We start from the raw sequence: 60,948 nt of genomic DNA on the forward strand, positions 1-60,948 counted from the left end.
CGGCCCACCGTAGCCTGCTAACTGTCGCTAGATGTACGATGGGAGTCTCCCCAAGCAGTGCCTGTAGCTCGTGATTCATACGCCTCCGCCACTCTCCGCTTTCAGTTTGTACTCCGCCAAATATTGTCCGCAGCACTTTCCGCTCGAACACGGCAAGGGCACGTATGTCCTCCGTAAGCAGCGTCACGGCTTCAAGTCCATAAAGAACTACTGGTCTAATAAGGGTTTTGTGCATTGTTAGCTTCGTGCGGCGGGGTATGCTTCCTGATCGTAGCGTTTTACGAAGGGCAAAGTAGGCCTGATTTTCCGCTTGGATGCGCCGCTGGATCTCCTTACTAGTGTTGTTGTACGCGGTCACCAGCGCTCCCAAATACACGAACTCCTCTACAACTTCTAGTTCGTCGCCGTCAGCGATTACCGTCCGTGGGAGGCGCGCGTTTGTTTCCTTTGAGTCTCTTCCCTTCATGTATTTGGTCTTCGACGCATTTATTTTTAGCCCAATTCTCCTAGACCCCGCTTTCAGTCTGGCGTAGATTCCCTCCGCCGTCGCAAAGTTCCTGGCAATGATATCGAAGTCATCAACAAAGCCTAGAAGTTGGATACTCTTGGTAAAAATCGTGCCTCTCGTTTCGATGCCCCCTCGTGGGATCACCCCCTCAAGAGCGATGTTGAACAGTATGCAGGATAAACCGTCACCTTGTCTCAACCCTCGCCGCGTCTCGAAGGGACTCGAGAGTGTCCCAGAGATACGTACGAAACACATCACTCGATCCAATGTAGCTCTGATCAGTCGCGTCAGTTTGTCCGGAAAACCTTAGATATCATTACTGAGAAGATATCCGCACAAACAACCAACTTAAGTTGATTCCCACATCAAATTGCATCATGGATAAAACGCTGTAGAAAATTACCTAGTTGACTGATTCTTTTCAAACTTTCAGTCAATAAAATATAGCCCATTAATATGCTTTTGACATATTTATTTCGATCAACTTCAATACCATAACCGTATGCTCGCACCTTACGCTTAACTCCACACATAAGGTTCTGTACAACATCTGGCTTCAGTACGGAAACCCATTTTTTCTTCATGTCTTCCTCAGATTTGACCTCCTTGGGATGCTTCTGTAGTGCCTGCTTCATAATAGCCCAGTATTTTTCGATGGGCCTTGGTTCCGGTGCGTTGGTGGGGTTCATGTCCATCCGTACGAAAGTGACCCCGTTGGCTTCGTACCACTCCAGGACATCCTTTGAATAGTGACACGAAGCTAGATCCGGCTCGTAAGGACCTCGTGTTGCTTCAACAAGATCCACAGCAGGCGCTTCTGTGGACACTCCTTGAGCTAGATCTGCCCGCTTGCAGTATCGATAGTTATGAACGGCGCACTTCGTTTGCCACATGAGCAGATCGCTTGCCAATCATGTGTTTCTTGGCAAACTTTGAAAGTTTCTGCTTTCTTACTTCTTCCGAAACATCAAACATGGGCTGAGCGGTGAAGAACAGTAACCCCGGAAGCTGCCGGAAGTCCGCCTTGACGTAAGTCTCAGCATCCATGATGAGATTATAATGCTTCGTCAGCATCTAAGTGTGCAGTTTCCACCCCACCGTATTTTGCCGTTCGTCACGATTTGGAGCATTCCGCACTTTGTACCTATGCAGTTCCTGAAGGTCCTTGGCTCTTTGAACGAAAGACTTGGACAGATTCAACTTATAGGCCACATCCTTAACCGAAACATTGGGATTCCGCTTAAGCGATTTCACGTCACACTTGTGATCCTGATCACTAATAGAACATTTTTTCTTTCTCCTTCCGTTTGATGCTCAGCGTTGACTGTACGATTCCGAGTTGTTTTCCGATGTCCCGATGAGAGAGTTGAGGATTTTCCAAAATTTTTTTAAATTTCGAAAAACTTACAGCGATACAAATTTAGTGTAAACAATACACTCTAAACTACTTCAACCCAAATTTTCAAGAAAAAATACTCAATGGGTAATTTTCTACAGCGTTTCTTCCGTGATGCAATTTGATGTGGGACATCCTTTATGTCATGCACCTGAGTGGATGAAGATCGTAGCTTGTGCACATGTAGTATATTTTGCTTTTTATTGCAAAAACAAGCACTATTAAGTGATGCTGCCACTGCAAGGCATTTTATTTTATTGTAATTTTGGTTGACTCCACGCCTACTTTCCACGATGCCTTCCTAAGAAGGTCTTAAGGTGCGTTTAAACTGGACAATGTTTTGGGAACATGTGATATGTGACATGTTGCAAGTTGTTGCTAAATGTTGTTTCTGTCGCCACCTGCACATTTGTGATACGTTGCCATAGTTGCTTGGAAACATCGGGCAACAGTTTGGAAAAAGTTGCATGCCACATGTTGCCAATCTAAATGCACCGTTAGGTTACACAATTCAAATAAAATGAATAAATGTCAAACCGATACAATTTCTCGAACATCGAATAACTAATTATATTCATCAGTTTTCAATTTCTATTCGCAGGCATCAGCCACTCGAAATGGAACAAACAGCCATAGCGCATAGCATGGTACCTTCTGTTGAGAATGTCTCGGACGTAAAGTTATCACAAAACGTCGACCGGAAGCGCGGCAATTTGGACGTGAATCTGGATCGAAAGTTCCTAACCAATAATAATAGCACTAGCATGAAATGTTTGCAATTCATTACACCACCTGATCCACCGCCGCCGCCAGCTCTTTTGTTCGATTTCGTAGTCGAAAAGACCATTCAGAATCAACAACAGCAAAAACTGCAACACAGTCTCCTAGATAGCGATCTTAAAAGTTTTGAAAACCTTAGCTTTACTAGCAATAGCGACAAGCAGTCGGCGAATAGTCAACTAGATAAAGTAGCTTCAACCAATTTTTCTAGCATAATAACACAGCCAGTAATACGAACCGAAGAGATAGACGAAAAGGAAGCTAGCATGCCGAAAACAGGTATTGAAACAGCGAATTCACCTGTCAATTTGAATGTCAGCCATGCCTCAACTAACCAACCAAGCGACCAAAACACAACGAAGCCATCGGTCGGTGTGACCCCGGCGAATCCATCAATAACCATCAATCTCAACCATAATAGCACGACTAACCATAGACACCATTCCGTCACCCTAACACCTGTTCGGAACTCGAACGGAACTAATGCCTCTATACCTATCGTAAACTTGTGTGATATGTGTCATCCAAGAACTGAACCACCTTTGCCTTCAATTGTCATGGAAACCCCATCTAATAGCGCACCGGCTTGCGAGATCTCAGGAGCGTCCAGTCTTGCAACAGCTACTAACACCGGTGCTAAGGCTGCCACTATTGCTTCTGCAGTCGCATGCTCGAGCAAACCACCCATCTACAATCAACAGTATCATCCTCAATCTCCTTATTTCTTTCCACCACAACATCAGCCACCTTTCGGCTTTTCTAACGCATCCTCCCACAGCGTACGCTTCATGACTCAACATATTAAAATCTTACCAAAAACTCAATCTCTAGATCTGGTAGATAATGACGATCTGATAGAAGCAAGCAATAGGAGCGAATCTCAGCTGGACATCCACACTGCGGGAGTGTCATTCAGGGGGCGTGTACTTCCTAAGCTGCAGACACTAGACCAAACTCGACCAATTTATCCGAACGTACCTTATAGCCCGTACAACAGTCCTTACGGTAGCCCACGAAGCGGTCGGCGGCGCGCTCCGCTGCGGGAATCCCGCCGGGTGTCGATCGAACAGTCGGGCAGTTTCCTACAGCTGAATCAGTACAAACTCTTAGATCAAATTGGACAGGTGAGTTTTACCGAGTGCAATATTTTTGTCGATCGAGTTACAGAATATTGCTAATCTTATGAAGTCAGACTTCGATCGTACTAATCAATTTTTATTACACTCATTAGGGTTCCTATGGACTGGTAAAACTGGCATATTCAGAAGAAGATTCCACACATTATGCCATGAAGATTCTCTCTAAGCGCAAATTGCTTCGTAAGGCGGGTCTTATGCGCCGTGGACCAAAGCGAGGTACCTCTCCGCTCGATAGGGTGTATCGAGAAATTGCTGTGCTCAAAAAGGTAATTCCATTTTCAACATTAGGTATCATATTATAGCTGAGCTTACGAAGTGTCGATCGCTTGCAGCTGGATCACCCCAACGTAGTGAAACTAGTCGAAGTTCTGGATGACCCCTTGGAGGATTCATTGTACTTAGTGTTTGAGCTAGTACAGCACGGAGAAGTTCTTAGTATACCTACCGATACTCCGCTGAGTGAGGAACGTGCCTGGAATGTTTTCAGAGATGTTATTTTGGGAGTTGAATATCGTAAGTTGAGAAAAAAGTTACATTTAAGATAATATCATTGGAAAAAAATATATTTTCTCCTAATAGAAGTTGGAGAAAGTGTAGATTATGATTTTTAAATAGCGAGTGTAGTTATTTGAATACACGATCTCGTGAAGATCTTTGAAAAATCTTAGAGCACCCTCTTTGAAAATGCTAGAGGCGACTTGTTCATTACAGCTACATCCGTTTTATTTTTTGGAATCGTGGAAAACATTTTTGAGCAATTTCACTGAGCAACCGTTTGAGAAACAAGTTATAAGCAGTTTCTACAATCAACGATGAAATGTGGAAAATGTTCCATTCAATTTTAACTCAACCTGTTCAGATTCACGTGTTCGGAAGACTTACTCTTTGTCGAATCGTCTCATCATCTCTGAAGGCTAATGAACAAGGCGCCCTTGTCGAATCCAAAGAAAAAGTAGACGCATGGTTGTTTTCAACTTGCGGCTCCAAAATGTTAGAAAAATATAATCTTTTGCTAATTTGTGAAAAATCTATTAATTATTTCCATTCTAGTTCATTACCAACGGATAATTCACGGCGATCTTAAGCCGGCCAACTTGCTGCTATCCGATTCGGGTAGTGTAAAAGTTGCCGATTTGGGGGTTTGCAATGAATTCCTCGGTGAAGATGCAGCCATGAATAACGGATCGACAGCTGGTACACCTGCTTTCAGAGCTCCAGAAACGTTGCTTCCCGGGCAGCTAGTTTACAATGGAAAAGCGGCAGACATATGGGCACTAGGGGCAACGCTGTACTCTCTAGTCCACGGGAATGTTCCTTTCATTGCTACTTCGGTTCCTGGTGTATATGAAAAAATCAAAAATGACCCTGTGAATTTTTCTCCAGCCGGTTTAATTAGCTCGGAGCTTCAGGACCTGATTGAATCTACGCTGCACAAAGATCCTCAGGCTCGGATAACGCTTCCCCAGATTAAAGAACATTGTTGGATCACGAAGTTCGGTCTGCACAGGTTGCCAAGTGAGGAGGAAAACTGCCGACTGGTCCAAATCAGCGACGAAGACATGACGTCTGTTGTGAAGAGCATTCCAAAACTGGACACCCTCATACTTATAAAGACCATGCTGAAAAAACATTCGTTCCTAAATCCTTTCACTAAGGCCATTTCTGGCAGAACACCACAGCTGGGAGGCTCTAGAATCGAGCGGTTTAGCCGATCTGGTCGGTCTAACTCGGCACCCGGAGATTATCACACATCGGAAAGGTAATTTATTGAAACCACTCAGAAGCTATATAATGTACAGCACGTTCTTGGAGAATATTACAATGCTGCGTTATACAATTTCTGAATAATTTGTCACTACCTACTAACTATGTTGAAAATCTTTTTTATTTCTTATTTATTGTTTTTACACTTTTGTCATGTTATGATTTTTACAACCCTGGATCTGCTTTTCAGTGTTTTCGTTTGGGTTTGCAGTCAAATGCTTCTCTGCGTGATAGGTTATGGTTTTGATAGGATTAGTTGTAGAATTGTTTTCTGGATATTAGCAATATAATAGTTCAATAAACTGCTACTCAAATAAAACTTTTATTGGGATTTGAGAGAGCTCAATAGCGCCAACGTGATCGCGTGGCAATTGCGGCAATCCATCTTGTCGCGCTTTATGTTGATTTAGATAGTGATTCCTTCTATTCACGCCTCCGTAAATGCTGCTCCCGCGAAATCATGACAATTATCTAGTGCAATAATCTAGGTAGTGCTTCGCCTTCGTTAAAATGTTTCCATTTCTTCCAGGCAACCTTCCAATGAATCTCTGCTACCGTCGGTAACCGAAGGCGTGTCCAGTCCAAACGAAAGCCCGGAAGAGCTACCATCGCCAGGCAAATCGCCTGCTGGAACTGAATTGAACACTTCCCAGCAATTATTGAAGAAAGCGATTGCTGAATACACCGAGCAACAAGATTCAAACCAAACCTATCCCGGGACCTCGGAGCAAATGGTAACTGATGACAACACCGCATAGATGTAGTCTGCTGCTTTTAGAAACTGCACTGCGCTTCGTCGTACTCACTCGAAAGATAGACATTTGAATCATTCCTTTCTCTTTTTTCTAGCACATGCCAAATCAAACATACATAGAAATTCTTCTCTGATTCGATGCTAGTGAATTCTTCCTCTTTTCCACGTTTCCAGAGATCTTAAAACCGGAAGCAATCATTCAAGAGCTAATCAGATTTGGCTGTAGACAAAACGTGATATGTTAGATTTGCATTTTGGGTTCCAGTTTATGGGACTTAACTAGACATTATTCCGTCTATTTGGTAGAAATTGTAAATCGTAAGTTGTAAGGTATCCATAGATCACGTTTATTTTTCATTTTAATGTATTGTTCAATTTTATTCGTACTTACAGTGTATACAATATTTTGACAAATTTTCATATCTTGCCGTTATCAGAAAAGAACTAAACGTAAAGAATAGCTTTGAACATGTTTTTAAATGTTGTTGATAAAAGTTAGATACAGAGAAATGTACATATTTTACAATTTTTGATCTTTTAAAACGTAACCAACTAAGCCATGTGTTTTAGGAAGAATAATAATAATTACATTTTCGACCAAAAATTGAATGTTAAAGTTAGAATAACCCGATAATGAAAAGTCTGTTTCAAAATAGCAGAATCGGAATTTCAGAAAGTTACGCTTTAACAACAAAATACTTATAGAATATAATGAATAAAACCGGTACAACCGGCTTATAACGTTGTTCGAAAATAAATTTGGCCAAAACACTTATTGCAAAACATCATACTTAAAATCTTATGAACGCAATTTTTCATAGATATATTACGTAAACTAGCAGAAAAAACTCTTTGGCGTCAGAATCTCACTGTGAAATTTCTAAAGCAAAAATAGGATAAACGTTTGTATAACAACAGAAATAACCCACAATGATAGATTTTCATCCACTTAAGCTTTTATATCAATCCTAAAGCATACTTAACTACATACTTGAGCTGACCACATTTTCACGTTTTATTGACATGTGCACACAAGGGACCATTCATGTTTTGAATACCTAGTTGCACTAATCATATAGACTACTATCAAAAATGTGTGTAAATTACCATCTCTTACAGCCCCCAAAGCAAAGCACTGAATTCATGCTGCTTCTTGGCAAAGTACTTTCCCCGTATCGCTCCTATCAGTAAAATTACGAACATACAAATATCATCCCAAAAATTGATAGAGTCAATACAACGAGCAAAATTTAAAGTTTATAAAGCAATTATGTGATTGTTGAGTCCATTCTAACAGTGTAGGAGCGATGAGGACGCATTGAAAAATCAATTATTGAATTTTTTAAAACCGTCGGTCCATTAAATGTTAAGCTCAAGTGAGATAAAGACAAAATCGTTTAGCGTATTAAGAAGAGATACTTGAGCGAATCAAATGTAAACTATGAAACCACTCCTTTGAAATAATATCTCAGCATATCAGGTAAAACTAAACATTCAGCTATATATTCAGAATATAAGCATTTAATCGCTCTCTGGTAATTTCCGCTTTTATTACTATCATAACAAAAATTTGAACAAGCATACTCAAAAAAAACAATTTCTTGATATGAGAACAATAGTTAAAATTCAAATAACCGTTTGTAATCACATGACTCTGTATTTACAAAATTTGAACAGAAAACACAGTTTCAGCATACATCTGCTTATATAAATTAAAATAATTCATCTTACATTTTTCACAAATATAAAATCGTTACAGATCGGCGTTATAGTAGTGTGCATGTAGGGGAAGGGCGGTAAAGACGGACACTGCGGGAAAGACGGACACTTGTCATATTTCATAAACAATAATTTTTTGAAGCAAATCAATGATGGGAAATGTTTCTATAGATTGAATTAACACTTTTGAACTAAACTGCCGATTTTTAGCAGCGTAGCTGACAAATTTATAAGCAAAACAAAGAAAAAATGCGTATATACGCTAACCGATGTAATTTTGTGCGTGAAGAAAATAGCTGGTAAATCTTTAAAAAACAACATATTCATGCTAAACCGACGACATTGCGTTAGTTTGATCTTTCACTGAATATCCATTGGAAACCTAGTGAATTTTTGAATATTCAGTAAAAAGTTATTGAAGTTTGAAAAAATGGTATCCAAGTCGGGAAAGACGGACACCCAACGGTAGGGAAAGACGGACACACAGATTTTGAACCCATTTTGCCCAACAACGATTTAACATTGCAAATACTTACATATTATATATGTAAAAGTAACCAGAAGTCATATAGCAGTTGCAATGAGCCAACTTTTAGAAACGATTAATTCGTCACCAATTAAAATATTGAAGGGAACCATACTATTTTCTCGCTCAAAGGGGGGATCGGGAAGGGGGTTTTACCAAACCAATTCTTTCCTAAATACATGATGAAATATGTTAATTTTTCTTAATACTGTTAATTCAACGACGCGTGACACCTTTTTGCGTGTGTCCGTCTTTCCCATATCAAGTGTCCGTCTTTCCCGCCCATGCACAGAAACTCTGATTTATACATGATGTTTATAATATTAAAAAAAGCATAAATTTTGGAAGAAATTTTACAGCACACGTTGTAACTTTATTAGACAGAGACTTAAAGGTTCAGTTTATACGAAAATTGGGATCAATACAGTTATATTTGAGTAGATATTGAGTCTTTACCTTAAGGTGTCCGTCTTTACCGCCCTTCCCCTACTTGAGAGTTCAACAACAAGGTCGTCAGAGTCCTTTTATGGCACCGAATATCACCCTTCTCTTCGCTTCTTCAGTGTACCAACATGCTCCCATAGACTCGGGAAACCATCACAAAAAAAAAAAAAATTAGTTCAACTAACCTGCTAGCCGTAATAAGATCTTGCAACTCGAAACACTAAACATTGCAGTCTATAGGTTCTATTACTTTTTGGGGCATAAATAACACTAAATAATGAGATTTCTGCCCAATTAAACTCATCACTATATTTTCACTTTTTCGCCGTCGATTTTTCATTAATTTTAATTTAATTTTAAAACTGTTCACTTGAATTGATATGAAAAACTTTACTTCGTTTCGATTGAATTTAGAATCCGCGACCGTCGTTGTTGTACGTTACCAAGGAAACGGGTGTATCTGTGGAGTGATGTCATATTTACGTTGAGCATGAAATTGACCAATAAATTTCGCTATTAAATTAACGGTCGTAAAGTGTCGAAAATATACTTATAAAATTTACTGATAAAAAATTCACCGTAAACAGCATTTTATGTGAAAAAACTACAGTCGGATCTCGTTCAACAGCAAACATGGATACGCGATTCTACGTTTCATAATTGTTCACAACAGATTATTACCTACTACTAGCAACTCTGTTTTCGTCGTGAAAGTACTGAAATCAGTAAAAAATGCAACTGGACCCTGACGACCTTCACCTTAAATTTCTATAAAAGAATAAAACAAATAGATATCACATTGTTCTTTCATACTTCAAACTAGTTTGTTCATTCCGTCACTGCTTAATAAAATATTAATTTAATTTATCTAATGTTAGTTTGATACATATTAATAAAACACTTCTACTATCTACAATAAACTGAGCATTCCATATACTTACGTGTGGTTCCGGTGAAAACAGATATAATTGGATTCGGACTAAATACTATTGAACGTACAATTCTTAACAACTCATTTTATTCCCCTCTAGCCGAATATTATTTGTTCATACCACCTAACATTTTCATGAACTCACATCAGTTTTAAGTTCGACGGTCTCTATCTCTTTTAGTTTAGCGAAGGAGCGCAACCAATCATTAAGCTATTCTTAAACTCAGTAGGGTTGCAGCACACTACCAAACGCGAGCTAAGCTTTTCAAAAATGATTTTGAGTATATCGCACATGACATGGTACGAAATCTAGGTTCTCTTAACTATACATTTGATCAGTCATACAAACAGGCTACAGTTTTCTCTAAAATCTTTTCTATTATACTAGTATTTCTCAAATCCGCATTGATATCTTTATCTGGAAGGATAATAACGAAGAACGACAGTAAAATCATAGAAACGGTAATGCAACAGAATGAACAAATCAAGTACTTATTCTACCTGTACGAATTTACCTTGCTAAAAACAACAAAAATACAAAACAAATGATTCGATAATATACTGATTAAAAGAAATACGATTTGTTAAATTTTGCGCAGATTTTTGTCCCAATTAGAACGCTTAAGCATCCGGATCAATAGTTTAGAAATTAGTAAAAATTGTATTTAAGAATTCATATTTTGAAATTGCTTTTCTGGAATAAATCACACCAAGTTTTATTTCAAGGGTCCAGATTTGTTTTTTTTTCTAATTTCATCCGAAGTATAGCATACAGTTCAAGGCCTTATAACACTTATCTACCTACCCATCCTAGGCATTCGAGTATTACATCTACTACAGTGGTGGCAATAAAGCAGAGTATGGAGTCTGATTCGGATTACATGCATAACGAATGAAGTGCCCATTGATGACCGTCTATGAGTGTTGAGGATCAAGGACAAATTCCTTAACTACAGCCTGATAAATCTGGTGCGCACCGACGAACGACAAACCCGAAGACGTGAAAGAGGAGTTCTATGATCTTTTCGAAAGGACATGGCATAAAGATAGTCATCGGGGATACGAATGCACAGATCGGATGGCGTACCTGGCTGAGACAGCCTCCATCCTGTAGTACCTATTTTACATGACGAAACATTCGGGGGTATACCTGGAAACACCCAAACAGACGTGCGGTCCTTCCTGGTACCAAACTTTGACTCGCACTATCTCGTAGGGAGCAAGATTCGCGGCCGATTGTCCAACGTATTCAAATTGGGACCAAAGAAGAAGATACGACCGCCGGATGTTCAGATTATCAGCAGAAGCAGTTGCTGCAGAGTACTCTGGGAAAAATGATGTGCCGATCGGTGAACATCTTGGAGAGATTCTGAAGGAGCAGTGAAAGGACGTCTACGATGCGATCAGTATTACAACATAAGGTTAGGTACTACTGCTGCAGCTACTTCCAGTGCCAACGAGTGACTGATGAGAAGAATCGAGCCAGAACTCACATACTGGCTGCAACTGTGACACATCAGAGCAGGGAGAGTTACCGAGATGCTAGGGCTGCCCAAAAGATACTCGAAACCGTCGTAAGTAACGCCAGCATTGAGATCGCGTTCTTGCGGAGGCGGAGAATTGCTTCGAGAGGCACGATACGAGAAGCTTCGGAATCACGAACCGAACTGTGCCAACTCCTGTCTGTGCAACGACAATGAGGGAAATCTGAATACCGACAGATCGGAGGTGGCCAAGCGTTGGGAACAACATGTTGATGTACTGTAGAATAGTGAACAAGACGGAGCTGTCAACAGAAACATGATATCGATTGTGGATGATGCCGTCCACCAACTTTGGACGCGGTTAAAAAGCAGCTAGAGAACTGAAAACGGCAAAACAGCTTTAAAGGACGGCATCCCCGCCGAGCTTTTGAAAGTCGGGAGCAAACGACTGTATTGTGCGGTCCAACAGGTTATACTAAAGGTATGGACGCAGGAGGAACTACTTATCACTTAAGTACTGGTTGACGGGCCTCACATGCCCTATTTACAAAAAGGGCCATCGACTCGAATTTTTATTTATATTTACTTATAATAGGACACCGCCCATAGTTTCTGATAAAAAATAACAGAAGTTGGCGCTAGTATTTCATCATGCGCCAGGCGTAAGAGTATACTTGAAACTTTCAATGTTTCCCTGTTGAATACAACAGATGTCGTTACTTTGTAACGCATATTGTACATTTCAGAAACAGCTCAATTTGGCGCGACAATAAATTTACTCAACACAGCACCATTACTCTCTCTTGCACCTCAGTTTCTTTTGTGTATATCGCTAATCGCAATATAATGTTTGACACCTGAACTAATAAATAGTTGGTAAACATGGTGTTTATTTATTGCGTTCATGCAGCGAAATTAATTTTTTTTTTCGAATTAAAATGTCGCAAACATATTCAGCTCCTGGCTCTCGTACGAAATCAAATCACTTTTCCGCACTCTCGGATGAATGGTAGTTAGTAAGAATAAGATGCTATGGGGAGGTATAGGAAAAGCTTGTTTTTTTTATCAAAATTAAGCAGAAGTCATGAAAATTAAGTATAAACAGAGTAACTGTACCGCAAATAAAATATGATTAGTGATTGTTTTTCAGGTAGGTAAACATAGATAAGCGAGAAATTTTGATTTTACTACCACTAGAAAAGCGCCATCTCTTGAAAAGGGACGATTCGTATGGTGTCCTATTATCGAGGCATTATTCTTCTCAATTTTGCATACACATTCTCTCCCGCATCGTGTTATATAGACCGAGGCCATTGCAAGAATTATTTGTCAGCGAATATTAGTGCGGCTTTCGAGAGAGACACTCCACGACGGCTCAAACACCAAACGTTCTCCTAGTAGTAGTAGTAGGGGAAAGCCACCATCATTTCAAGGACTTGCCAATGTATGTGGGTAGAATTACAGTAGATCCAAATTTGATTATCAAATGAATTTCACACTAATGCTGTTACAGAAGGGCCAAAAGGGATTGGGCGGACCCACAAGCAGAGGCACTTGTGCGCATTCCGGGGTTATAAGAGTCGCCTTCCAGCATTAGGATCCTTCCATGTAATAATCAATTTCGCTATACCAACTTTAACCCACGTGATGATTTGTTTGTTTTGAATTGAGAAGTGCCATATTTGCTTCAGACCTTAAGGATTCAGGTTGGCAATCCACTCCGTCATCCAGCCTTCCACATTTATGATATCAATAATAATACTGTTAATATATGATATGATATTAAGATGAAATGTGGTATAAATGATAAAAATAGAACAATCTCACCAGCAGTCCTTCGTATGGAATAGAGTAGCGTCCTTTGGGTTCCATAAATGCTTCTTATTTAATTTTAATTTTTAAAAGTTAAAAGTTAATTTAATTTTTCATTCTGGTATCCATGTGCAGTATTAAAACTCGTTTTGGCCAGTTTTTACTATATAGCAGGAGATGCTTCATAAGCTAAAACGAAAAAAATAATTAAAATAACTTATTAGGCTTACCTATTAGCTAGGCCGTGTGGCTCCGCCGTCTGCCCAAAACCGCGGTTTTGAGACCAGGCAGCCGGGAACCACCCAGCATCGCACCTCCTAGCTTGGCTACTCAATAGAGCATTACCAGGTATGGCCACGTGGAGGCGCTAGGTAGGGGCTTGGGATGGCTAAAGCTATATTGGACGCTCATTTGCCTTCTCCATTTCATACCCGGCTCAAACACCAAACGTTCTCCTTGCAACAAACCCTCCATAAGTTCCGAGAATTCAGCTTGCAGACCCACCATTTGCTTATAGACCTCAAGGTGACGTGTGATTTAGTTAAACGAAATGAGCTGTGGCGGGTTATGCTTCGACAAGGTTTTTTAACAAAACTGATTAGGTTGATACGTGCTACCCCCAAGTAACCAAAAGTTCCGATAAAAGGGCATTTTTTGGCTTAATCAGCCAACGAAATGATCATTCAGCTATTCAGCTTAATTTTTAGGTAATTAACCGTACTTTCAAGTTCGTATATAATGATTAAACTTAAAAGTGAATACAAAGCAACTTCTGACAGAACTAGAAAGTTCGCAAAAAGTTCATTTAAGTCGCTATATAGAACACTACCCAGCTCAAAAAGAAACTCCAATAATTTTAAAACTAAAATATTGAGGGAATTTTGCCACTTCTTCCCTGTTTTGTAGATTCACGGCACTTCCCATTTAAACTAAGGCATTTAATTTCGGTTAATAGTCTTTATTTGTTGAAAGATCATACGAAGACTAATCGACTGCTTTTTATAAATATTAATTTATTGTAACTTACCACACACCACGAACCAGACCTCCCTCGGGGGATTTGAACTCGAGTACTCCCTTTCGGTGACTTTGATGCATACCAGAGATCCGTTTACAGAAGCTAGGAGGAAGCGGAGGTAAAAAATAAAAAAGTATAAACATAGAACTTAGTGTCATTTTATAAATTTTTGTCAAGGTTTCTTTAGAAGCTGCTTAGCGCTCTATGCAACGAACTCAAGGCAACTTTAAAGTTAATTACAACTTACAACGTTAAACTTTAAGGTTAATTACAAGTAAAGCTGTTTAGCAAGCTATAGATTCATGTGCCATGTGATCCATGTAAACGAAACACAGCCAGAGAAAAAAGAAAAAGTAAACAAAATTTTATTTTTTCAGGCATCTTTTCTTCTTCTTTTTCGTTTTTCTCAAGCTGTGTTTTGTTTACAAAACTCAAAAGTTATAAGTCTTTGCCAAGCTACTACCAACAAAACAAAAAAAAGTTTGTTCCAATACGTTGTGTAATTTCTGATAAAAAGGTACCTACATAAAGTTTGAAAATCGTGGTTTTCCAGGAGCGGCGCACAGTGGGACCATTCTGGAAAAAGGCGGTCAAAAGTGTTTTCTCGCTTTTCCTGACGTTTTCGAGCTTGGGTGTCTTAGGAGAAGTTTCATAAAAAAGTATTCTGCATCTAATGACATTTTCATATAATTACATATTAAGGGGATAACAAATTTGAAAAAATTATTTTTTTATAGAAACTAGATAGCATGGTCATGTATTCGGCAAAGTTGTAGAACTTTGAATTTCATTAAACTTTGCTGAAGATACTAAGTATCTGCATCATATGGTTTGCGAGATATAATTGATTTTCTGTCGTGAACCCCTTAAAATCAGTTTTTTAAACTTCTTGTATACAAAACCTCATCTAACAGGTTCGACATGTTCTACAAACTTTTGGATACTACCAAAATACGTAACTTTCTAGAAGGTGTATATATCATATGTTGCTTTATTTGCTTTAAAAATGGATTTGAAGCATAAATTTTACCGTTTTTACAAGTAATTTTTTCCGTAAATAGGCAGCTACTGGCAGCTAAAGTTAGCATCGCTTGAACCGCCATAGAATGTAGTATAAGTGTGCTAAAAAATTTTGGCCGGGTCTGGCCGGGCATTTTGGTTATTTCAATTATGAATTACATACATATATGCTGGTTTTAGTAAGTTATCAGGGTTTTTTTATTCGTACATGTTCATAATAATTTCACAGGACCTCGTCCACGTCTGTTTCGCTATCTGTTGCAGAATTATTTTCGTTCTGGGATTTTTGTAAAAGTTTGTATGCTGCTGGTAACAACCGCATTGATTTTTTTTACTGTTGGTCTTCTTAAAGTTGAAATCAATGGATCCGACGTCATTAACAATTTTTTGAAAACATTTTCGTTTGACGATATTCTGTTCAGAAATCAGATTATTTCAATAATTACATAAAATCATGATTCATTACTGTTCACATACCTTGAACATTTACGTGCATGCTTTAGGTCTTTGATACGGCACTCTTGCGATTCTTCCGAAAGACGACCGACTGGTAGAACAGCTGCATCTATTATTTTTTCTATTACCGTGAATTAACGACAATATCGACAAACGAAGATGTTTTCAGAAGATTGTTAATGACGTCGGATCCATTAATTTCAACTTTAAGAAGACCAACAGTAAAAAAATCAATGCGGTTGTTACCAGCAGCATACAAACTTTTACAAAAATCCCAGAACGAAAATAATTTTGCAACAGATAACGAAACAGACGTGGACGAGGTCCTGTGAAATTATTATGAACATGTACGAATGATAAAACCCTGATAACTTACTAAAACCAGTATATATGTATGTAATTCATAATTCAAATAACCAAAATGCCCGGCCAGACCCGGCCAAAATTTTTTGGCACACTTATACTACATTCTATGGCGGTTCAAGCGATGCTAACTTTAGCTGCCAGTGCCTATTTACGGAAAAAATTACTTGCAAAAACGGTAAAATTTATGCCTCAAATCCATTTTTAAAGCAAATAAAGCAACATATGATATATACACCTTCTAGAAAGTTACGTATTTTGATAGTATCCAAAAGTTTGTAGAACATGTCGAACCTGTTAGATGAGGTTTTGTGTACAGGAAGTTTAAAAAACTGATTTTAAGAGGGTCACGACAGAAAGTCAATTATATCTCGCAAACCATATGATGTAGATACTTAGTATCTACGGCAAAGTTTAATGAAATTCAAAGTTCTACAACTTTGCCGAACACATGACCATGCTATCTAGTTTCTATGAAAAATTAATTTTTTCAAATTTGTTATCCCTTTAATATCCAATTATATGAAAATGTCATTAGATGCAGAATACTTTTTTATGAAACTTCTCCTAAGACACCTAAGCTCGAAAACGTCAGAAACAGCGAGAAAAGACTTTTACCGCCTTTTTCCAGAATGGTCCCACTGTGCGGCGGTTTATTCCGCCCAAGTTGTTCCACGCCGCACTAGAATGCTTATGTGCATAATCATTTTGCGACCACTTCCCGTGGCCGGATCATTACAAATTTGGTAAAAAATAAATAAAAGAAAAAGACTGCAGAATCAAAATCTGAAATAAAAAAATAATGATTTTTCCAAAATTTTTGGTCGTTCGCATGTCCACTTAAACTAGAGCGGTTTGTGAAATCTCTGGTACCGTCATCCGGGGCGAGATTGTGCCAAAAAAATATATGTTTTTGTTCTTTAGCTCAGTATACACACAATTCAGGAACCAAGTTGATTTCAAACCTGTCAATACTAAATTGTTCAATTAACAACTACCGTAGAGATGGTTTAGCTACAATGAAACCTAATTTTGCTGATAGTGCTTGAACTTTGGCACAATCTCACCCCTTCTAAGGGGTGACATTGTGCCAAAAACATAAAGTTAAGCTAAAAACCTAAACAGTGAACATTAGCATGTTTATAAACAATACCCATAAATCTATACCTATAAAGAAGGATTTCTGTCTGTCTGTCTGTCTGTCTGTCTGTCCGTATGTTCCTTATAGAATCGAAAACTACTGAACCAATCGGCATGAAAATATGCATGTAGAGGTTTTTTGGGGCCAGGAAAGGTTTTAGTGATGGTTAGAAACCCCTCCCCCCACTAAGAGGGGGGGCTCCCATACAAATGAAACACAAATTTCTGCATAACTCGACAACTAATCAAGCAAATAGAACAAAATTTGGCATGTGGGTGCTTTCGGTGACAAGAATTTATTCTATGGTAAATTGAGACCCCTCCCCTATTTATAAGGGGAATTATAACTCCTCTCCTCTTTAAAAGGGGGGGGGGGCTTCCATACAAATTTCCTCATAACTCAAGAACTAATCAAGCAAATGGAACCAAATTTGGCATGTGGGTGTTTTTGGAGACAACATTTTTTTCTGTGATGAATTGGGACCCCTCCCCGTTTTAGGAGGGGGGGATCCAATACACATGAAATACAAATTTCCTCATAACTGAAGAACTAATCAAGCAAATGGAACAAAATTTGGCATGTGAAAGTTTTCGAGGGCAAGAATATTTTCTATGGTAAATTGGGATCCCTCCCCACTCTAAGAGGGGGGGCTCCTATACAAACTAAATACAAATTTCCTCATAACCCGAGAACTAATCAAGCAAATGGAACAAAATTTGGCACGTGGATGTTTTTGAAGACAAAATTTTTTTCTATGATGAATTGGGACTCCTCCCCACTTTAGGAAGGGGGGCTCCTATACAAACGAAATGCAAATTTCCTCATAACTCGAGAAATAATCAAGCAAATGGAACCAAATTTGACACGTGGGTGTTTTTGGAGACAAAAATTTTTTCTATGATGAACTGGGACCCCTGCCCACTTTAGGAAGGGGGGCTCCTATACAAATGAAAATCAAATTTCCTCATAACTCGAGAACCAATCAAGCAAATAGAACCAAATTTGGCATGTGGAGGTTTCTGGAGGCAAAAATATTTTCTATGGTGAATTAGGACCCCTCCCTACTTTAAGAGGGGGTGCTTCTACACAAATGAAATACAAATTTCCTCATAACCCGAGAACTAATCAAGCAAATGGAACCATATTTGGCATGTGGGTGTTTTTGGAGGCAACCATTTTTTCTATGATGAATTAGGACCCCTAACCTTTTTAAGAGGGGGGGGGGCTCTCATACAAAGAAATACAAATTTCCTCATAACTCTAGAACTAATCAAGCAAATGGAACCAAATTTATCATGTGGGTGTATTTGTAGGCAAGAATATTTTCTATGGTATATTTTCTATGGATTTTCCCACTTTAAGAGGGGGGGGGCTCTTATACAAATGAAAAACAAATTTCCTCATAACTCGAGAACTAATCAAGCAAATGGAACCAAATTTGACATGTAAGTGGTTTTGGACGCAAGATTTTTTTCTATGGTGAATTGAGACCCCTCTCTTCTTTAAAAAGCGAGTTATGGCCCATCTCCCCTTTAAGAGGGTGGAGTCTCATACAAATGAAATGCAAATTTCCTCTTATCTCGAGAACTAATCAATCAAATGGAACCAAATTTGGCATGTGGGAGTTTTAGATGGCAGAAATTTTTTCTATAGTGAATTACGACCCCTTCCCCTTTTAAGAGGGGAGCTCCCATACAAATGAAATTCAAATTTCCTTATAACTTGAGAACTAATCAAGCAAATGGAACCAAATTTGGCATGTGGGAGATTTTGGAGTCTTGAATTTATTTTACGATAGTTAGAGACCTCCCACCCCTGTGGTAGGGGGATATGGACTCTCATACAAATAAAACAGAAATTTTTGCGAAACTCAAAAACTAATCGAACTCGAGAAATTCGAGACTCTTCCATAAAACATTAGTCAATACAAGACCACAAAAACTATCTATAGTAACACTACACTCTTAAATGATTCTACCTGTAAATAGGTCGGATTTAGTTAAAGCTAGGTTGAAACTACTCAAAATGCCCTTAAAGTGTACAAACTCAAACTTTGGGTAAAAATTTCAACCAATTTTGGCTACTTGCTACCGATAATTGAATTATTCTCTATGACAAATAACGCAATTTTAAGTTCCTACTACCAATTTTTTAGTTGAAAAACTACTCAAAATCTGAGTTTGTACACTTTAAGGGCATTTTGAGTAGTTTCAACCTAACTTTAACTAAATCCGACCAATTTACAGGTAGAATCATTTAAGAGTGTAGATCATTCAGGACGAGACGGTCGCGAATGTTGCCGGTGACCCGCCGTCGGAAGCGCCGCCCACTGGGGGGCTTGCAAAACTCGAGATTGTCACAAAGATCATCCGAGATTCATGATTTATGTACAACACAGGTTAATTTGTGGCAAGACGAAGTTTGTCGGGTCAGCTAGTATCAATATAAAGTAGTTCATATGGGGCCGTCCATGAACTAGGTGGACTATTACGGGCAGGGGGCAGCCACGTAGGCAGAGGTGGGGGCCAGGAGCCCTATCTTAGCTCCTAATACATTATATGCATATCTTACTGCTTAAAAATATAGTACATCACTATACGTTTGATGTATTGAAGTTCTAAACGCAAAAATATGCATATAAAACAGTTAAAATCAAAATTGGGCCCCCGCCCCCCCCCCCCCCCTTCTGGCTACGTGGCTGGCAAGGGGTCGGCCAAAAACAACGCATCATACAAAAAGTTTGAACGAAAATAACCCGGGTAGGTCTGAAATAACTAAAAATGAGTTCGTAGTCAATGGGCAGCCTTTATATAGCCAGTAGCGTTTCTAGGGTTAACAAGGGGGAGATATATGAATGGGTGTGTTCTAAGGGGGCATACCTATTCGATCATTTAACTCGTTCGAGAACCCTCGGCCGCAGAACATGTGGCCCATTCCACCCCCCCCCCTCCCCTCCTTAAAACCGGCAGTAATCTGTCAAAATATTCTGCTCAATAGTAAAGAATATGAGTGTACTGGTGTATACTGACGTATTTCTGTTGTGTAAGTGAAATCCACAAAATGGATCGATCATGGCTTGGCACAATCTCACCCCGGTAAAGCTCAAAAAGTACAAAGTTTCGAAAAATATTGTTTTCGTAATCAAAACTTATCCAAAGCCTAATAACTTTTCAATACATTGTAAATGATTAGTTTATATACTTTCAAAATAGCAAGTTGATGCGATTTCTTATTTGGGTTGGTTTATGCGAGACATTTTTTACAAGCGTTATTTCCGAGTATTTTTGATCGCGAACTTTGAAACACTGTTTAGGCTAAATAGTTTGCTAATATTAGGGTGACCAACCTATTTTTGACCCCTTCAGCAGCTGTGCATAATTTGAACACTTCCATTTGATTTTGCTGTAAGTGTCCAAATTATGTACAGCTGTTGAGGGGGTCCAAAATACGTTGGTTACCCTATCTGTGTTCCATTCTAAGTTATGAATAAATATGTTATGTTCATCATCATTTTGAATTTAGGTCACCAGTTTCTACAGATATAATAAATTTTCACAAATAAACATTTTTGGTTTTTGGCACAATCTCACCCCCGTGGCACAATCTCACCCCGGATGGCGGTATTTGTTGCTTTAGAAATTTTCTGTCAACATATATATAGACAGTCTTTCACTCACTGACTTTCCTCTGCACGTAGAGCTGTAAACTGCATGCTACACGCCTGTATGTAGGCAATTTGGCAGCATGTATTTCTGACTCTTTTGTGCAAGTTGGTTAACTTGCATACAATAGGTACAAAAGTGAATTTATTTATCTAGACATAAAAAACATTATCACAACTCTCAAATCACAAAATACACCACACAGATGATTCAAACTTACCCAGAATCAACCAGACACCTGTTGCGCAAAACTCGACATTGGTGTTCGTGTCCTGGCTAGTTTGTCATTAGATTGAGTCGACATATTTATTCTGTCGATTATGTCAAATAGATTTTGACAGACAAAATCAGGCAAATCGTATGTCGGAAGTGTTTATAATTTTATATCAGTTTGCAAGCACAACTTCCTAATTTGCTAACAGAAAATTCAATAAAAAAGTGTAAAAGTTATGTGTTACAACTGATTTGGTGAAAGTACGCTTCAACAGTTGTTAGTCGTAAAGCGTAGGAAGTATGGGTAAGCAATCGTTTGCTTTATTTGTTAATCTATGCACGATTTGTTTATAAAAATTGTATCTACAAAAGAGTTTGCAAGTTTCTTCAGCATAAGTAGCTTTCCACAAAATGTAAAGTAAAACATGCGAGCCATAAATATTTCCTATGCAGGAATTTCATCGCGTGAAAATAGACTCATGATAACGTGTCTGACTGAATGGTTTCGCCCAACAATATGATATCACTTATCTGTTTTGTTTTCACATAGTGCATCATCGTCTTCCTATGAAATGTCAGGAATGTGACTTATGTTCAATAAACATAGATGCTTTTTTTTCAGCAGCCAATAACGACTCCGTAAAATTAGAAAAACACCTCAAACTTCTCAAAGAAGAATACACCAAGCTTCAGCGAAACTATGCTGAACTTGAACGAAAATACAGCAAGGCTGCTGCATCTAGTGACGATCACGATCTGGGCGAATTTAGCAGCTTTGTATCCCGGCTGGTAATGACGGTGGCAACTCTGTATGGACGTACAACCTACTCGGACATTTCGGTCAAATTGAAAGATAAAACTATGCCGGCTCATAAATTTGTTCTAAATGCACGCAGTGAAGAGTGGAGGGAAGAGATTATTATCAATCAGTCAGAACTAGGTGAGAAAATAGGTAGTCAAATCATATCGGCATTGTAACAAGTTTATTAATTGATTTTAGATTGGTCTGACCTCGACGCTGATGTTGGTTACGCCCTACTTCGGTGGATCTACACCGATGTAGTAGATTTACAGCATGATTCCCTAGCATTAGATTTGCTCAAAACGTCGCATCGATTCAAACTACCAGGATTAATGGGTTTGTGTGAGCGAGCATTGGTTTCTTCGGTTTCCGTTCGTTCCTGCGTGCGGTTTTACTGTGTAGCCGAAGAGGTCGGTGCGGCAAACTTGCTCGAATATTGTTCCGGGCTGATATCAACCCACTGGGAAGACCTAACGCCTCAGGATTTCGAACACATGTCTGGTCCGCTATTGTATCAGATGTTGAAAAGTAAAACCAAGCATCCTCTGCATGCTGCCGTGCGCTTACTACGAGAGGATGTAGTTTTCTTGTGTCTGGTTGAGAATGATGGTGCGGTAAGTAGAAACCAACACATTCAGAAATACAATGAGGGGTCTCGTACGTAGGGTGATCTGAATAATTTAAAAAATGGCAAAGGCCTCAACAGAGGCTCCGCAGCTGCATCAGGCTTAATACCGTTATTCGGTATTGTCTAACTATCAAGACATTAGGGGTATTAACGTAGCTCTTGCTAAGTTGCGTATACGTGAATTGCGTATTTATACTGCCGCTACTCGCATCACAGTTCCATCTCCATAGAAACTGGGACTGTTTGCAAATATTGGCAGCATATACACTGAATACACCGTATATGCAACAGCAAGCGCTACGTGAAAACCCTATTGAATTTGTTTCACCATTTTTGTTTTTATACCGTTATTGTAAAGTTGGAGGGATTTTTTAGACTCGATTACCCGGGTAAGAAAAAATTTTCATTGATTTATTTTAAACCCTAATGTTAAAGTTTTCATGCTACATGATGATTCTAACCTGACAAGTATTGATTCATCTCCCTAGAGCTGCAAAATTCCTTTCTTATATCCCTTTTTTGGTCATCCCTTTAGAGCGCAGCGGGAATTATGAACAGTATCTCAAAACTTTACATTTATCGGTAAATTATTTATTCAACCTTAACCTTAATTGTTGTCTGCGAATCGAACCTACAGTTCGCTACACTTTTGTTTTTTATCTAATTACATGTATAATCTGGCTAGATAAATTAAAGACATGGTATAATAACTTAGTGATGGAATGCCGAAAAAAATATTTAGATATGCTATGCGAAAAAGTTTATACGTATGGAGACCTCACAATTATCGTATACAGTTTGAACCAAAGGCTACGAGGGTTTCTTAATAATCCAGGGAGATCATTATCTGAAGAAAGTTTTTTACATTACTTTCTGCGGTGATGGAAAAATCAGGTGAAACCAGGAAAAATTATGTTCTAAATCCTGGAAAATTTTCGATACAAAACTTCGTTCTTATTCTTCCAATTTTATTCCAATTATCCAATTCCGCCAAATTTTAATTTCAGTCGTGTTTTTGCTCACGTCGTCTTTCGCCTTTAGTTTCGTCTTCATAATAACCCAATATTTACCAATTGGCTGGAACAAGAACAGAACCGCTCACAGCCGTAACACTACAGAAGATAGTATTTCGATTGCAGTCCATCGTCTTTTCAATACCTCATTGAAATCGGTTGGTTACCCATCGAACGAGTGTGAGTGATCGCAAAGATATTCGCCTCGGTTCTGCATTCCGATTGGGCTCGTTCCGATCAGAAACTTCCCGATCGACGTGTGTTATAGCATACGATATATTCCGATCGAAGCGCGATTTCTGATCGGATCTGGCTCCGATCAGTATGTAGGATAGAGGCGACTACTTACGAAAATGGCCGGATATAACGATGGCACCATCCTTGCGTATCAAGAATGTTCCAAATCATCTAGCTCTGCTAGTCCCCCTACCGACTTTCGCCAGATGCACGATGGGAATCTCTTCGTTGGTCTTCAGTAACACGATTTCTCGTTTGATTTCTTGGAGGTCAAGTCCCCTGAGACATTATTATTTTCCATGGGCGCTCCTAAGTTAACTTTCGTTCCGGTTCCTTCGCCATTGAGGTGTTCATCGAAGAACTACTTCCACCTGCCGACCACCTCGCACTTGTTTGTGTCATTTTCTCTTTAGTCCCCACACATACACATGTCAGGTTTCGATGTGAGTCCTTACGAGTTTGGTTCACCTTCTCGTAAAATTTACGCGTGTCATTAGCTTGGAATAGTTGTTCTAATATTACACGATCTCTGTACTCCTTCTGGCGCACTTTACTCCTCAAAATCGTGGTATACTGGTTCCTTGTTCGCCGGTATTTGGCCAAGTTCTCTCTAGTAGAAATGTTTAGATAATTTTTTCAAGTCATTTTTGTAGGTATTATATGTTGATAATTGAAAATAAACTTTGTTATACTAAAAAATGCTAAAACAATTCAATAGTCAAAGAACTAGATTAGATGTGACGAAAAATGTCGAATTCAAAATAAATTCAATACTCAAATTCATCGATTTCGATTTAGTGTGCATTCGCCAAGTTTCGAGTTCAGGAAAGAAAGAGATAACTATTGATGATGTGTGGTGTGTCAGTACAAAGAAGGAAAGCGAGAAAGGTATTATGCTCTCTAGAATTCTGGAAAAATTGGGGAAGAGCATCTGGACTGAGATCAGATTTTGGACGAATGTGACCAAGCGCATTTGTGCAAAAATAAACAGAAAAATTCGGGAAATACAAAACGATGGAAATCCAACAATTTTTTCCTCTCCATTGCTTGTTGACATTCCTCGTCAAATCAATTATTTCGTATACTCCGGGGTTCTTAACCCTACAGTAGTCGCGGTAAAAAAGTTATACGAGTGATCGCGTCGTCCATGAGTACACGGCAAATAATATTAACCGTTATGTGTTCGACAAAAAAAACACCTTTAAGTGCTCGACAAGGGTACCCGGGTACCCACAAATTGAAACGCTTGTAACTTTGGCAATTTTTGACCGATTCGGACACTTTTACCACCAAAAGATTCAGGAACTTATCCACTTCCAGTGTGGTTATAACAGAGCCGGAAGTGGCTCATCTGGTTCCCGGAAATCCGGCAGTCCAAGGATGTGTTCCGGAATTAAAGCACTTTTTATATTTTTGGATGTAATTATAGTAATATGGGTGTCCAAAGTTCTTCCAATTACTCCGAAAGGTCATTCTTCATTGTTTTAAGACAATACAATGATATATCCTTGGAATGGCCATTCTGTGACAAGTTCCCGTGGGACCTCCTGTGGCCATAAAACTGTTTGGTTTGCAACACTGGCAATATGGGTGTCTAAATTCATGAAATTACTCCAGAAGGACATTTTTGATTATTTTGATTCTATCTGATGATTTTGCCACGGCATGGCCATTCCGGAACATATTCCCGTGGGGCTTCACAGTTGTCCAAAACCAAAAATATGTGCGCATTAGAGTTTTGAGTGGGAAAACTTGATTTTAGGTTTATGGAACCTTTGGGAGAGTTTCTTGAAATTAAAAGTTCTATCGTATGGTGAAATTCAAATTTTGAATAATCCCCCTAAAAGTGAAATAAAAAATTTATTTTTCTGCAGCTTCAATATAACACATTGATGAGTTCTGCAAAGTTTTAGAGTATATTATTACAAGAAATTTTGCTGAAGACTGTAACCTTCTATCTCTTCAGCGAAGATAGAAAAGTCCTATTTCTTATATGTGAATCTTCAAAATCAGTTTTTCTATTTTAGCTCTTTTTGTAGTTGTTGTATGATTTTTTCATGTTCTATAAAGTTGTACAAATAGTAAAAATAAACAACTTTGCCGAATGTAGTATACCTCTATCTTTGCTTATTTAGGAGCTGTAAAACTTTTGTTATAATAAATACCCTAATTTTGATCCCCAATTACGCGACTATGCGCAGACGGATACAAATGAAACTTCCTGACTTTTTGTAGTTTTTTATTTAGTTTCAGATTCATGTAATGTAATTTGTATCTGTTTGTGCATAGTTGAGTAATTCGGGGTCAGATTTAGGGTATTTATTATAACAAAAGTTTTACAGCTCCTAAATAAGCAAAGATAGAGGTATACTACATTCGGCAAAGTTGTTTATTTTTACTATTTGTACAACTTTATAAAACATGAAAAAATCATACAACAACTACAAAAAGAGCTAAAATAGAAAAACTGATTTTGAAGATTCACATATAAGAAATAGGACTTTTCTATCTTCGCTGAAGAGATAGAAGGTTACAGTCTTCAGCAAAATTTCTTGTAATAATATACTCTAAAACTTTGCAGAACTCATCAATGTGTTATATTGAAGCTGCAGAAAAATAAATTTTTTATTTCACTTTTAGGGGGATTATTCAAAATTTGAATTTCACCATACGATAGAACTTTTAATTTCAAGAAACTCTCCCAAAGGTTCCATAAACCTAAAATCAAGTTTTCCCACTCAAAACTCTAATGCGCACATATTTTTGGTTTTGGACAACTGTGAAGCCCCACGGGAATATGTTCCGGAATGGCCATGCCGTGGCAAAATCATCAGATAGAATCAAAATAATCAAAAATGTCCTTCTGGAGTAATTTCATGAATTTAGACACCCATATTGCCAGTGTTGCAAACCAAACAGTTTTATGGCCACAGGAGGTCCCACGGGAACTTGTCACAGAATGGCCATTCCAAGGATATATCATTGTATTGTCTTAAAACAATGAAGAATGACCTTTCGGAGTAATTGGAAGAACTTTGGACACCCATATTACTATAATTACATCCAAAAATATAAAAAGTGCTTTAATTCCGGAACACATCCTTGGACTGCCGGATTTCCGGGAACCAGATGAGCCACTTCCGGCTCTGTTATAACCACACTGGAAGTGGATAAGTTCCTGAATCTTTTGGTGGTAAAAGTGTCCGAATCGGTCAAAAATTGCCAAAGTTACAAGCGTTTCAATTTGTGGGTACCCGGGTACCCTTGTCGAGCACTTAAGGGGTAAAAAAATTCGAAGCCCCCCCATTCCACCCCCTTAAGTGCTACATGAAAACTTATTTTATGAAAAGTTGCAATTCAACTAGTTCTTAGATGTCACAGAGTTTCAGTATCCTTGATCAAAGAAAACTTTAGAATTTCGTACTTTGAAAGCTGAAAAGGTACCCGGGTACCCTGTCGAACACATAACGGTTAATAATCTCCAGACTGGTATGATATTGAAGGTTGCAGTTTTCGACAAAGTTGTTTATCTTATCAAGACGCATCTGGAAACAGACAACGAAGTTGGGAACTGATTCGCTAGATGTCGCAAATAACGAAAAAAATATGTGGTTCTAGAAATATTTTAAAACTGTGAAGATATAGAAGGTTGCTGTCTTCGAGAAAGTTGCTTGCTAAGCCCCCCTAGGAGAAATTGAGCCCTTCCTAGACAAATTAGCCTGGCCGAACAAATAAAATGGTCGAAAAAATGCCGGGGACTAGAGTCCCCCGCGAAATGATCACCAGTTCCGCCAATGACGAGAACCCATCTTGAAAATCTCACATTTTAGGTGATTAACAGCTTCGACGAGCGATGGCCAACGGATGTTAGTAACACTAACCTACCCGCCGCTTTCGATAAATGGAACCATCGCTAATCGGGATAAGCTTGGAGTCGGACGCTCGTTGCTCCGATGGTTTAATTGATAGCTGTCCGATTACCTTGTAGAATCAGGCTTTTGCCGTGTTCTGAAAATAATCTCAATTCTCAGTGTTTTATCGGCAAAGCGCAAAAGAATGAATATGCTCTCCGTCAGATTTTGGGTTCTCCGAAAATCCAGGAATTTTTTTTCTTTTGTAGTATTCAGACATTATTCTGAAGCAGACCAAACGGTTGAACGGAAAACAAGACCACTTGGTCGTTGTGAGAAACAGATGTCTCTGTCTCTGTATGGTTAAGATGAGCAAAAACAAGACTATGTAGAAGTCAACATCAACGGTTTTGTCTCGAGATCTCGTATTGCTAACTCTGGATTTCAATAAGACAGCCATCTCGGAGCTTTGGTTTTCCTCATTTTAAACGATTCATTCAACTCAACAACAACATTCAACGATGTCAATTTCTTACTTAATAGTCCGTGATTCTCATTAAACTCGGTATATGCAAGGAGCAGCTATCGACTTTTGCTAAATGGTGCATCATTATTACATTCTCCTGGAAATTCAACCGAGTCCTCTTCGACTACATGTCATACATACTCCTCAACCGTAAGTTTAATTGCAAACAGGACATCGCATTTATTTCCGACCGATTTCCGAGAAGTTCGTCTATTGTCTCCCACCCCTCTGTTGCCCTCTATTCAATTTTGAGTACCGGACTTCAGTATGAAACCACCAAAATGGACTTCATTGAATCAGTGTTGTCAATGCAGCGCAGAGATTGCTTTGTAACGACCCCTACGAACTACCATGTTTTGAACAATGCTGTAGACTCATTGAACTTGACCCCCTGAATGTTCATCGCGATATGATAGAGCAATAGCTGTCACTGATATGCTGATCTCGAATGTGGATTGTCATCTGTTTTCACAAACTCTTACATACACGTTCAAAGTCGTTTGCGCAATGGTTCAATAGCACAATTTATGTGCATACCGGCGAACTAACTACAGCAGCTTCTTTAAGTATGATCAACGGTTTACAATCCTACTTTAATTGCCTTAATTCTAGCAAAGCAAAGCCATGGGTATAAACATCCTTCAGAACTTGACCCTTCTTTATCGACAGACTTTGCAGTCGGTTATTAGAGTACAGGAACATTACGGGACTAGTGCAAAGATCCTATTAACTCTGTAGCGGCCCCGCCCAGTCCAGATTCGAACATACGACGACTGGCTTATTGGGTCAGCATCGTACTTCGAAGCTAACTGGGCGGGCTGCTTTAAATCTAGTTTTAGGTTCAATGTTAGCAGTTAGGTACTCAAAACTCGATTCCTGATACGAATTTTTATACATTTTATGCAAATGAACAGAAAAGTATGAAGAATTTCGATTATTGTTATGGATATTTCTCATCCATAAGTGCTTTAAGTTTTCTAAGACATTTCACTAGGAGCACTGTAATATGCAATAACCAAGCTATACCATTTTGTTCGTTTGAATTTAAAATATTCAATGTTATTTCTAAAATGCACGGGTTTTTTAGGCTTTCGGATAATATTTTTTCGCGTATCAAAAATCTATACAATATTATTAAAATCAATTATCACAACATATAAGACGAAATGCATTTGCAAAATGTAATAACAATAACTTGCTGGCGTCACAGGAATATTTGAAGCCAGAATGTTTGATACAGTACAATCTAAAAAATTATATTCGAAACCATACAAAATAAATTCTTTTTTCGCAACAAGTGCGTACTAATTAAGCGTTTTCAAAATGTGTTTGTAGATTGTTTTGACTTACCGACTAATGAAATTATTAAATAATGTAAATAAATTTCAAAACAGCTAACTACACTAAGCGTTATAAACTAGTCGATTTTTCTGCCTTTAAGGCTTCTATTTTATCAGTAGTCTATATTACGTATGTATTTCATGACGTTAAATACGAAAATAACAGCCATAGCATCTGTATGATAGCTATTCTTTTCGACCTTGGTAGCCGAATTACACAAGGACCCCCGACAAAAGCAGTACGTGGAATCGTCTATCGTTTGGCAGCCTTCCTGGTAGGGTTCCTCTATGTGATGTTCCTTGGTCCAGTTGCCGTTTCTATAGATCTGAAGCGAGATAAATTGAAAAAGCTAAAGCATTAGCAGATTTTTTCGTGCCATTTTTCCAAACCTGCTCGGTATTTTTCTGTTGAGCACAATCACGGCTTACAGTTTCCTGTTCTGCTTTGAGCAGCTGGAGCTTGAAGACCCTCTTTACGCACATCGTTGACCAAGGACAGTCAACTGTGTAGTAATTGGAGTGGTCGAATCTAGAACACAACTGAGGTTTCGTGTTGTTGGAGTATCGATTCGGTGGTGCGACTGTACAGCGGAAGCATTTTATCGCAAGGGCAGTGTTGATCTCTGTGGAATAGTATATAGAAACAAAAAAAACGATATGTTAAAAAATTTACCTTAATTTTTCCTGTTTTATAACGATTTTTCAAAATTCATTCAAACGATTTTCATACTGTCGAAAAGGGTCTCATAAAACAATCATCCTTTTTATTTAGTCTACGCATTCCACTGGCGTGGCTGCAGTTTGCCAGACTACATACAATCAAGGCAAAACTCTTCCGCAGACGACAAAAAGTTTGTGTCTCGAAACAAATTTCTTAGTCACGTGTTTTCCCTCACTTGGTTTGTGCATTTATTCATTCAGTTATTCGTCACATATGTATATGAGAAGTATCATGGACTCTTTAAGGCAATGCACTGTGTCGTCGCACGCCCTCGCCTAAGAAAACCCTGGCCATTACTGGCAGACTTCCACTAATTTAAGCGTGATTCATTCATTTATGCTGGCGAGTAAAGATAAAATCTGATTTTCCAAAGTAGCATGGTTTATTCATTTTGCTCGTTCCAGAAATTATGCTCATAATGTTCCAGTAAGTGCATTTCTCAGAAATTACGCGTATGCTAATTATTGTAAATTAAGACCACATTACGGTGAGTAAAACAAGAATCCGTTAGTAAAGTAAAAATTATGTGTGAGTTCACATTATGCAAAACGATTTTTTTAACAAACAGGGGTATTTATCGTTCACATTTGAATACATTGATGGTCATCTACTTCAAAACTTTCAAAGGTCATACTGCATTTTCAGAATACTAACAGGTTTTGGATTATAATGCAAAACAGAATGCTCATTCAGAGATGTATTCGAACAAACAGTTAGGTTATAGATTTGGAATTCTATCTTATATCCTACGAACTATTAGAAATTTTTGAAAGTAACTGTATTTTGGTTGTCAAACCGATTGTTTTTTATTTTATTAATTGGGTGTCGGTTGCTTTTGCTTTTTTGCGCTCACTCTTATGAACAATCTGAACACTTAGTTAGTAGAATAAAGCATGATGATATATTTTCGGTTGATGTAGGTCATAGTGGCTACAGAAAATCTAATTTGAGAACGCTTTACAGCGAACTGTTGCGTTTCATTCAGGGTGTGCACCTTCGCACTTACTGGCATATTAGAAATCTATTTTTAAAACAGCATTGAAAATATCATTTTTAAGATTTGGTCAGTTTGAGGTTGTCTTCTAGAAAACTTTGGTTATCTGACAGCCCGTTTACAACGTTTTAAACACATCTCTTAAATGATCAAATTAAGCCACAAATCTAGGCCGGTTTTCTTAATGATGCTACGCTTCTCTCAATAAGCCTATACGCTGAATTCAAGTTCAATGTTTCAGGCAAGGTTGTAATATGGGAACGGGTTTAGCTTAACAAGATAGCACTCGTTTGTTTGTTTCGTTTCCTGTATACCGTATCCCGGTGTTTCCAACGAAAATCGGCCACGATTACATATAACGAACTAAACGTTTTCTGCTAGATTTGTGGACCATTGATTCATTTAATTCTAATTTTATTGCTAGTATAGTGAAAGTAATAATTACTAGTTTCAAATTTTAATTAAAGCCTCAATGAACCATAAATCTACGTTTAAATCATAGTACCTAATAGCTGGAAATTTTCAGGTTAATTTAAAGTTAGCTGTGCAAAAGCAGCATCAGTTCACGTTTAAGAGTTACCATTTCTGAATTGGTCTTGTGGCGTCTGGCAGTTGCTGCCCTCATCGTAATGAAAAGCAGCAGTAGGTACATAAAACTGTCGTCATGACCCACACACTGAAAAAGAGCAACAAAAAGTGAAAGGCAACGGTTGCACTTCTCTTATATGCAATGGTGCAGTCTTAAGGGTAAGAACCTGTCTCGACCTAGGAAGTAGATTGAACATTGAACTTGGAACGCAAGACGGATCTGGTGGAAGACGTTTAAAAGTAGTCTTTTCCGTGAGAATCATAGCGTTGGGACTATAATTATAATATTAAAGCAGGTCAGCAGGCTACGGAAATGTCGCTTGTTTTGGAACGGGATATGCACAATGTCATCCTTGAAATTCATCCATACCTGCCTAGTCCGTGCTAATTTTGGAAACGGTTATCGCAAGTTGGATGTACGGATTCGTACGTTTTTATTGTTTTTAGGTAACTAACGTATGAAAATTATGTTTGGTAATTCAATTTTAAAAAGAATATCTAAATGTATGTAACTAGATTAAGATCAGCTTAAATTTAGATTTTTTTGCATGTGTTTGCACTGTGTTATCGCCGAGTCTTTGCTGTATAACCTGCATTGCATTTAGGGCTATCTAACCAGTAGTACCAGTAGTACCGAAATTAGTAATACCGACCAATTTTTGAACACCGAAGTACCGGTTTTGAAAAGACAGAAAAAACCCGATTTAATCCACCTAGTGGTGAAAGGAACCTTTGTTATACGGTCTTACTGGGTATTTGAGATAGAAATCGACACGTTTTCGGAACATAATTCATCTATTGGTTAACGTTGCGTAATGCGTTGGTTTACATAAAATTTTTGAAAATTGAATAAGTTTACAAATTTTGAACAAAATAGGAACACTTTTAAATTTTGATAGATCCTTTTTTCATGTAATTGCTGAGTAAGGATAAGTAAGTTGTTATTAATTTGAGAGGAAATCTTATTCTTTAACATATACATTGCCTAGTAAAGGTCTAGTTTATAGGTTTTTGAACTATGCATAATTTCCTGTAATGCCATTCTATTTGATTCACATCAATAGAGTTTTCTTGAATAATTTTAATCAATTTTTATTAACCTTCGGTTACTCACGCTGTTGTATTTTGTACAACACGTGTAGGTTTTTCAACGCCATATTGTTATAAAGTTACAAATCGTTGTTTAACTAACGAATATTCTTCAATAAACTTATTCTGAGCAAAATGTCATAATTATTCAATGCATTAATAATTTAAATTGTTTGAAAAATAGATCAGCATAAACCGCCATCACAGAAACGAAACAATCAGCATGCGAGGTGTACCGCAATTGACCCCAAGTGGAATTTTCTCTCGTTTCTTCATATGGAAAAATGGTGTCTGTATGCAGGAAAACTAGCCAATGTAAAATGTTTAAAATGTGTCCGTCTGCTGGTAGTCGAGTAATTCGTAGTCAAAATTAGGGTATTTTTTATAATCAAAGTTCTACAGTTCCTAAACAAGCAAACATAGAGGTATACTATATTCAGCAAAGTTGTGTATTTTTATCATTTGTACAATTTTGTAATACAAGAAAAAGTCATACAACAATTACAAAAAGAGCAAAAATATAAAAACTGAGTTTACAAATTCATATACAATAAATAAGATATTTCTATCTTAGCTGTAGAGATGGAAGGTTTGGGGTTATAGTGCGCGCGAGTAACTGTGTTGCAAAAGTTGGCGCGAGTGTTCGAGGGTTAATATCTTTTGACCGGTACAACCAATTCTTATGAAATTTTGCATATATATTCGTAGTGTCAAAACCTCTCGTTTGATATTAAAATAATTGAAATTAGGTAAATTATCTTGGTTAAAATCATTATAAATTATTGTTAATTTTGGTGTGGTGTATACGGTTGCTCATAACTTTCAAATTAAACGTCCAATCAAAAAACCATTCAATAGTGATCTATTAGCATATATTATCTTTCAAATGAGACTAATAGCGCATAAATCGGTTTGGCCATCTCTAAGAAACAGGCGATAATTATTACCTTGTCAAAACAGGTTTTTTAAGCATAACTTTTAAACTACTTGTTTGTTTTTAATTAAAAATTTCTGAATAATTTAGCTTTAATAAGGGCTTTCATTTGACACTAAGATCGTTGAAATCGGTCATGTAGTTCTAGAGAAACCCGTGTCACGTATTTTTCACATTTTTGTTTATAACTTTTAAACGAAACGTCGTGTCACGAAGCAACTTAATAGTGATCTACTAGACAATAATACCTTTCAAACAAAAGTAATAGCGAACGATTCGGTTCAGCCATCTCTGAGAAACAGGCGATAGAAAAAATCATTACATACATACACACACACACACACACACACACAGACATTGCTCAAATCGTCGAACCCTATCGATTGGTATATGTGACTTGGCCCTCCGGGCCTCGGATCAATTTCGTGTTTTTCGACCAATTTTTAAACCTTTGTTATAGTATAACAAAGGTAAAACGTTATTTCCGGTATTTTGAAATATCTTTGTTGTTTTTTTAAGCTTTTTTAAAATTTTGCTTTGAAAATATATCTGCTTCGGTATCGAAGAAGAACTAAGTTTGATAGAAAATTGTAAAATTCATAGAAAGACAACTTTGTGTTAATGCTGAAGATATTCTTCGACTACTATCAATGAAGAGGGTCAAACTGTGGGTCAAGTAATTGAAGCTCGTAAACCTGCCTGAGGCACAGTAGAGCATCTTTGCTGTAAAAATGTTTCATTGTGTGAACCAAACATCGAGTTTCAATTTATTTTTGAATAACTTGATATTTAAAGCCTGCAAATTGAACGAATTTGGGAAAATAATCAGATTTATAAAAATAAATAAGGCCATTGCAAATCATATTTAAAGTTTTTGTCACCCCCCCCCCCCCCTTGGAAATTGGCTTGAAAAATCGGGGGGCAAAAAAATAATTTGTAGGATATGAGTCAAATTTCTTTTTATAAAATCAATTGTCGGTGGGCTCAACAGTCTGAAAAACTCGAAAAATGAGTCTCCGAGTTGAGTTAAAGCTTCTAGCACGAAACAGAAATGGAAATTCGAACAATGGAATTCCCGAAAATCGTCCAAAAACATTTTCCTTCGTTTTTATCATTTTTCGTATATTTTTGCATAGAAAATAATCACGTATATATTATAAGCAAGAATAGATTCGGTTTTCACGTTTAAACCTTAAATAAAAGTTCCTAAAATCCATGTTTTTACCTTTGTTATAGTATATAACAAAGGTTTAGAAATTGGTCGAAAAACACGAAACTGATCCGAGGCCCGGAGGGCCGAATCACATATACCAATCGATAGAGCTCGACGAACTGAGCAATGTCTGTGTGTGTGTATGTGTGTGTGTATGTGTGTGTGTGTGTGTGTATGTGTGTGTGTGCAGCTCATTTTCTATCGCCTGTTTCTCGGATATGGCTGAACCGATTTATGCGTTATTAGTCTCATTTGAAAGGTATTAATGCCTAGTATATCACTATTGAATTGCTTCGTGGTCCGATGTTTCGTTTAAAAGTTATAAGCAAAAATGTGAAAACTACGTGACACGATTTTCTCCGGAACCACACAACCGATTTCAATGATCTTAGTACCAAATGAAAGCTCTTGCTGAATTATAAAAATTTTCAGAAAGTTTTATTGAATAAAAACAAGTAGTTTAAAAGTTATGCTTAAAAACGTGTTTTGACAACGTAATAATTATCGCCTGTTTCTCAGAGATGGCCAAGCCGATTTATGCGCTATTAGTCTCATTTGAAAGATAATATATCCGGATAGATCACTATTGAATGGTTTTTTGATTGGACTTTTAGTTTGAAAGTTATGAGCAATTGAAGTTACACGTTAAAACTTACAATACTTTATAGCGATTTTAACCAAGATAATTTATCTAGTTTCAATTGTTTTAGTATTAAACGAGAGGTCTTAACACTGTAAATGTATTTACCAAATTTCATAAGGATTGGTTCTACTGGTCAAAAGATATTTAAAAATGATTGATGAAATTTATTCAAGAAAACCTTAATGACCAAACCTTTAATGGAACTAAACCTCAAAAACAGAATAATATAGTAAAATGTGTAATTTTTCAACGGGTGTTTCTTTGCAGCAGTTAATTAATAAAATATAGCACATTTCCTGACACTTTTAGGGTGACCGTGAATCCGCTTAGAAGGGTGACACAAATTTTTATTTTTGAAACGCGTCCAAAAAATAGCGTCTTCACAAAAATTGTAGAACACACTAAAATAAGCAACTTTGTTGCAAATAGTAACTATCTATCTCTTACTGGTTGCAAAATTTAATGATTTGTTTAAAGAAACCAGTTTAAATTCAAGCAAAGCAAAGTCATGGGTGTAAACGTCCTTCAGAACTTAACCCTTCTTTATCGACAGACTTCGCAGCCGGGCCGGTTATTAGAGTACAGGAAAATTACGGGATAGGGCAAAGATCCTATTAACTCTGTAACGGAACCGATCAGTCGAGATTCGAACATACGACGATTGGCTTGTTAGGCTAGCATTGTACCCCGAGACAAACAGCCACTTTAAAATCAGTTCTGCTCAAAAAGTACACGCTGTTTTCATTGCTTTCATATGTTCTATAAAGTTATTTAGTAGGTTAAAATACACACTGAAGATTGTTTATCGCTAGGATGCATATGGATGATAACTAGCACAGCATTAACAAACAATTGAATTAAGTTCCGAAGACGTGTCGATATCTGTATGATCATTTCCAGCTCAAAACGCTTAAAAAGACATTTTTTTCTCGACTATTTTCGATTGGAATTGGAATTTGAATGTGAATATAGTTTCTTTCTAATCCTAATATTTGACGGGCAATATTTCGAAAGGTCCAATGTGCAAATGAGATTCTTTTTGCGCCTCCTCTCTTACGCTTATTACGGCGGCATAAATGCACTTGAATGCATCTATTTTGCATGGAACGGTTGCCGGTGTTATTGGAAAGCTAAAATCCTTTAGAAAAATTGGGTTGAAATGCATTTATGTCTCCGTAATAAGCATAAGAGAGGAGACGCATAGAGAATCTCTCATTTACACATTGAACCTTTTGACATGTTGGTCGAGATTTCCACGTTTATCTGTAAGTAAAAAATAAAAAGGTTTGACAAAACGGGTCTTTTCTTTTAAAAAGGAGGTACTGCCACTAATCGTGGGGGGTATCAATCGGCACCAAATTTAAGATGTTTGCTTTCTGACCTATAATGAACAATCTGACAAAATATGGTTCGAATTCGTGAAGGTCGATTACACGGTTATCGGATACTTTGCATGTGTTAACTTTAATAGATAATTTTTAGATTTCACATCTGAATAACTTGAGAATGGCTGGTCCTGGAAACAGCTTATTTAAGACTTTAGTTCAAAGTGATGTGTATAGAATTTGACTCTGTCAGTTTTATAAAAATTACAAATTCAAATACAAATTAAAAATAATATTTGACCTGGAAATGCCCATTTCAAATGACATATAAGCTGGTATAACAAAGGTTCCTTTCACCACTAGGTGGATTAAATCGGGTTTTTTTTGCTCGATTAAAAAATTCACTTTGTTTTTTTTTTCGCCCTACACCCCCCCCCCCCCCCCCCCCCATCAATGGCCGAACACCGGAAGGACAAAAACTTTATAAAATATTTGTAATGGCCTAATTTATAATTTAAAACTCGTTTTATCGAATTGCTTAGGAACCTATCGGTGAAATGCCTCCAGCAAAATATAATTTAGAGCTTGCATATCAAAAGTAAGAGAAATATCCAAGTAATATTTAGAGACAACTTCGGTGTAGGGTTTTTTTTGTTTTTTTTTTGTTTATAGTCACTTTAACAGCTTATGTCATTCGTGACTTCTGCGGGGTTGGGATTTGAACCCGGGTCCTCGGCGTGAGAGGCGTGAATGCTAATCACTACGCCGGGACTGACCCCTCGTCCAAGCTGTTTGTTATTTGTTACTTATTAATAATTTCATCCAACATACATTGTCTTAATGAATTAATGAGTATGGTTGGGAAAAGCCAACTTGAAAATGCACAGTGCGGTTTTCAAAGCGGTGCAAAAACCCAGCATCTTTTTACTCTCATAGTCACATAAATGAAACTTAACAACTAAGCACACTTTACAATAATTTAAATTAACAGAAAACAGCTAGACGACGGATAGGTTCGTGTTGACCATAATAAGTGTGATAAACTGTTAATGTGACTATAATCGAAACAAAAAAATGAGTTTGAGTCATTGAAGACTCCCTAGAATGACTCCTGCGTAAATCTAGTGTTAATAGACTCTAGCAAAATTACCGCTACATTTGTACACCTTCATTTGTCAGTTTATGATACAAGTTTCCTATAATTACAACGACGGCGAAGCAGTTTCCATATATATATAAGCACTAGGTCAACTTAATATTTTTCTTTAGCTGGAATAGGTAACGACAATTAGGTGAAAATAGAGCAGATCAACACAAATGTGTTACACCAGTTTAGGATGGAACAGAAACACATGTTTCTCTCGCCATTCGTTACTCAAGCAACGATTACAAATATATGTCAGTGTTGGTGCCGGGGGTCATCAAGAATAAGCGCCTGTTCCGGAAGCGTTGATAATACTCAATTGTAACAGCGTACGATGAAAAATTATGTTGATGATCCGACCCAGCTCAGCAGTCATTGCCTTTTGCGCCATGTAATTTTGACCAATTTTGTTTAGGCGGTCCTAAGCTATAGTCGCTGCAAAATAAAAGGTATAACATAGCTTTCTAAATTGGGTTACAATTGCAAGCATTATGTATCCATAAAAATTGAACTGCTTTCTAGTTAAAAGCCGATTATGACTACTAATAATGGAAGCAATATACAATGATTTCGGACAAGTCTTCAATTACATTACATTTATTACATTGTCTTTTTTGTTTCTATTTTATGATACTGTGAAATGTGGTTCAAGTAATATTTTATTTTTCGACCCAAGGTTTTTTATCAATGTCAATATCAAAATCATCACCAATGTCAATATCAAATTCAAATTAATCTGAAATGGTTATCAGTGAATTCGTCAGATTCGAAAAATACAAATTTTGACCTGATCATCGTGCTCAATGGACTAGTCAGCGATAAAACAAAATTAACATAGCATAGCAACTCTATTGGAATGGCATTCTGTCCATCTGTTTCACATTTGTTTGGTCACTACACTAATGCCTTTTACGCGTTTTTGATGAGATAAGATGCGTTCCTCTACATTTTACGATGAACGGATACTAATTTCTAAGCGGCTAGTTCGAAACCCCCGCGTTAAAAAATAGTATACGAGTAAATCCCACATATGTATGCTGAATTGTGCGTGCAGAGTAGAGTGATTCAATATTCTATGCCATTATTAATTTTCTATCCGGAGCATAACATTTTCTAGCTCATTCTGTGTGCAAGCTGCGAAATCTAATTCCGCCAATTTTACAACCGGTTCTCTATATGCAATTTACTAAATGAATTAACATAACTTGTTATTCCCGCCTTCCTTTGATGTTGAAGTATGAACCAGTTTAATGGATTTTTCCGTTTCGAGCCATCCGAAGCAGTTCCATATGCTGAAACTAATCCATTTGGAGTGGACAACGGCGCCAAAAAAATTCCATTTCTGTGCGTCACGACTAATTAGTACCATCGCGAGAAACGCATGAAAGTAGTAAAACAATTAAAAACATGCGGGGTAAAAATGGTAAGGTTTTGTCAGGAGAAATGAGTCCGTTTAATGGGTTGATGTTGCTATGAATTTAAAGGTGTGTGTCAATATTTAGAATGTATTCTAGAATTTGGTTTTAAAATCGCAAAAATCAATGGGTTGTATTCTGAAGTAATTGAACAGCCAGTACCTTGTCTACTGATTAATGATTTAAAACACCACAGCAAACCGTTATAATTTTAGGTTAGGAAAATTAATACAATTTATTTGTGTTTAAGCGTTGTTTGGAAGAGACTCCAAAAACTGGCTCGTCACCCGAACTGTGTTGGATATATCTGCCGCGATTCCATCCTATAGTGACCGCTGACGCTGACGAGAAACTGATACGAGATGGCCTAGCCACTCGAAATATACTAGTTGTCCCACTGCCAAAACCAAAAAGAAAACGCAATCGTTTAAGTTTTGAGTAGAAAATCATTATTTTAGTTTAATTGTGTTTATCAGAGTTGTGTTTCTAGTTATGTAACAAACACAAAATAAGTTGCAATGTAAGGCTTGATTTTAAAAATTATTCAATGAGTCATTCCATCTCAAGTGGACACAAAAACGGAAAAATGGATGCGACCATCAGCGATTTCAATCAAAGTTGGCATAATCGTTCGTTCCGACCTCACAACCAATTTCCCAAAGTTTTATGCCGATTGATCAATCCCCCTAGCAGAGGCGCTTCTTCTTCTTCTTCACTGTCGTCCGGCATCCTTACGACGTGTCCGGCCCACCGTTGCCTGCTAACTTTTGCTAGATGTACGATGGGAGTCTCCCCAAGCAGTGCCTGTAGCTCGTGATTCATACGCCTCCGCCACTCTCCGCTTTCAGTTTGTACTCCGCCAAATATCGCCCGCAGCACCTTCCGCTCAAACACGGCAAGGGCGCGTATGTCCTCCGTAAGCAGCGTCCCAGTAAACCATTTGGTTTGTATATCTCGATTGCAACTGAGGTATACGAAATCATATCTGAACGAAAAAGTTATATTTCTCTCCATATAAGAACATATATGTACCAAAGTGGAGGCGATATACGTGCGAAAATATCGACAACTATTTGTAATTCTATTTTGCGCAGTTTTTATAACACGCAACTAAATACTCCTGAATATATGGTTAAGATATAATCAAATATTGCAATTGTCTATCCTGCTTTATAATTCACAGTCATGAATTGTATATGAAGACACGCACGACTGCGAAACAACTTATTGTTCACTTCGATTTGACATACTCTAATCATTGTACAATTCCAATGTGAAATTGACATGAAAACGATTTGATGTGAACTTTCTATTACGATTTTGTGTTATCTGGGGTCATGGCTTCAAGTCCATAAAGAAGTCCATAAATCGTAGCGTTTTACGAAGGGAAAAGTAGGCCCGATTTTCCGCCTGGATGCGCCGCTGGATCTCCTTACTAGTGTTGTTGTCCGCGGTCACCAGCGATCCCAAATACACGAACTCCTCTACCACTTCTAGTTCGTCGCCGTCAACGGTTAGCGTCCGTGGGAGGCGCGCGTTTGTTTCCTTTGAGCCTCTTCCTTTCATGTATTTGGTCTTCGATGCATTTATTTTTAGCCCAATTCTCCTAGACTCCGCATTCAGTCTGGCATAGATTGCCTCCGCCGTCGCAAAGTTCCTGGCGATGATATCGAAGTCATCTGCAAAGCCTAGAAGTTGGCTACTCTTGGTAAAAATCGTGCCTCTCGTTTCGATGCCCGCTCGTCGGATCACCCCCTCAAGAGCGATGTTGAACAGCATAAAAAATAGACCGTCACCTTGTCTCAACCCTCGTCGCGTCTCGAAGGGACTCGAGAGTGTCCCAGAGATGCGTACAAAACACATCACTCGATCCAATGTAGCTCTGATCAGTCGCGTCAGTTTGTCCGGAAAACCGTATTCGTGCATTATATACCATAGCTTGTCTCGATCGACTGTATCGTATGCTGCTTTGAAATCAATAAAGATGTGATGCGTGGGCCGGATCTGTCGGATAGTAAAAATTTGGTCCGTAGTTGCGCGAGCCCCCATGAAACCCGCCTGGTAATTCCCTACGAAACCTTGTGCTATCGGTGACAGCCGGCGTAACAGGATCTGGGAGAGTACCTTGTAGGCGGCGTTTAGCAGCGTAATACCACGATAGTTGCAGCAGTCTAGCCGATCACCCTTTTTGTAGATGGGACAAACCACTCCTTCCATCCATTCCTCCGGTAGCTTTTCCTCCTCCCAAATCCTCGAAATAACCCAGTGTAGAGGCAGAGGCGCTACTTCCTTTTTTTACAGATTTTCAGAAAAAGTCATTTTTCGAGTTCAAATATCTCTGAAACAGTTCGATGTGAAGACATACCAATATACTTTTTCTATGGGTTTTTGGCCGCGCCATCGAATGATGTTATTAGTTTTTATCTAATTGGTCAATATCATACATTTCCTTGTAATTTAAAACAAAAAATGCGAATATCTCAAAACACCCCCAATTTTATTTTCAAATAAATATGCCTGAAATGTTCGCCAGAAAATTCTACATAAGAATCACTTAACTAAAAAAACAATACCCTATTGGTAGTTTTGAAGATATGGCATTTTGAATATCTTTTTTTTTTTTGAGTGGTTTTAACCCAAAGGGTGATTCACCACAATTTTGAATATTTGTGGCATACGTAATTCTATCTGAATTGTTAGTGAAAATATGTTTAAACTCGTCCGCTTACTGCTTCCGGACATTATCATGACTAAAATGTATTTTAATGAAAAAGATGCATTTTCAACATAGAATAAACATAATAAATTTTCATGTTCTGGAAACTGTTATATATATTTAAATAAAATTAACAACATTTTCCGACGAATCTCATGATGCCCACCCCTTCCCTAATTGCATCATATAATTGAATTTTTAGGCAAAAGCATAGGATACTGCCCCTATGCTGCTACTCCGTTATTGACCAGGACCGATGAAAATTGCAAAATGATGGCTGGAAAAAGCATACTTGGGAGAGCATGCTATTCCTCATTTTGCCTTCTAATCAGGTCCCTGCATGCTGATCAATACCGACTTCTTCTCGAGCCGGTTGTTACAAAAATTAAGATATAAAATATATCCTAATATCCTAATATATAAACTCGGCTTCTTAGCAGAATCAGGCCATTCGCTGTTAAGTGACTTTAGCATGGGTTTATTCTCAGGCCCCTCCATATCCCATTGCATTCTGCATTTACTAACAATGAAGCCTCTGACCAGGGCAAGTTATAAGAGTGGTACTTACTTGAGGTGCGAATGAAGCCTCTTGTTCTAGGGCAAATTATAACTTGTTCCACTAACTGGTTCTAGGAACGAGATTGGTAATGCAAAAGTAGTAAGGAACACATACACATATACACACCCTAACTTTGTGCTCAGCTCTGCTTTACCGAACATGAAGCCTCTAGCCGGGGCTGGTTATAAGAATGATACTTGCTCGAGGTGCGAATGAAGCCTCTTGTCCAAGGACAAATTATAACTAGTCTTCGCACTTCATGGCTCTAGAGCTAGATTGGTTGAAAAGTAGGACGCAGCGTAGAAGGAAAAAAGGGTGAAAACACCGACACTTTAAGTATGGGTAATAAGCAGTTCGCTCACTCCATAGCGATACTGCAATAATAGCGAAGTGCGGAACAACACTTGGGGAATATCACAATAGATCAAAATGCTAGTCGTAGTGATAATATCCATACAAGAAAAAAAATCGCCACTCATCCAATTGTTCCGTTGACGAGTGAACACAACAGAACTCGCTACGGATTTACTATCAGAACGTACGTGGACTCCGACCGAAACTCTTTGAACAGAAAAGTTGGATCGTTATGTTCTCTACTACGGAGAATTTTACCATTTATGTCGCAATTGTGTCTAAAAAATATATACTTTGCAGTAGTTGATTCTCGATTGCAGTATATAGCTGACTGGGGTTCCGCTAGTAAGTCAAATCTGCGAGAGTTGCAAGTTCTGCAAAACCGTTGCCTAAAAGTTGTTCTACGATAACCTTTTCTATATCCCACTTCTCGTTTGTATTTTTTGTACAATTGCAAATCCTGACAAAAATGTAAAAAATCATGAAAGATCCTTCATTACACCATAACGCGTTTAATCCTCTCGCCATAAAGAATTAACAATCTGTTGGGATAAGGGCTGTTGACATTTTTTCTGGCACACTTCCCTAACACAGGCATCAAATTGAACTACGAACGCGATTATCGTAAGAAATTTGTTGGCACGAGGGGTTTTGTCACTCTTTCTGGTGCATTTGCCAAGTAAGGGCATCAAAATGGTCTACGTTTAATTGCAGTGTTAAGACATCTTGTTGAGACGAGGAGATTTTGTTGTTTGTTCTGGCTTACTTCTCAAGCACAGATATAAAATTGGTATAGCTTTAGATCGTCGTAAACAATCTTCGACCTGTTGGGACGGAGAGAATTCACTTTTTTCTAAAATCACAATAAAACTATTATGGCGTCTTTCCTAACCAATCACGACGCGAGAATTTCCAGTTATACGATGCTTCATTATTTTCAATTTTTCAATAATACGTATTTTAAAATCACTAGGTTTCTTTTTTGGTGTGATCTCAATCTGGAAACCGTCAACCGCGCTCAAAACCTATCATTTTTTCGTGACGCTCGCAATTTTTTTGATTTTTTCATAAACCTTGCCATAACACATACATCAAAAAACTAAGCCACTATTTACTAATATACTTCAATAATCGAAATTGAAATGTTTCCAATATACAATTTTGTTCCAAAAACACAGTTATGATACGTGTATACTCTACGGTTCTATTTTTCCATGAAAATGAATTTTTGCATCAGTTTGCATTCCATTGAAACTTGATCCAAAATCATCGAATTTTTCAGGTGTTTAATAACTCATACTTAACAACAGAAAACATCATTGGTTCATTTTGAGAAGGCGTTCCGTTCACGTTCTTAAGCTGGGTTTTTTTTGGCTCACTAAGCCGTGGTTCTGAAACCTGAGACCTGTCTTTCCATAAATATTCGTCAGTTGAGGCTTGAAAAATCACAAGAAAAAGATCCATATAATGCATGATACTCTCTATTGCAAGTGACCTGCTGATCCTGTTGCTTTTCAAAATAAACAAACTCTTTTATCAGCGGATGCACTTATTTTGACGTTTGTTTTCTTTTTCATTTAATGTGAACAATGTGCCGGGTCAAAGAAATATTTGCAAAAAAAAATAGAATATATTGCTAATACAGCGGCTGTTCGTTTTTGATAACAAGCCTGAAAAAATATGTTAGCAAAATCGAATCGTGCCCAAAAGGAAGTGAATTTTCTTTTTTTTCAAATCACATCCAAAATTAAGGTGAAATTAGTTATCATCGATTCTGCAAATTTGCAAATTTTTAAAGAAGTTTTTTTTGTTTGAAACAAAAATTCTGTTCATGAAAATATATTCGCTGTGTTCAGACTGGCAAGAAGAGTGCAGTGTATACATTCCTATAAACAGAACCCCGCTTTTGGGCCTAAAAACTGCTTCCGAAATTGGGCTCTCCGACGAAAAGTTAATGACTGCTAATTTCCCGTTAAAGCGTTACCATGAAAAGTGTACCGAGTATGCATATGTTTATGAACCATTCGAATATACAGTGAGCAACAACCATATCACAAGGCACAAGGACAAGATTATAACTACTGATATGAGTTCTGTATCGCCGTTCTAAAACTACAAAAGTTTCCCAACTTAAAATAAACAGCTTTGCTTCATGTGTGATAACATATAGGAGTGTCTATAAATTGATTGCGTCATTTTCAACGTTCATAAATAATAAGTATTAAACGGAATATCGTTATATACATCATCACCTGCTTCCATAAAAACGAAATCCATTCTTAAAAAAATTTCTGCTTATACACGAATAAATTCTACACTATACATTCTACATTCAACACACCATTCTTTTTAATTTCTGATATCTCTTATAATAATCAGGGCTGGCACACGGATTTGGTTTTTTGACTGTATCTTCGCAGGCAAGCAGAATTTCCGAAAGTTATGTATGAAAGAGTTGTAGAGTTAGTTTTAATGTACAATATTGCTTAACTTCTTGTAGTCATTGTGGGATTAGAATATATTACTAGAATTGGTAGCAAAAAAGTGCAGTTTGTGCTACCAACCGGGCACCAGCCTTATGAAACCGTAATTAATAAAGATAGGGCAATAAATAATTAGTTCAGCAATATTGTTAATTATAATAGAGTTAATGAGTGACCAAAAGAGTTATGTCTTTGAAATTATGTTTGGCTGAGATGGTACAGTCAAAAGAGCAAAATCGAATCAAATTGTGCGTGTCAACCTTGAAGGCAAGCTGAACTAATTGGAGAATTCTCTAAATTCGATATTTTTAGTTTAGTCTATCAGGCTTACCAAGCTGACTTTAGCTGATTTTGTGCCGCCTTAACCAAGCCGAATTTGAAAAAGTTTTATGTACAGGGAATTTGTAGAGCTAGTCATTGTCTACAATAGCACTGAAACTAACATTACTCTATATTAAGTATTGCGGTACTATAAGGCTGTGGTTTGCAGCCTTGTAGCACCGTAAACAGAAAAAAGGTGGATATAGTTATATTGAGCACTATTCTAGATAATAGCTAGCTCTTTAAGTTCGCCATACACATTTTTTATCAAATTCAGCTTGGCTAAGATGGTACAGTAAAATGAGCAAAATCGAAGCAAAATAAGCGTGCCGCTAGCCTGGACTAGTATCATAGGACAAGTTTTCATACACCAAAAGCGGGACGGTCATTATTTCCTTAGTCGCGTTATCTTCGACTACGTTTTTTGTCTTGAAATGCTTTCCGCGAAACGGCAATTAAGGTTTGGGGAACAGAGAAAAAGTTGTGAGTACGGTGCAGGCGAAGTGATGCTCGATGAATGTTTAACCAAAAAGGCACGAATAATCACGGCTGTGTTTCGCAGTGGTGCTAAATTTATGTGTGCGTTTGAACAAAAATTGTATTTGGATGCAATGCAGTATTTAACAGACGTTCCATAGTCATAGCAATGACTTTGTGATCATAATAATTATTTTTAGGGCAAATACTAATTACTATAACTAACCCCTAACCTTAGGTTAAAAAATTTTGCCGGATGTCATTAAGAATTGTACCTACAAAGCAATGTTGGGCGTTTTTTGAAATAGTGGTGTGATTTTTCTTTAAGATTTTCCTAGAACATTTGATGTAGTGGAATTGAATGGAACATTTTCCCCACTTCCGTCAAAAGTACCTCGATATATAGCCAATATTATAACAAATGCAATATAATGTGCTTAAGCAAAATTAGTCGCTACATCATAACAGAGCATACTTTTACGTTTCGTGACGAGCTTTTGTTTATCACTCTGTTTAGTCGTTTGCACGTTTCATTGATATCATGTTACGTTCAATATTTGTCTTCCAAAACAAACACCTTCACATCGAAATTTTGCTCGAAATAAGGTACAAAACAAAAGCCGCTAATCTTTCAGTTGCAGTACTACCAGTTCTGAGCGCGTTACAGTACAGATACGGTGAATGAGTGGACTTTTGGGTCACTGAACTTGGCCTGTGCTCTTTTTTGGTACAAAGCAGAAAAAAAACAAGCAAACAAAACCACCAATCCTATGCCACATTATCTGTCCTTTCTCTGCGGTTTTGTGCAATGATAAAACGAAAACTTGATTAAAAGTAGATTGCTGTCTTACGACAGTGCGATTGGTTGAATCGAATAACGCGTAAATAGCTCGAACAACTTAACATGCCGTGATAAAATATTTAAATGTTTTAACAAATCGCAACAGACATTCAACCATTGATTTAAACTAACTGACTAGCGCAGTCGGACCTTTGAAAGTTAAATGAGTTGATCTTTTTTTCAGCACTTTGCCCACCCAGTGGGTCTGTTTGTTCCAGGAATCCTAAACTAATTACCTATAATAAGCAGTAGAAGCGCTGTGGTTAGTACAGCAAGTTGCTTTTCCATTGCAAATATCTCGGATAGAGAGCCACAGAATCGCGCGAAACAAATCAGCACGTTGCACTCAGCCACGAAACGGCAGATCTGCCACTGCAAGCTAAGTTTCCCGGTTTCGTTCCCGTTAGTTACCAACAAGTGTTGGATGCTTCTTCGTTGAAAAGATTCTCCCGCTGGAGATCCTCAAGAACACGCGCTTCTTTTTGAAAACAGACGAGACAATTTTTAATTAACAGCTTTTCGTCTTCGATCGCACACGGTTTCCACAAACGATTTAGCAATTCGATGTTTTATTCATAATTCGATTCAGACACCGGACGCTGTGACGTAAACTGTGAGTGAAATTCAAAATGATGAAATCGCGAGGTTTGAAATTTTGTCTATCGACATTCAACCGCACATATACTATGTATAAAACGAGGCACTTTGGCGTGACTTTTGCCTTTGCTTTTGTCGTCGTTTGGTTGATTAACGACTTTTATTACACTACACCCAAAACAGTTGCTTTCTCTTGATCCGTCATCCCGTTCGTTTGTTGGGCCTTCAACCAACAAATAGAGAAAACTTTCCTCCGTGAACTCAATTTCTTTGTCGACTTTCTTCAGGCTGATGCACCTTCACGTTCTATTGCTCTATTAACTTTGAAATATCACTGCACTTTATCACAAAACAATCTGAATCATAGCAATGTTCCGAGTTGCGATTCTGAAGTAGTTTAATGAACTAATCGAGATGCGATCGCGATTAATCATAACGGCATGAGTTGCACTATGCGGAACTAAACTGAACGCAATGTTCGCAACGATCGTGTAGGCCATTAGCTGAACTCATCGGCGGCTGCTACAGATGGCATAGTTATATTGCGTGCTGCATTTATTAAGAACACGTGGGTGTGAGAGCCGTCAGAGAATCAATTTTCGCGGAAGGATTCTATTGTACGCAAGTCGCGACGTCGGCACTGACACTGGCGTTGTTTTTTTTATATATTCGTTGTTGTTATCACGTCGAACGCTTGATTCGCACTAAAACGCATGTGCCTGCCTGCTAACCGGTCGAGTTAAAGGAAGCACCGTTCGGAACCGAAAGTTGCAGTGGCCGCTTACTCAGCGCTATGAGGCATCACAATCATACACACAGCAAGAAACAAGATGCACAAAGCGAATAAAAAACGCATTACGCGAGAAAACCAGTTGAGAGAAAACGGAAGATGTAAAGTGAAAAACGAAAATTATGGTGGTTGCCATATAGCGAACCGAGACGGGCCACTCTAGTGCAGTCTACCCTTGCAGGAGAATCTGTTGATCAGCTGGGCCGTCTTTGTCCGAGTGCGCTTCGCAGTTGGCAAAGTACGCACTCAAAACTAATCTCATTCTCTTTTTTTTATATTTCTGCTAAGTCAGTTTAGAAAACAGATTAGAATTTTTACAATATTTGTCTCAAGTGGTTGGAGACCTTCTTGGTAGTTTTCTATAAACCATTGGAGGATGTTCTCTGCAGAATGATTCAGTTCCTTTTGAATGACTCATATGAAAAACAATTCATCGCCTCATCAACATAAGCAACTGCCAACCACTTTTTGCAATACGTTTATTTTTTTAGAAAAGGATACTACAGTGTGAAGGAGTAAATTTAGCTTTAGTATTTTCGGTTACGATTATTATTGTATAGAGTAGGGCGGGGCATAAGTGCGATGTTTGAAGTTGCCATCAATTTTCGTGAGATATAAAGAAGCACAACAAAATATATTTTATAGTGATGCAGTAACTCAATGTCTTCACATTCAACTATAATTCATCTGGAATAGTAGTGTTCATTCATCAGTATCAGTAGTGAAATAAATTCTTCATTCTTCTGATCAAGTGCCGATTTGCACTTTCACCCCACTAGCGGGGCAAAAGTGCGAAGTTCAAATCCATGAAATTAGCACAACAGTATCAAATGCCGTTTTCGTTTTTGTGGTGTAGCTACACCGTTTGGTGTTACACTTTTCGCTGGATAAACGAACGCTTACAGTTCAGCTGCAGTGATGTGGTATGGGTGTGTTTGTGTTTTTCTATCTGCACCAGCTACACTCTCTTTTTTTTCTGGTGTAGCTGGTGCAGAAAAAGTGTAGCAATGGTGTAGCACCAAAATCGAAAATGAACAGTTTTGGTGCAAAAAAGCTACACCGGTGTAGCCTCGGTGTAGCTACACCGCAAAAACGAAAACGATATAACAAAACCATATTATGCGGTATGTTTTGGGTACGGAATATTCTCAATTTACACCTTTCCTATTTTGCGCTGGTGTATTGCAGCCTCTGTCAGATCGAAACTTTTCCAAACGTTTGTTTTTTGTTTCATCAGCGGAAAAACATTGTTTTCCTTCGGCCAACATCTGTAGAGCTGTAGAGATTTTTGTAGATCTTCCATTTCTAGTATCTGTACAATAGTGCCTAAACTTACTTACTTAGGTGGTTTGCCGTCCTAAGACAAAGCCTATTGTACAAAGTTTCCCCATGTAACTCGGTTGAGGGCTACCGCTCTCCAATTCCTCGGAAACCGAGTACTCTCCGCCAGATCTCGCTCTACCTGGTCCTTATATAACATTGTCATATTTGGCTCGGCTGAGACAGTACTGTCAAATGAATCAAAATTCAGTCAAAGTGATCGAACCATCCCTGCTTCCTATTCCTATGTAGCACATTGTGATGAATTTTCAACGCAAAAACAGTCTTTAATGTGTATGGTAGTCACACAATCCCATCAGAATTGATGGGATATTCCTGTAACGCCAGTAAGTTGTCATGGATCTTGATGTTGGTTTGGATGATCAATTGATATTTGAGCAGCATTACTCTGTGACCATAAACAAGATGAATCGACAGCTTGGATTAATTATGAGTTTCGGTAAAGAACGTTATGATCCAAAGACTTTCGATCCCTTGGTAGTTTGCTGGTACGCTCAAGCTTGGAGTCCGCCTGCGTTATGTGGGAATAGGACCCGTACTAGGAACATGTACAAAATATATTCATTCATTTTATCTACCAGGGAGGAATCTCGAGAGCCCATCCTCATCAGATGTTGACCTCTGCATTTTGATAAGAATCGAGTATGTATTATCTATTATCTTCGCTATGTTCCAATGGATGCCTTGACAGCTGGGTTCGCAACACCATCAACGTCTTCTACGGTTAAGCGTTCATGAGCATAAGCATGACCGTGGGAGTCACCATTATTCATCAGTTCAAGGTCTAGTAGCCAGTGTATGTGGGTAGACTGAGAGTAGATCCAAATTTTATTATCCGTTGAATTTCCCACTAATGCGTTTGTAGAAGGTCAAAAAGGGTTGGGTGGACTCACATTCTCATTCCGGGGTTATATGAATCTCCTTGAAACTGCCTGCAAACGACAACAGTGAGCCGGTTTCCGATCTCGAAGGGGTCCGACGAGAATTCGGCCAGCTGAAGAATAATAGAGCCGCCGGGAATGACCGACTCCCAGCATAATTCTACAAAAATGACCAAGAACCGCTAGCAACGGCCCTTCACTGGAAAATTTCAATGATTTTGGAGAAAGGAGAAACTACCAGAAGAGTGAATGGAGATCGGGTAGAATGCTGTACCGCCGTGGTTAACGCCGCCTACAAGGTGCTCTCTGCGATTTAGCGTAGTGCATCCCCGATAGCAAGAGAATTCGTAGGGCAGTATCAGGCACAGAGGCACAAAGCTCTATAAATGAGGAGAACGTGCTGCATAAGCCAGAAGTACTGAGCACAGTATCAGGCGGGAATTATGGGGATCCGTGCTACTACGGATCAAATTTTTGGTCTCCGACAAATCCTCCAGAAATGTCGGGAGTACAATATGCCCACGCATCATATTCTCATGGACTTCAGCACTCTCGAGTCCTTTCGAACCGCGTAGAGGGTTGCGGCAAGGGGATCGACGTTCCTTTATGTTATTCAACATCGCTACCTACCGCTAGTAACCTACCTAGGCTTCGCAAACGACCTCGATATCATTACCAGAACTCTTGAGACGGCAAAGGCAATCTACACCGAACTAAAAACGGAAGCTTGGAGGATTGGGTTATAAATCAATGCATCGAAAACCAAATATATGACAGGACGAGACTCCAGAGAAAATTACGTTTACCTCCCACAACGGTGACTATTGACGGCGATGAACTGGAAGTGGTTGATGGGTTCATATATTTGAGATTTCTAGTCACCGCCAACAATAATACGAGTAAGGAGATTCAAGTCGAGCTATTTTTCCTTCCGAAAGACGCTTCGATCAAGGAGAATACGCCATCGCACAAAGCTGACGATATACAAAATGCTAATCAGACCGATAGTTTTCTATGGACTTCAGACAATAGCTGGACTTGAGACAATAACAATAGCTTGCGGAGGACATACGTGAACTCGTCGTATTTGAACGAAAGGTTTTGTGTACTATTGTTGGCGGAGTACAATCGGATAACGAAGAGTGGCGTAGGCGTATGGACCACGTGCTGCCGGCCCTGTTAGAGAGATTCCTATCGTACCCCAGGCGAAAGTTGGGAAGCTACGGGGGCCAGCCACGTTGCAAGGATGTCGGACGACTGTGTACTGAACTTCATTCTCTTCAAGAATCCCACCGGCACCGGAATAGAAAAGCCCAACAAGCTAGATGAATCGACCAGGCTACCGTTGCTGAAGATCGTTCTTCTGGTTTCGATGCCCGATTGCCGGATCACACCTTCAATAGCGATGTTGAATAACATACAGGACCGTCCATTCCATTGTCGCAACCCTCTGCGCGATTCGAAAGACTCGACACACGCACGTTACACATCACTCGGTCCAGGGTAGCTTGCGTGTGTCAAGACGCTGAACAAATTGGTAACGAGTAGCCCAGAACGCCTAGAACCGAGTACAGCGAAGAGATTCTTGATACGGCAAGAGCCATCCAGCTCTCTGCTGGTAGAAGTAAAAGCGGCCACGAGGAGGCGCTAGGTAGTAACTTGTGGCGAACAGAGCTATGTTGGACGCTTTCTGTTAGTTGCATTCGCCATCTCATACACACGTTCTGTATGGTTAAGCGTTCATGGCACAAATGGTTAAACGTTCATCGCACTGCCAACATGAAACCATCCTTCGTCTGGCTTTAGCAAATAATCAGAATTTGTTATAAAATTCATCTGACCATAAATTTGCCTTAATAAATATTCTAAATTACTTTACTTACTTATTTACTTAGTGGCTTGCCGTCCAAAGACAAAGCCTGTTGAACAAAATTTCTCCATGTAACTCGGTTGAGGGATTCCGTTCTCCAATTCCTCGGACACCGAGTCAGATCTCGCTCCACCTGGTCTAACCATCTTGCTCGCTACGCTCCTGATAGTCTTGATAGATTTGAGGCGAACCGCTGGTCAGCATGTACTTTGTTTCAGACGTATTTACCTTTAACCTAATCTTTTCTGCTTCGCGCTTTAGTCTGATGTACTGTTCAGCCACCGCTACAGATGTTCTGCCGATAATATCCATGTCATCGGCAAAGCAGACAAATTGACTAGATTTGTTGAATATCGCGTCCCGCGTGTTGATATCCGCTCGGTTCGTAACATCTTGTAGTGCTATGTTGAACAGCAGACATGAAAGACCTTGACGAAGCCCTCTGTGTGATTCGAATGAACTTGACAACCCACCCGAAATCCGAACACAGTACTGTGTATCATCCATCGTAGATTTAATCAGTTTGATGAGCTTCCTGGAAGCTGTTCTCCTACATGATTTTCCATAGCTCTTTCCGGTCGATGGTATCATATGCGGCTTTGAAATCAACGAATAATGAACAATGAACAATGACAGGTAGTCGATGCGATTCGTAAGCAATTTGACAGCAAAAACCGCCGGTGCGGCAAGTCGTCCAAGTTCCAATGGCTGAATGCCAAGAAGTCGGCAACAGTTTTGATACGATGGCAAGTTTAGCGGATCCCGCCACGGAAGATGCCGAAGAGCGGGCGTTTTTTTTACTGTGCCATTTCGGTTCTCCGAGACCAATTTGCATGAAATGGACACCCAACCACAGAATTATTCTCGAGGATTGACCGCACAACTGAACTCTGAGAATCGCAAATTGTGCTCTCACCTAAAAATTTTAGGTGAGGTGACTGTGAGAATAGGGCCCATTATCACGATTTTTTAATTTTGTCATTTACACCCCTTACCTTCTAACCCCCTCAATTCTATGTTTAAAACACAAAGAACAGAGCTGGGTTGGCAAGTTCCAAAGGTTTTGAGGCCCAATTAGCATAGATGTGGAAGCATAGAAACGCTTAAGGAAGCTCAACATGAATTGGCTGGTGAAATAACATCGCGTCGTTATATTATCCGTAACGTACAAATTACCGAACAAGAATTTGCGAGCGTGTACGGCGCTATATCTCTACATATTAGCTTTGGCAGGAGAAACTGCTTATCAATTTAGGGGCTATGTGCTTCATTAGTTTCACTGTGCCTGGTATTTGCTGTCAGGTATTGGGAACCAATTAGCAATGTGCGATTGTCGTATCAATAAATTATCTTCACAAAAATCGCCAAGAATTCGATACTTTTTCGAGTTGGTCGGAGGCCTTGATTTAACTACGTTCTTATCATTCATCAGGCAAATTATTATTCTTAATTATCGTTAGTGGTGCTGAGGTGTTCAAGTTCTGAGTAAAATACTCAGGAGATTGTAAGGGAGTTCAGCATCGCTTGCTTTCGAGCTACGTTTGTTGCAACAACATTGACAACCGAATCCGTAACAATTGCTCAATTGTGAATTCAGTGATTTTTGTATAGTACGCTAAATTCACCGAGACGTGAAATTTATAACGTGACGGTTCTTAAACGAATTTGAACGCGTGATTTTGTTGACGTCTTCGATGTCGTTCCCTTCAATCGGCAAGAAAATATCAAATCAAATCAAAACATTACGATGTAGAGCCTAGAGACTTGATTCACGAAGTGCAACTGCGGGCAATCTACCTGAGCTGAGCCAAATTTCTGTAAAAGAATTTGGTATATGTACCTCGTTCGATCGGCAGAGTTCTCCGGAAAACTGCAAAATAAATAAAGAGACCGAAGTTCCCGAAAAAGTTCGTCGTTTGGCAAGCAATCTGCAGTTGCGGACTGAAAAGTGAACCTTTTGTATCTTCTGCAACCGTGAAGAGAAAAATCAAAAGAAGTGCCTTTGAATGTCAGTAAGTCTTTAAGGATTGTTGCACTAACCCCGTAACTGTCCTGTACTGTAACAGCCGGCTGTGAAGTCTGTCGGTAAAGAAGGGTCAAGTCTTAGAAAAGACGTTTAAGCCCAAGATTTTGCTTTTTTTGCCTTTGAAAGAGATTGCTGCCTTTTACGAATTCTGGTTCCGGAACCAGAACAAAGTCAAATCGGACCGGAATAAAGTCAGACTAAGAAAGTTTGTTCCGATTTTTAACCGGACCGAAACCCGGACTTCAATTTTTATTCCAATGTCGAACTCTAGTTACAGCAGACAACAAAAGAAAACAATATAAATTGTAAAATCTGTAACTAGTCAAAGTAAAACCATGAACATTATTCAGCGTAGTAGGGTACGGGAGGGTATTTTTAGCAGGTTTCTAAATTCAGCCTATTTGCCTTTTATTTCATCAATAAAAATATTTTGCCGACATACAATTTTGATATGTTATAACTATTTTCCCAAGACTGTAACTAATCTACTATTTTTTATTCAAAGAACGTCAAAACCACCTGTTCTTCCACTATAGAACTAGGCCACGGGCCGAAAAAATAGGTGCCACAGCTTAATGGGCTGAAAATACCCTCCGGTGCCCTACCTAATATAATTTGTGTCAAATATCAAACGAGAAGCATGGATATTATAAAACAAATGAAAGATAAAACTTAAAATAATACTTTTTTTTAATTCTAGCTTACTGAAATCGTGAACAGTCTTTCTCCTCAAGGACAATTGCCGTTAGGACTAGCATTGATGGGTCGAAGTACAGCCATAGCACAGACTCTGCTTGAAACCGGTGGAGCAGACATAAATGCGTTTACGTCGGAAGTAAGTTTCGCTGTTCATATCAGATAACCCTAAAAGTGTTTAAAAAATCTGTCATTTCAAAAGGGTTGCACATTATTGATAGACTCAATCAAGAGAGGAGATGGTTTCGCCGCTCAATTTCTGCTGGACAAAGGCTGTAACGTTGATTTGGTAACTCGTGATACTTCGGATACCGCATTACATTTGGTTTGTACGTACGCGGAGAAAAGTACCGATTCGGAAACATTTCGCGATATGCTCAGTGTAGGCAGACAATTACTGAAACGACGAGCTGATCCAAATGTGCAAAATGTCAAGGGATAGTGAGTACTATAGAATATCTTATTCATTTTTGTCCATATACTGATATTTCTTTACGACAGCACACCACTGCACATAGCAATCACCTCCCAGCATATCGATATGATCGATGAGCTACTTAGCGATGGTGTTAACTTGGATACTAACATTCGCACGTTAGAGGAGAAATGTGCCTTACAGTTTGCCCTGATGCCACCGCACACGGATGGGCCACCGTTTGATTTGGCACGCCGGCTATTGGAGAAAGGAGCTAGACCAAATCCAATTAATTCGGATAATGGGGACAGCTTGATTCATTCTTTGGCCAAACAAAAATTCGAAGACGCTGCTGTATTTTTAGCCGATTACGCAAATTTGAACCATGTAAACAAGGCAGGGTTGACACCGTTGCATGTAGCGGCAATGAACGGGCTACCGAATTTAACAGGTGCGCTACTAGATAAAGGAGCTTCGCCAAACCTCCAATCGGGCGTAGCAGAACTCAAAACCGCTTTACATTATGCAGTAGAATCGAATAGTGCAGAAGTAATAATGGCTTTTATTGAACACAGTAACACATCCGTAGAACCGTTTGAAACAATTGATTTTAATTTGAAAAATGCGCTTGGTGATTCACCATTAAGTTTGTCCCTTGCTCTCGGTTATAATGACTTAGTACCCCTGCTCATCAAGGGTGGGGCAGATGTTAATGCCCGCAATGGACAAGATATGACTTTATTGCACCAAGCAATTCTAAAAGAGGACTCTGACACGGCAGTATTCTTGCTCAATCAAGGTGCAGATATGAATGCGTTGACTGCTGATCAAGAGTCTCCCCTACAGCTAGCAATCCATTGTCGTTTGGTGGATGTAGTTGATGCATTGTGTACTCGTGGTGTTTCATTAAGCTCGCCAGATAATAAAGGAGACTGCCCACTTTGGTCCGCACTAGAATCGGAGCAGTTCGACATTGCATCTGTACTTGTTCGACATGGTGTAGATACCGATTGCTGGGGACCGGGTCCAGAAGGATGCCTGCAGAACCTATTACATCGTGCTATTGATGAGAACAAAGAACAGGCTGCACAGTTTCTTATCAAAAGCGGTTGTGACTTGGATTCACCGCGGCAACCAGGACCTCAGGGTCAAGGTGGAGATGAAGCCAAAGATAAAGCTTCTCCTTTGCATTTGTGTTGCCAATGGGGACTACGGAACGTTCTTCATACTCTAATTGATCATGGAGCAAATGTGAATGCTGTAGATTGTGACCTAAAAACGCCACTGCATATTGCAATAGAAAATCAACATGAAGAAATAATTGGCATATTGTTGTGCCATCCCGGAATAGATTTGAAAATTCGTGATAAATCGGGAAATACACCATTTGCGGCGGCTTTACAGGTAAGAAACAACAAAGCTGCCCAGAATATCCTGGAGCGACTTCCTAATGCTGCTGAACAAATGGACCAAAGAGGCAGAAACTTTTTACATTTAGCTATAATGCGAGACGATCTAGAATCTGTATTGTTCCTACTTTCTATTCACGTGGATGTCAATTCTAGAGTACACGATGTAAATCAAACACCACCGTTGCATTTGGCCGCCGCTTCGGAAAAAGAGATGCTGATTCGAAACCTTATTCTAGCTGGAGCTCGATTGAATGATCGAGATGCAACGCAAAAAACTGCCCTTCATATTGCTGCAGAGCGAGGTACAGTGGCTGCTGTGTCAGCTTTGCTTCAAAACGGTGCAGATTTCGATGCTGTTGACGGTGACGGTAACAATGCATTGCACATTGCCGTTCGAGAAGGTCATATATCAGTAGTTCGTGAGCTTCTTACTGAATCAGAACTGAATGCAGAGGCCGTTAACTTGAAAGGACGAAATCCTCTGCACGAACTTTGTCGCAGCGGGAAAGATAACACTGCTGCTGGTATTCTAGAGCTGTTTCTCGAATGTATGCCTAAATATCCTATTAATGCTCCAGATTTACAAGGTAACACACCCTTGTTATTAGCTTATATGAGAGGGCAAGCTCAGTTGTGCAGGATACTGGTGAAGAACGGTGCTTGTATGGGAGCGGAGAACAAAGAAGGTTTGACCATTTTTAATTACAAACTGGCCACCAATCAGTTGCTTCACAGATTGTTGGATGAACTGCCTCAGGAATCACCGTGGGCATCCTCCGAGCTCTGCCAAGAGTGCGGAACAAAATTCACCATCACAATGCGGAAACATCATTGGTGAGTGCGCTCTGACCTTGATATTATTTTGACATAGTTATTCAACAAAAATCTTCAAGTTTCTAATATTTCTCACAATGATGTTAACATTCTTTTTTTTATCTTTAACAGTCGCCATTGTGGTCGTATTTTGTGTAGTCGGTGTTCAAACAACGATGTGCCGATTATTAAGTTCGGCATCAACAAACCAGTTCGAGTGTGTTGCGTCTGCTTCGAAGTTTTACAGGTAGGCAGCGGTGTGTAAGTTTTCTATGCTAAACAAATATTTTCAACCAAGAGGTACATACGATTAGATCTGTTGTACAACATAATTTGTAGGATTTCTGATCCTTTCGTTATCAAGTAAATGCCATATAGGCGATTAGTCATTTCGGCACTTTATAGAAATTGATATTCGTTCGCATTCGGTTTAAAAATGCAATACACCGCAATCAAACTGTTATACATTCTCTGCATTATTTTTGACTGCGTTTTTGATCACTAATCGTTCCAAAACGCTCGCTGATGAAAGAATACAATTTCCTCAATTAATCAAACATTTACATAATATGACGACAACATTCACAAAGCCAAGCGTTTATACATGCAGTTATAATTAAAATATTAAAAACAAAGTATTTAGACCTATTTCATTCAAGTGTTAATATCACTTCATAAAAACTTAGCAATAAATATGCAAAGTTAAAATTAAAAGAAATACCTAATTTCCTAATTGTTATTAATGTTTTTTTTATTTATAATTTATAATTTATAAAGCAGCTTACTAATATTATTTCCATTTGTTACTATTCCAATTTTTGCTGTTATTTTTTTTTGCATTTTTTGAATACGATGGTCGTGTTTATCCCGGTTGATGACCTGTGATGCATATAATTCAATTTCAAAGTTAATCTTAAACCATCGTATTTTTTAATATTATAATATGACCTACCTGAATGACCGCCAAAACATTTTATGTTGCTAGAATGAGCTGATATATAACTTACCAGAAAAATTCTCACCATTCATACGTCGAATGAATGTGCATGCCTATTTGATATGCTCAGAATCAGTCCTACCTAAACATTTTATTATCTTTTTATAAGTGTGGACCTGTGGGTGGACTCAACACTGCGATCAGTACCGTTGATCTATTGCGATATTGTTGCCCGGTTATTCGCTGTATGACCTGCACTGCATTTCTTTTTGCTTAATCGCTATTGAGTGTGCTAAACTTGTGTGTGTGATAAACTTATTAATTTTATGCGTTTTTGTGCGAATAGGTTTTTCTTCTTAGCCTTAGTAAGCACTAAAGAAATGTATTGTAATCGGAAATATATTTAATTAAAGCTGTGTCAATAGAAAGAAACTCAACAAGTGTAGAAAAATTGGTCTTTTATTGGGTTTGTAATGTAATTATTATCGCATGTTTTCTACCACGTTTTGTATTAATCAGTAGTTTAGTGTTCCATTGCTCGAGAATCCTTCAAGAAAATCTTCAGCTTGAAAAAATCTACCAGGTCGGGAATCGAACATTAATGTCACTACAGTTTGAACTAACTCACCAATGTCCTTAACCACTAAGCCAAGCGGAGCACCATACTTGCACCAAAGCGAAAACTGGTTGGAATTACAATTAGAAACAACATAGTTTTTAAATGGTTTATTATTCACGCTCGTTTAGAATTTAATAAACCTCATCGAAGCAGATTTTACATAAATTTAAAACCGTTTCAGCGGCAATATACACTACAATCGAGAGAACACGCTTCGTTTACTTAAGTTTTGAAAATAAGGTTTTAGTAACGCAATGATCCATCTCGTGCAAATAGTCAAAAAGCTCTTCAACACACGTTTCCGCTGTTTGGCTCCGGCTATTGACGCGATCATTGCAAGCCTGGTATTTCTCGTAAAGGCGGGTGGCGGTTGCTCCTTCATGGCATTTTTCCTATAAATATAATGAATTAAAATTTTTCAATAAAAGTGTGATGTTTTCTATGTACCCTTAAAAGTGCTTGTGGGTCAACAATATCTTCTTCTTGTGCTTTGACAAAAGGGATAATTGCCCAGAACCGTTTAGCAGCCATTGTTAGATCAGAAGTTAGCTCTAGTAAAATATAAGTTTTTTAAATTATTTATGCTCCGAAAATGTTCGGGTACAATTTTTTTAATCTTCTTACAATTTCAGTACCAGCTAGCAGTGATGATATAACCAACTTGACAAATTTAGTTTTGAATGAGCTGATTCCTTTAGTCTGACATTCAAAAATGAAGTGACAGTAAATATTGAGTCCATTACAAAATTTGTATGAGCATACACTTCTATATTGTTTTCGTTTATAGAGTGTGCATTTTTACACGTTTCTCCCAGGGGTGTGAAATTGTCAAAATTTTGCGGACTGAACATCCATTCGCTATATGTGCGCGAAGCGGTGCTGCCACCTTCCCAAGTTTGTTCTATTTGTGAAGTCTGTGCACAGGTTTGTTAAAGAGTGAAAAGGATATTGTGCTTCCCGAGAAAATCTTTCGTTTTTCAGCTTTATATAGTTGTGCGCAAAGGTAAATCATGTATTATTGACAGTGTAAGCACGAGTAAGTTTTCTATGTTTATGCTCTTATTCTTTGCTTAGATAACATTCGTTTTGTTCTATTACATACAGACTTACAAACAACACAGTCACAATGTTTTACGTTAACCGAGAATGATAAAATTTAAATGCTGATTGCGTTTGTAAAAAATTTGTGCATGTTTGAACGGGCAAA

At 38.4% G+C, this 60,948-nt stretch overlaps 3 protein-coding genes across 7 annotated transcripts in view; 2 read left to right on the forward strand and 1 right to left on the reverse strand.

The window, feature by feature from the left end:
• LOC128740067 (calcium/calmodulin-dependent protein kinase kinase 1) overlaps positions 1-10,675 on the forward strand; it is a 190,919-nt gene extending 180,244 nt beyond the window's left edge. For 3 of the 4 annotated variants that reach the window (XM_053835576.1, XM_053835579.1, XM_053835580.1), the window contains 6 exons: positions 2,506-2,963; positions 3,516-3,808; positions 3,916-4,089; positions 4,156-4,336; positions 4,874-5,582; positions 6,117-10,675. In XM_053835576.1, coding sequence (XP_053691551.1) covers positions 2,506-2,963; positions 3,516-3,808; positions 3,916-4,089; positions 4,156-4,336; positions 4,874-5,582; positions 6,117-6,345 — 2,044 coding nt within the window. In that variant the 3' untranslated portion in view covers positions 6,346-10,675. Of the gene's footprint in view, positions 1-2,485; positions 2,964-3,515; positions 3,809-3,915; positions 4,090-4,155; positions 4,337-4,873; positions 5,583-6,116 lie in introns of all 4 variants that reach the window. The other variant, XM_053835577.1, reaches the window with a different exon arrangement.
• Positions 10,676-21,316: 10,641 nt separating this feature from the next.
• On the forward strand, positions 21,317-58,811 carry LOC128744481 (rabankyrin-5). 2 transcript variants are annotated; one of them, XM_053841526.1, is made up of 7 exons: positions 21,317-21,434; positions 21,753-22,070; positions 22,131-22,546; positions 55,550-55,684; positions 55,748-55,986; positions 56,047-58,206; positions 58,318-58,811. In XM_053841526.1, exons 1-7 carry the CDS (start codon positions 21,431-21,433, stop codon positions 58,448-58,450), a joined length of 3,405 nt encoding a protein of 1,134 aa, XP_053697501.1. In that variant the 5' UTR covers positions 21,317-21,430; the 3' UTR covers positions 58,451-58,811. The 2 variants fall into 2 exon arrangements, with proteins under 2 accessions (XP_053697501.1, XP_053697502.1); XM_053841527.1 differs by having other exon boundaries at positions 21,756-22,070.
• On the reverse strand, positions 29,585-48,233 carry LOC128744482 (uncharacterized). The gene is made up of 3 exons (XM_053841528.1): positions 47,581-48,233; positions 29,918-30,150; positions 29,585-29,853 (listed from the first exon to the last, which is right to left on the reverse strand). Exons 1-3 carry the CDS (start codon positions 47,630-47,632, stop codon positions 29,641-29,643), a joined length of 498 nt encoding a protein of 165 aa, XP_053697503.1. The 5' UTR covers positions 47,633-48,233; the 3' UTR covers positions 29,585-29,640.
• Positions 58,812-60,948: the final 2,137 nt, after the last annotated feature.

The sequence above is a fragment of the Sabethes cyaneus genome, chromosome 3 (assembly GCF_943734655.1).
Source record: "Sabethes cyaneus chromosome 3, idSabCyanKW18_F2, whole genome shotgun sequence".
Taxonomy (NCBI): domain Eukaryota; kingdom Metazoa; phylum Arthropoda; class Insecta; order Diptera; family Culicidae; genus Sabethes; species Sabethes cyaneus.

Coding starts and splice junctions, on each gene's coding strand:
- LOC128744481 (XM_053841526.1), top strand. Junction 55,685..55,747: donor TAAATGCGTTTACGTCGGAA/GTAAGTTTCGCT, acceptor TCATTTCAAAAG/GGTTGCACATTATTGATAGA. Junction 58,207..58,317: donor ACAATGCGGAAACATCATTG/GTGAGTGCGCTC, acceptor TATCTTTAACAG/TCGCCATTGTGGTCGTATTT.
- LOC128744482 (XM_053841528.1), bottom strand. CDS start 47,632: ATGGAAAAGCAACTTGCTGTACTAACCACAGCGCTTCTACTGCTTATT. Junction 30,151..47,580: donor GCTTCTACTGCTTATTATAG/GTAATTAGTTTA, acceptor ACTATTCCACAG/AGATCAACACTGCCCTTGCG. Junction 29,854..29,917: donor AACAGAAAAATACCGAGCAG/GTTTGGAAAAAT, acceptor ATCTCGCTTCAG/ATCTATAGAAACGGCAACTG.